Source organism: Podarcis filfolensis, assembly GCF_964270895.1.
Source record: "Podarcis filfolensis genome assembly, chromosome: Z".
Lineage (NCBI taxonomy): Eukaryota > Metazoa > Chordata > Lepidosauria > Squamata > Lacertidae > Podarcis > Podarcis filfolensis.
The window spans coordinates 5,668,844-5,740,932 of record NC_139617.1 but is presented as its reverse complement, the minus strand read 5'-3'; the positions used below and the strand labels follow the sequence as shown (position 1 = coordinate 5,740,932).

General features: G+C 43.8%; 1 protein-coding gene across 1 annotated transcript; it reads left to right on the top strand.

The window, feature by feature from the left end:
- Positions 1-52,174: 52,174 nt before the first annotated feature.
- On the top strand, positions 52,175-63,496 carry LOC310753938 (uncharacterized protein; the record flags this gene model as incomplete). The annotated part of the gene is made up of 6 exons (XM_083595279.1): positions 52,175-52,418; positions 54,697-54,798; positions 55,951-56,025; positions 58,006-58,105; positions 58,911-59,059; positions 62,501-63,496. 6 exons carry the CDS (start codon positions 52,175-52,177, stop codon positions 63,121-63,123), a joined length of 1,293 nt encoding a protein of 430 aa, XP_083451405.1. The 3' UTR covers positions 63,124-63,496.
- Positions 63,497-72,089: the final 8,593 nt, after the last annotated feature.

Sequence of the window (72,089 nt, the reverse complement as noted above, 5' to 3'; positions counted from 1 at the left end):
TATTCTCAGTAAACCTCCTATATTTTCCCTGCACACTTTGAACTGCAAAAAAACTGGAAGAGCATAGCTGTTGTTCTCAACACAAGATGTCCCATTGGTTGCTAAGTGAATTGGAGCCTGAAAGGATAAATATCTATTTTCTATTACACAATGATCTGAGCTACATTCAGACTACTCACTGCCCTGCCTGCATTTGAGCATATTTCAGAGAGGAAGCAATTTATGTGGACTTATATGGACTTCAGGAGAGCTTATATTAGTTTATATGTTTAACTTAAGATTGGTATACTGATGGTTATTGTATTGCAATGTGAGTTGAACATGGTCTAATGTTATTATAGTCATACCTTGGTTCTCAAACACCTTGGCATTCGAACATTTTGGCTCCTGAATGCCAAAAACCAGGATGTATTCCAGTTTTTGAACATTTTTCGTAAGTCAAACGTCCGGCACGGCTTCCGATTGAGTGCAGGAAGCTCCTGCAGCCAATTGGAAGCCACGCGTTGGTTTTTGAATGTTTTAGAAGTCAATCAGACTTCCGGAAAGGATTACCGTATTTTTCGCTCCATAAGACGCACTTCCCCCCCCCCTAAAAAGTAAGGGGAAATGTGTGTGCGTCTTATGGAGTGAATGCGGGCTGCGCAGATATCCCAGAAGCCAGAACAGCAAGAGGGATTTCTGCTTTCACTGTGCAGCGATCCCTCTTGCTGTTCTGGCTTCTGAGATTCAGAATTTTTTCTTCTTCTTGTTTTCCTCTTCCAAAAACCAGTCATGTGGTCTGGAGCATCTTATAGAGCGAAAAATACGGTACTTTTGAGAACCAAGGTACGACTGTATTAATATTTGTTTGCTGGGTTTTTTTGTTATTGTTACCATTATTATCAGTTTCTTCTCTCTTTTTCAATTTTATTTCATTTTCCCCCTTCTCTATTCCTGGCTAACTTTGCAAATATGTAAATAATAATAATTCAAAACAACAACAAGATGTCCCATTTTTAAGTAGAGTAATGCATCTCAATTTACACATTTCAAAATGCATCTTATTCGAAACTACGAATTTTTGTGCACTTTACATGAGGGCTAGTAAGAGGTGTAGTCTAAAAAGGTGGAGAGTCCTGAGGGCCTTATTGAAAGGTCACGTTTACACCTGAGGCCAGAAGTCCCCCACCTTTGTTTGTGCTGGGTAAATGGGTGATTTTGAGCTGGATTAGGGATGGGGAAAATTTTGATTCAGTTTATAGTTAAGGCAAACCAAGCTAATTTGTACTTTCTGAAACAGTACAGTATGTGAACAAAAACAGTCACACTTGGAAATCCACAGTTCTCCAAATTTTGCAATGCAGTTCTTCAGCTGAGTCATGTCTACAAAAATGCTTATATAGAGGTAAAGTCTGCATAAAAATGCATATGTTAATGAAAATAACATACAAAATTGTGGATTTTAGGAGAAATCTGTACTTTCTATACTGATGGATTTTTAAATATATACATATATTGCAAACTGATAATAAGCAATAGAACAAAAGAACAATATCCCCTTGTCTCTCCCCTCCCCTCCTTTCCCCCAACTGCAAGATGTCTATGACAAAAGTGTCTCTTACCAAACGTAAACAAACTGTGAAAAAGACTCTGAATTGTAAGTGGAGACAATAGATATACCTTACTCCTGCTTGTCTCTTTGCTTTGTAACAAAAATAAACCTTAATAAAAACTTATATATATATATATATATATATATATATATATATATATAGCAAACTGATGTGTGGAAATTTGGAGACCTGAATTCAAGCATTGAAAAATTCAAAATGGGGAGAAACTGAAATTAAATTGATAGATTTGCCCATCCCTAGACTGGACTCAACCCCATATTCTTTGGCTCATCCCTACTTTCTGTTTCTAAACTCTATGCATGTGCAAGAATATCTTATGTAATGGCCACTTGTATTGTCCTTGGGAAGAAGAATCATCTTGATCCACATAGCTGTTTTGCAATAAAAAATGTTTTCCCAGTGATTCATAAGAACAATCTTCTGAAGGGTCAACATGCTCAATACAGTTCATTTATAAAGAAAAGAACACTTAACAATTTTCTTATATAACAAGGATGCCCAATCAAGGTTCATGGGGAGGGAAAGCCCTCTTTGAACTGAGCTTCTAACATTTGCACAAGATGAAACCAGGGGCATGCATATGAGGCAGCTATTGCTATGCCAAAGATCACTGCTGGAGCCTTGATCCCTGCAATATATTTCTGAAGGTTCTGCACTGTTTGCTATCTCCTCTGCTGGCTTGAAAGCCAAGATGGGATTTTCTCGCACTTTCAGTTACAGAGATCATAAGAAGGAAATAATAACTGACTGACAACATGGAGCCCAAAATAGACCTCAGCAGGCTACACTGTGAAATGGCAGGTTGCACTCTGCATAATTTTGCTAGTATTCACACACACACACACAATGTTTTTATGCATGTGCACATGACAAAATGCAGCTGCTGTCAGCAAAATGCTCCACTCTAGCAAGGGAGCTGAGCCACTGAGGAATGGGCCACGACTCAGTGGCAGAGCTTTGCATGCAGAAGGCTCCAGTTTAGATCTCTGAAATCTCCAGGCGGGGCTGGGAGTGAACCCGAATCTGAAACACTGGAGAGCTGCTGCCAGTCAGTGTCAACAGCACTGAGAGAGATGAACAAGTGGTCTGACTCAGTATGCTACATGGTTATAGCGCAGAGGGGTATATGGGTTGTTAGTGGTTGTTAGGGGACTTCCCCTGCATGTCATTAAAGGCTCTGGTGGGCTGAGAAGATGAGTGGGCCCAACAGTCAAGAAGGTGGTTTCTGTACATGCTGTAGAGATAAGTGAAGGGCAGATGGAGCTTGTCAACCTGGGAAAGTAGGCCATCTGGGAGAAGGAAAACTGATCCTAAGCCTTCCCTGTATCCAGTGACGGATGCCAACAACAACCAACAACATACACTCAGTAGGCAGAGCTTCTGCTTTGCATCTAGAAGGTCAGAAGTTCAATCACTGGTGCATCCACGTAGGGCTGGGAGAGACTACTATCTAAAACCTGGAGAGCCAGAGGTAGTCAGATTAGACAAGACTCTGCTAGATGGACAAATAATTTGAGTCAGTATAAGGAAGCTTCTGTAGCAGACCCACCACTTACTACCACCAATTAATAATGCAGTGGAGCCACTCCCGCTAACTGCCCCGAATTAAATATAGTGCACTCACCTCACACTACACCCATTACTCAAATTTCTACAATTTGCCACAGATTATCTAGTGTGGGACTTGTGGGAGGGAAAATTAATGATTAGAGTCTCATGCAGGAGTTGATTCAACAAACAAGAAAACTTTTGTTAAACAAAAGGGGTTTATGAAACAGAGTTTGTCAGGAAATATGCTCTTTCAGGTAGAAGTTAACTTGTTACTTTAACTAACTCTAAGATGCTTCAGGAAGTGAGAGCTGGACCATAAAGAAGGCTGATCGCTGAAGAATTGATGCTTTTGAATTATGGTGCTGGAGGAGACTCTTGAGAGTCTGCAAGAGGACTGCAAGAAGAACAAACCTATCAATTCTTAAGGAAATCAGCCCTGAGTGCTCACTGGAAGGACAGATCGTGAAGCTGAGGCTCCAATACTTTGGCCACCTCATCAGAAGAGAAGACTCCCTGGAAAAGACCCTGATGTTGGGAAAGATTGAGGGCACAAAGAGAAGGGGACGACAGAGGATGAGATGGTTGGATAGTGTTCTCGAAGCTACCAGCATGAGTTTGACCAAACTGTAGCAGTGGAAGACAGGAGTGCTTGGCATGCTCTGGTCCAGGGGGTCACGAAGAGTCGGACATGACTAAATGACTAAACAACAAGATGCTTCAAGCTTAAACACACCACTACAGGCACAGCTCTTCTTAAACTTTGGTTTAAGGTGATTAGCTTGACTCAGAACCAGTTCTCCTTACCTCACTCCCTATCTCCCAACCTGACACCTGTTTAGCATCTCAAATCAAATCATATCCCTCTTCTCAAATCCAGCCCTAACTCTCATCTTAAATCCAGCCCTATCTAACTCCCCCCCCCCAAGTGCTGTTCATCCCCTTTCTGTGGCTAGCTGACTTTGAAGGCCATCAGAGAGAGGCTCCAGCACTCTGGCGGAATTTCAGAGGGACTGCATCACCAGACTCTGCTCTGGCTCTGCTGTCAGTCAAAGCTTCTTATGATAATGTCCTATGAACACTCTCTATGTCTGAAGGCAGCCCTGGATAGGGAAGTTTTTAATGTTTAATGTTTTATTGAGTTTTTAATATTTTGTTGGGAGCTGCCCAGAATGGCTGGGGCAACTCAGTCAGATGGGCAGTATATAAATGTTGTTGTTGTTGTTGTTGTTGTTGTTTGTTGTTGTTACTACAACTACTACTACCAAATTGAGCACATTTATATCATTAAGGGTGGCCTAAATATGTTTTGAATAAATAAGGTAGAAAATTGGGAATTTGGAACACATGTTTAAATGCGAGATTCTGTGAGGCATAGGGATGAGGAGCATGAGCTACAAGTCTAGAAATATTTGCATCAAATTTCAAGGTGTGGTTTTAAAACTACCCACATTGTTTCCACCTCAGTCTTCCCCATCTGCATTAGGGGGATAAAAATACAGGCCTCTTGTAGATGAGTTACACGAAGCACTTTGAACCTTTATGCTATATATATGCCAAATCCCACATACTAATAGCAAACTCATGGCTTACTGTTGTTGGGGGACAGGTGGAATGGCAAATAATATTACTGGCTAGCTGGGAGCCTGAACAAAAGAACTCCATACTGCAGCGGTGGGAAACCTCTTTCCCGGAACTGAATTTGGCTCTCCAATCCTCTCCGTCTGGCCCTCAAGACTCTCTTCAGCCCACACCTCTACTCAGCTACCATCACCACAGCAGGCCATTCTTCAAATGCTCCTTGAGTGTTTTTGCCAAGCTGGAATACGTCCTTGAACTCTGATAATGCCTCCTGCTTCATTAGAATGAAGGGGAATATACCTTATTTTTGGCCCTATAGGATGCACTTTTTCCCCTCCAAAAATGAAGGGGAAATGTGTGTGCGTCCTATGGGGCGAATGCAGGCTTTCGCTGAAGCCTGGAGAGCGAGAGGGGTCAGTGCGCACCGACCCCTCTCGCTCTCCAGGCTTCAGGAAGCTATCTGCAAGCCTTGGGAGCTCCGCAGGAGTTCCCGTCAGGCTCCCAAGGCTTGTGGATAGCACCCTGCATCCCGAAGCCTGGGGCGTGCTGCATAGAGCGCCCCGGGCTTCGTGCAGATATCGGGCACCCCCACGAGCTCGGGGGACAGCGGGGAGGCGGAGCGCTGCCATCCCGCTGTTCCCCGACCTGGTTTGGAGGCTGGCACTGGGAGAAGCGGGCTTCTCCCCACCGCCAGCCCCACAAGCTCGGGGGAAAGATATCCGCAAGCCTGGGGAGACCGGCGCGACTTCCCGCCGGGCTCCCTAGGCTTGCTGATAGCAGCCTGTTCTGGGGGGGAAATAATTTTTCCCCCTTTATTTCCCCCCCAAAAAACTAGGTGCGTCCTATGGGCCGGTGCGCCCTATGGGGCAAAAAATACGGTATATGTATGTGTGTGTGTATAGAAACTAGCCTACGGTACAAAGGTAAAATTTGCATCAACTGGCTTGCCCACTTTTGCATCTTGTTCCCCCACCAAATTCCCCCTGGAATGTTGCCCAGATGAGAATGAAGTGCTTGCACTGAAAAGAGTTTTCCAACCCTGCCATGCTGGAAGATTTTGTTGCAAACTTCGCTTATATTATTAATTAAGAAGTAGCATCAACAACAAATCCAACCGGGAGCAAGCAAATGGAATAGATGTCATCTTTATGAAAGCAACCTATGGCTTAATATTATCCATTAATTAAAAAGTCACAGACCGAGCCTTGGCAGGCATATTTTTGTACCTGCAGCACTGCAACTGGGCCTCATTTGAATTTTCATTTCTCCTCAATACCTAGTGAAAGAGGCAATGCTTTCTTGCCATTGCGCTGGAATCTTGGCATTATTAATGGGTAACCTTTTCAATGTGCATTACCGGATGATGGCATTGTTTGCTATTTATTCACAGGAAGAAATTGCTTGATACCAAAAGCCCAGACCAAGAAAGCCTGGGAATCAATAAGCAAGGTACTTGCAACATTAAATTTTTATTAGTGTTGTGTTTATTAGCTGACATCAGAGATGGGCAATGAATGGCCTGCAATCTGGAAATTTCATCTGCCACCTGAGAACTATTCCTTAAAAAATGTTTCATGGGATTCAGGGAAGGAGAAAGAATTGCTCTCGGGACCAACTAGAAACACTTGCCCAAGAGGAACCAGTTGTGCCAATATCTGATTCCCCCTGGCTCCAGTTCAGAAGCCCTAATGGAGCCACTGTCTCCTCCATTCCTGCAGAATCAACAACTGGTAAAGCCGAATAGACCCCTTTAAATGGACCCCTCCTGTTATTGCAGGCCAGCATCCAAGAACGACTTGCAGCTCCTTTTCAATGTGCAATCTAAGGATGGGTGGTTTGTTTTGTTTTTTTAGCATTGTCTGCCTTGAGAGACAATGGAGTCTACTTCTGGGAATGAAGTCAAACTGGTGGAGAATTACAGTCCATGCTGTGCCTGCAGAAATTGGTAACTCATAAATGCTGCTTTCCGTGTGCTTTTTGTTGTGTGTTGTGTATTGTGTGTTGTGTTATCAGTACCAAAGTCTCTGGGGCACAAACCTAGTAGGTCCTGGGCTGCCCAGGTGACAAGACCACACCCTCCTGCAGCCTCGCTGATGTGGTCCAGAGGAAAGGAAAGCAATATGTTTGGCACCAGCTTGACTGCAAGAGTTGCCAGAAAGAGGCATACAACTGTTTCAGGGACTCTGCTCCAGATTTGTGTGAGGTTCACTCTTCAGAATTTTCTTCTCCTGAACATTTCCCTCAAGGCAGTGGGTCTGCATTTTTCCTTGAGGTTTACTCCTGAAGAGTTTCTCATGAATGACTATAACTGCAAGGCAATGGAGCTTTAGGATCAGAGTTTTCCTTCTCCTAAATGGGCTATCTTCCCATCAGGTTGACAATCTCCTTCTTCCCCTCACTTCCCTCTGTATAGCACATGCAGAAACCACCTTCTTGACTGTTGGACACACTGTTGGTCATGTCCGTTCAATCCACTGGAGAATGTTGTCACATTCAGGATTTGAGACCCATTGGTGGGTGGGTGTTTATTAAGACTTTCCATAAATAACAAGAGTATATTCAGTGTCTCTGTTTTCAAATCATAGAGTCTTTCATACAGTTCTGTTACAGTCAATTTGAAACATTTTTTGTTGTAAGCAATGTGGAATTGGGGGCGGGGAAGAAGAGGGGGGATAGAGAGGGGGGATAGAGAAGGAGAAGGAGGTGAGAGAGACAGTAAACTTTCATTCTTTACAGGGTATATGAGTGGTGCTTTTTTGTCAGCTTCGCATGAATAGGTGTCTTATTTTTGCTGGCAGAGTGAGAGATTATAAAGCATGGTAGGTTGCAGTGTGTTTTGACTGTGTGTGTGTGTGTGTGTGTGTGTGTGTGTGCTGGGTTAGGTTAGCTATATTGATTTGTATGTTGTCAAGAACCATTGGCTATTCTCACCTTGTTTAGCTCGCCAGTCAAAGGCATTCCTGGGTGTGGCTGCTTCTAGAAGCCCCAGGTGAGAGCTGAGTGCAGGCTGGGGACCAAAGGCAGACAAACTACCCCAGAAGGACCACAAGGTACTATCCTTCCCTAACACCCCACACACCCCTGAAGATTATACAGTGGTACCTCGGGTTATAAACACCTCGGGTTACAAACACTTCAGGTTACAGACTCCACTAACCCAGAAGTAGTACCCCGGGTTAAGAACTTTACCTCAGGATGAGAACAGAAATCGCGTGGTGGCAGCAGGAGGCGCCATTAGCTAAAGTGGTACCTAAGGTTAAGGACAGTTTCAGGTCAAGAACAGACCTCTGGAACAAATTAAGTTTGTAACCAGAGGTACCACTGTACTGCTGAAATAACATCTGAGCTCTTCTCTGAAGGAGCCTCTAGCCCAGCCTTTCTCAACCTTGGGTCCCCAGATGTTTTGGGCCTACAACTCCCATCATCCCTGACCACTGGTCCTATGAGCTAGGGATCATGGGAGTTGTAGGCCAAAAACATCTGGGGACCCAAGGTTGAGAACCACTGCTCTAGCCTGAGTCCTGTGTGGAACTGTCCAAGGTACCATGTAACTACGTGCCTCTGGACAGCTGATGCCACTGCTTAAAGCAGAACAAAACATTTTCAAGATGGTGAGAAATGGAGTTTCCACATGGAATGTATTTAGTGCATACTTTTAAGACTTTCAAACAATAGCAAAGTTGAAGCAGGATTAGAAACATGAGGGATAGGGGGTATGAATAAAGCAAGTATAGTTCTTCACTTCTAACAACTGATCCAATGTCTTTATCACTGCTTGGTTGTTCCACCCACCTTTTAACTTTTGGTTGCTCTTTGGTTATCATCCATGGAAATCCATCCTGAAGTCTCTTATCATCTTTGTTTGGACCAGCAGCTTTGCATCTAATACGCCGGAGATACTAAAACAATTGGTTAAAGCCTTTGAAACTAAAAAGCCAGTGATTGTTTTCTACAGATATCTGGTCTCAGTTAAACAATTTGGCATACAGCATCTGAGAAATGAATGGAATGAAGAATTGGATGTTTCTATTTTACCTAAGCACTGGGACAATGTTTTAGTTTCTGTACCTAAGGTTTCATAACTACATCTTACACAACAAAAATAATATGGAGAATTTATTGGACTCCAATATGTTTGTATAAGAAGTGGTTATCTACAACATGTTGGTAGAGACGTAATAAGGATAATGTCTCTTTGAAGCATTTGTTTATGCAATGTCCAACGCTTATGAATTTTTGGAGGAAAGTATGGGATGTACAAATACTATTTACAATTCTCACATGATAATAAAAACACAGATTTCTCCTACCAGATACCCCTGACTATGCCTCTTGGACCCCCCAAAATACCCATTCCTTAACTTTCTAAATTATATGCTGCTTTCCTTTTACCCTGCTATTTCCTGACCTACACAACTGTATGAATCAGAAGCATGTAGACTCTTTTAATTAAAAATATGCAAGAAAAATGCAATTACTTTGTTGTGCAATGCAGTGTTTATGAGTTGCTGATGACATGCTTATTAACTGAATTGTTAATATTGAACTGTGGATATGTATTGCTGATAGTTTTGTATGTATTGTTAAGCCAATTGGAATGCAGTCTTGCAGAAAAAGCTACATATAAATCTCCAAGAAATGAAATTAATAGTAATTTTATAGCATTTATTGAATTTATTACTAACACTTCATCCACCCTATTGTAACCGGGGTGGGTTACAACAAAATAATCTGCATGCAATTTTGCAGAAAAGCTACATATAAATCTTCACAATTGTTGCCATTCTTAATAGTATTCCAGACTTCCTCTAAGTTGCACTTAAGAGGATATTCCTGTTAAAAGAGCATGAGCTGTGCATGTGTGCACCATATAATACCTTAATATCCATGCACTCTTATGCATGGGCACCGGAAACCAGACACTTCCAGACCTGAACTCTGAAAAATAACACCTCCGGAAGCTCATATTAAAAATAAATCAAGACATCAAAAATGACAAAAGTCAGAAAACAATGGCTTATCAATGACTGAGACCAAACAAAACAGGAAAACTGCCTAGGGACAGCTGGAGAATCTGCTCCATTTTGTTAATTAAAATTGAACAACAGAGGTCTAGAGAGTAGGAGGACTCATCATAACACAAATTCTTGGTCAATTTTAAATCTATCTATGGAGGGGGGAAGAAAGAGAATCAGAAGCAAATGTAGCACATTAATGTTTTGTTCATGTGCTTTTTATTTTAAATAAAATGCCATGCTGAATGTGAATAGCTGTTAATCGAAGCCTCCTTCCACGTAATTTAAATACCTTTAATTTCTTAATTTAAAATTTGATACTACATGACCTTTTGGCTTCTGAAAACATGTTCGTCGTGATATGAAATAATCATTCAGCGTTAGCGGCATTGCAGCAGATTATTAGCTCTCTTGGAAGGTGAACAAAATTTGAGGGAAAGAGGGGAAAGAATTGCAATGCAAAACAGAAGCCCTTTTCCTGTAGCCTGGGGAAGTTTAAGGTGGTGAAAAATAGGCTCACTAGTCTTTGCACACAGAAATCCAACAACATGACTCTAAAATTTGACAAAGGTCAGCTTAGCATTTTATAAAAGGACTGGAGGGTGGGGTAGGCTGGTAACAACCAGGAGGCGACAATTTGATTGCTGAGGGAATGAGAATGAGATTTTATTTTATTTTTTGCCTGCCCCAGAAAGTTTCAAAGAATGGCACCCCACCCCCATGGCTGAGGAATTGAAGACTTTTATAAATATTTGCCTTTGTGTTAGCAAATTAAATCAAACTGCTATGAAATCCCACAAGCTGGGATGTCATCTCTTTCTCATAAGACAAAGGATGCCTTCAGGATTAGAAAGGAATTGCGCACACGCAAAATACATCAAGGGGGAACTTAAAGCGATGCCAAACAATTGTTAGGCTGTGCTCTTTCTCACGTTTGTGTGTGTGTGTGTGTGTGTGTGTGTGTGTAGAGGCAATTTTTTAAAAAATTGGCTTATGCACCCTTTCTTTTGTCCCATGGCTTTCTCCCAGGGAAAACCGCTCTTTAGGGCTCAATTGGAGCAGATGGCAATTTGGGTTTTCTCCAGATTCCCATTTTCTCTAGGTATAAATCAGAGGTTTTTAAATCTAGGTATAAGAACAGGTTTTTCCTGGGAAAGAAGAGGAGCAAGGGGGAAACTGCTTGGACTCATGCTTTCCAGGCATGGGACAAGTGGAAATATGGATGAGCTAATAGAAAGTGAATCCTGTGAGTGTATAAGTAATTGGAGAATATGTTGTTATAGAAAACTAAAAAGGTTCTTAGCAGTGCTTTTTTTCTAGAAAAAAGGTGCCAGTGCACAGGCCGCCATTTGCTTTTCAGTTCCAGCACAGTTGCTCCTCAGGGGACTCGGAGGGAGGCAACAAAACACATTCCTCCTTGTACTCAGCCATTCTGAGCACAAGCTCACATAAGCCATTGTGAAGGTCCAGCAGTTAAGGCTGAGGAAAAAAACAGCCTGGAGACTTCCAGTGAGGCAACATGGCACACAGCATGGAGCCATGGAGCTCCTGAGGGTAGCCAGCATTACTTGTGCTGCCTGACCGGCTTCTGAGCTGCCAGGACCTCTGCCGCGCGGGTGCTGGGGGCACCCAGTGTATCAACCGGGGAGCCGCCAGACCCCCTCCCCCAGCGACCCCACCAGGCCGAAGCCGGGGGCATTCAGCCAACGGCCAAGAGGAGCTCCGAGGCCTGGAGGCCCGGGACGTCCCACCCCTCGGCGTGCTGGTGCTCTGGAGGAGGAGGAGGCAAGACCGACCTCGCTATCACTGCCACCGCCACCGCCGCCACCCCTGAGGGAGAGGGAAAGGGGGGAAGGACCTTCTAGGGGCAAGAGCCCCAATCTCGCTGCCTCCACCGCTGCCGTTGCGCCGCCACACTGGGGAGAAGGGAGAAAGGGATGCCTGGCCATCTGGAGCTCCAGGGCCGGAGGCACCCAGGAGAGAGCATGGAGGGGGGGAGGGAAGCCCTGACCCTGCTGCCCCGCCACTGTGCTGCCGCCACCGAGGAAAAGGAGGAGAGGCAGGAGGGCAGACGGAGGCTGTGAGGAAACACGCGGCTGAACCCAGGCCCAACCCTAGCCCACCTCCCCAACGGCTAGCGCGCTAGAAGCAGGCCGGAGCCCAGAGGGAGGCCCACTGGAAAAGACCTCACTTTTTATTATTATACTATTATCATCTCCATCTTCAATTTTTTAATACATAAATTCCCCCTTCATATATTTTAGCCCTCTTTTTTAAAAAACAAACAAACAGAAAACCCCTCCCCCACTTTCCCCTAAGTCTTCAGCCCTTCTACTAAATTTCTATTACTACCATTTTAAAAATACATCCATATATTACTTAAAACACACTCTCCACCCCCCAAAAGGGGGGGGATTTTTTTTGTTGTTGTTGTTGTCATCTTCCCTTCCAATTTATTTTATTTTATCATTATTTTACTTCCTCCTTCTCAACATATAAATATTCTCTTTAAATCCCTTCCCAGACACTCAGCTCCATTATTTTTTCCTTATTTTTTCCTTTTATCCCACTTTCTACTTTCCATCCCCATTTTTGTTTTCTATCCCTTTTGTTTTTTAAAATCGAACCTCCCCCCTTTAACCTGTTTGTCAGTCTGTTTTTAAGGGGGGAGCCCTTTCTCCCCACCACCCTCTTTTAAAACAAGACTTTTCCACCCATACCACTGCCACAGTTCCCTCTCCCTCCCCCACCCCCTTTCTTCTTCTTCTTCTTCTTCTTCTTCTTCTTCTTCTTCTTCCTCCCACCCTTCCTCTTCCTTCTCTCTTTTTCTCTCCCCCCTCCCTCTCTCCACCCCTCCCCCTTCCCCCTCCCTCTCTTTAAAGAAAACACATACAACCTCACCAAAATCCTGGAGAGGGTGCACCTCCACAGACACATACCTCCACATGTGGTGGGAGTGTCCCAAAATCCAACTATTCTGGACAACAGCCATACGAGAAATATGTAAAATAACCAAGCAAGTATTAGAAATCACCCCAAAATTGGCCCTACTACAACAATGCCCACTTACACCAGAAAGAACTCAGAACCCACCTACTCTCAGCAGCCAGAAACATCATAACCAGACACTGGAGAGACCTGTCAGGAATAAGCATGGACGAATGGTACTAAATAGTATGGGAAACAGCCTTACTAGAAAAATTAACCAATAAACTGAAACTGACACGGGGACAAATAGAAGAAGATGCCTTTACCCCGGTATGGCTCCCCTTTACCACACACACAGGCCAACAAGACAACGACAAAAATGGGAATTGCGAAAGATTCCCTTGCCACTCAGAAATGCGTGAATATTCTTGCACGGGTGTTTTCCTCTTGTACACACCATGCGTTTAAAGCACATTGCCCCGCAGCTCCGCCTGCCCAGGAATCCTGGGAATTGTAGTTTGCTCCTCGCAGAACTACAGTTCCCAGCACCCTCAACAAATGATCTTGCAGTGCTGGACTGTATGACTATGACTGTTCAGGAAAAAAACACTTTAAAAATTCAGCAGAGAATATCCTTCTGAACTATATACCTGCTACAGTGGTACCTCGGGATGCAAATGGGATCCATTCCGGAGCCCCGTTCGCATCCCGAAGCAAACATAACCCGTGTCCGCGCATGTGCGGGTCACGTTTCAGCGCTTCTGTGCATGTGCGTGATGCCATTTTGATGGTCTGCGCATGTGCGTGCAGCGAAACCTGGAAGTAACGCACTCCGTTACTTCCGGGTCACCACAAAGCACAACCCGAAAATGCTTAACCCGAAGCGTATTCATCCCGATGTATGACTGTATATGGAAGTCAAAAAAAATGGATTTTATGTGCTCTAATGGTAGTCAAGAGGCTGATATTGATGAACTGGAAGAATAAAGACATGATCTCCTTTAATCTGTAAGAAGAAATAACAAATCAGTGGATCTGTATATATGTATTACACTTGCAACCTACAAACAGACCGCTCACAGCCGTAGACTCTGCTTGGATAAATAAGACAATATTTGGAATGAAATTATACAAAATGTAATAGACTATTCATATTTATATTAGTATTAGGATAATAATATTAAATCCATAAAAGAATGTATGGGTTAGGTATTTTTGAATATATTCATATAATGTCGTCGGCCCCCTTTTTTACAAGGATGTGTGTTTTGTTCTTTTTTTCCTTTTTGCATCACTTTGCTGCTTTATATTTGATTCCCCCCCCCCAATAAAATATCACTTCAAAGTTGCGGGGGGACAAAACAAATGAGCTTGCAGTTCACATCTTGCAGCAAGGAGTTCCATGGAAAAAAACAAAAAAACAGCCCATTGAGAAAAAAGTGAAAGAAGTGGCTGCCTTTTGACTCCCTCCCTGTTCAGGTAAGTTACAGCAAGCCTTGTGGGTTTACTCCCAACAGAAAAAGCTGACAGAATAGCTGGGTGCTGACATTAGACTGCAGAAGCACCTGGCAAATGCTTTTGAATTCCAGCTTGAGAATGCAAGTGTCACACAATCCACTCTAGGAAAAAGGAAAACTGACCTTGAGAATGAGAAGTTCTTTGCTAAATTATTTGAGCCACAGGAGCTTCTCAGATACAGTGGGAAGAGAAACAACAGTGGTGTCATTAATCTCAGCTGCTGACAAGGTATATTTCACCCTGAATGTAGTTGTAAGGGAGGCAGGGCCACCCTGACTAGGTGTTCAATGCAACCTTGCTGCTGGCCAGCAATTGCCTTTGTGAAATGGGATCACCCAAAAATGACACCATTGGCAGGGGAGAGATAAAAGAAGCCTTACCTCCAAGAAATAGTTTGGTGTAATCCTTTAAAAATAAATGGAGGCATGGTTGGAAAGAGACATGATGGATTGATCTCTTTGGAACATTCATAACGGAGAATGACACTCATGGACTAATTATCTACAAGGCTTGTATGAACCAAGCAAGTTTGTGAGGGACCTGGCGATACACTGGAAACATGGAGCTCAGAAATCTTTTTTTCTTTTCTTTATTGGTTAAAAAAAAGAAAGTTACAGTCAACAAAAAACAAAATATAAACTGAAGAGTATTACAATTTACAAATGACAAATTAATTTCTTGCAACACAACTTCTATTATGACTTCCTGTCACCCCATCAGAGGGTCCTAATTTTCTTTTCAGTAGCACATTTTTCATTATCACTCCAAACTTCTTCCCAATGTTTATTATTATAAGATTTTCTATGTTTATACAGGGGTAAGTCTATGCCTACCATAGAATTCACATTTTAACACTGCTCTTCAAGATATTTTCTGTACATGTCCCACTCTCTAACAAACGATTGTTCTGTATTGTCTCTAATTCTTCCTGTCATTCTTGCTAATTCAGTATATTCCAATAGTTTCACCTGCCAATCCAATTTGGTCCGAGTTGATTCTCCTTTCCATTTTTTTGCTATTAATATTCTTACTGCCACTGTTGTATACATAAAGACCTTCCTCAGGTTTTTGGAAATGTCCATACCTATTATACCCAATAGAAAGGCTTCGGTGGTTTTTTACAAAGGGAATCTTAAACATCTTTTTAAGTTCATTGTATATTATGTCCCCAAATTCCCTTATTTTCCTATAGTTCCACAACATATGCATCATTGTACCCTCTGCCTCTCTGCATCTCCAACAAAACTCCACAGAGTTTTCCCTCTCAAGATTTTGTTTTTAAGTGAATCAGCAAATAAATATCTCTGATCAAAAGGTGAAACCCATATTGATGTCATGGACTGGTTAGAAGCAGAGGAATGGTGGGAGGAACCAGCTGGGGAACCCTCAAGGGAAGAAGGCTCATAGTCTGAAGAGTGATGGTGGGACGACTATGAGTTGTTAGAGTGAGAAGCAGGAGAAGACAGGGAAGAGGAAGTATCAGAAGCTGAAGCGGCAACAGGGCAGAGTGGGGGAGTTTGTGGCAGAGAGAAGTCCAGAATCGGAGGCAGAAACTGAAGCAGGAGAGGAGGGAGGCCAAGGGGCAGAGATGAGTCTGGCTAGTGAAGAGTCATGGGTGTCTTCCCCTCCTGCTGTGACAAGCTCCCTTTCCCCCTGGTCTCCCAGAACCAGGAGAGGCATGAAAAGGGTGGAGAAGTTAGAGCTTCATGCAAGTGCAGTCTCAAATTGCTTGGAGAGTATGGGACTTAGGCAGATGTGGGGAAGCGGGGACCTTAAGTCTCAGCAACTGATCCATGGGGCAAGACCTGCTGGAGAAGAGTTGCTGACACTCCTGTGCAGATCCTGTTTTTGCTAATAAAGAGTGAACACCAACTTGCTTGGTGTCTTACTTACTGCTGATTTACTCCTGTCAATAGAGATGGTAGATGATAGATAGATAGATAGATAGATGATAGATAGATAGATGATAGATAGATGATAGATAGATGATAGATAGATGATAGATGATAGATGATAGATAGATGATAGATAGATTAGATGATAGATAGATAGATAGATAGATAGATAGATAGATAGATGGATAGATAGATAGAGATAGATAGATAGATAGATAGATGATAGATAGATAGATGATAGATAGATAGATAGATAGATAGATAGATATAGATAGATAGATAGATAGATGATAGATAGATGATAGATAGATAGATAGATAGATAGATAGATATAGATAGATAGATAGATAGATAGATAGATAGATAGATAGATAGATGATAGATAGATGATAGATAGATAGATAGATGATAGATAGATAGATAGACAGACAGATAGATAGATAGATAGATAGATAGATAGATAGATAGATAGATAGATATAGATAGATAATAGTATAGAGGTGCAGCTGATCTGGTCAAGTCCCGGACCCCAAGCCAAATTGGGCTAATTCAAGACAACCTTGGTGTTCAGACAAAACAGGATATGCATTGCCCTGGGTCAGATAGGTCTGCCGGGGCGGGCAGTCAGATGAAACGTTTTTGTTTAGAATGCATTGTTTCAATGGCTGGTTTTATTGACTTTAATTTTCTATAAATAATTTTCTGTAATTCTATAACTCTGTCACCATCTATTTTTGATGTTGATATCTATTGACAAATTTAATATTTATTTTATAAGGCTTAGAGGCTTTATTTACAGGTGAGTGGTATGCGTGTTTTGTTAAATAAATTTAGAGAGATAAAAGTCTTAGCTGCAAAGAGTAACTTCTTGGTGGTTTTTGAATAGAGCTTTCCAGCTTGCTAATCAAGCGGCTCATGGCCATTTTTGATTAGGGTTGAAACAGACGTATCATTAATGGTCTGAATGCAATGGACATGCAGATTTTGATTCTGTTTGTTGTTATATAAGCAGCTGCTGAATGAAAGCCTCAGCAGCCTTGGAATTAATGGACTTGGAACTGCCTTGGTATTTCTCCTTGAAATGAAGGGTGGTTTGCAAATTCTTTTAATAATTGGAACTAGGGATAGAGGAGTTCAGCTCAGCTCTCGTTCTCTCATGCTGTCCCTGCCAAGGTCCCAATGAAAACTGCCTCTCTGGATCTGCTATTTATTTAGATTTAAATCAGGAGACAAAAGGGCCAAATAGAGAGGCATTTGAATCCCCGTCCTGAAGTTTCCCCTCCTTGATGTACAATGTGAGGCCCTGACCAGGCTGCAGAAATTAATCTAAGTTCCCCCCACACCTCCTCTTTTCTTCTGAGCTTCATAAATAACATTCTCAAGGTCACTACGACCTGACCAATGAAAAGAAAAAGCTGCATCAAAATGGTGAAATAAAGCAGCAAAATGCATCTGAACGATATCTTGCTGTCGGGTTACCAGCATGATGAGACCACATTTTCCCATAAAATGAGTCAATGCAGCTGAGACAAAAGAAAGAAAGAAAGAAAGAAAGAAAGAAAGAAAGAAGATAGATTTCTAAAAACACAAGTTTCTCCAGATTCCAAACACATGCATGTTTATCCAATTTTAAAGCCCTGTTCTATTGAACATTTCCACATGTGTTTCCATGTGTGTTCCTTTATCACACAAAAGAGAAACCTCTTACGCTGCAAGTGCTCCGTGCTTACAATATTAGCAAAAGGATGTGGCTATTCATGGGCCAAAGATCATCCTGTTTGGATGTGGATTGGGCCCTGCTTATCAAATGATGTAAGTCAAGGACCGGGAACCTGAGGCCCAAAGGCCAAATACATGTGTCAGTGACCACTGATGAGTGTGCACAGGGGGGCTGACTTGGGAGTGTGGGCAGCAGTTTGCGGAGACCTGTACTAGCCAGAAGGCAAGAAGGCAAAGGAAGCTTCAGAGCTGGTGGGTGGAGCACAGAATGGGTCAGAAGAAGAGGGAGGAAGAGGCATGTCAGGCAAGTGAAGGTGCTTCCCCACCCTCTCCTGCACCACTACCTCCAAGAACCAGGAGGGAATGGAAAAGGGACGAGCAGAAGTTTCCACACAGGCTCAGGCTCAGGTTGTGGGGGGGGGGAGTACACAAATTGGTGGATTTGCTGCAACTGCTCCGTAGAGCGTGGACCTAGCTAGATAATCAGTCTGAGCTTGGTAATAAGCACTCCTAGCCACAGAAGCCACTTAAGACTCCAGTGACAATTTGGAATAGAGGAGATGATGAATCTAGATGATGAATCTATTATCTATTCCTTCATGGGGGAGTGCAGCCCTTTCCATGGCAGGTCATGCGCATAATTCCCGATCAAAGGAACCACCCATCAGCAAGACTTTTGTCTTAGGCAGATTCAGCCTCAGCTTATTAGGCCCCATCCAACCACTTCACTGCCTGCATACACCAGCCCAACACCTTCATAGTCTCTCCTGATTCAGACTGAATGTGTGCCATCAGCAGGCAGATCCCAATGGTTTTGTAGATGTCAAGTAACATAGGAGATAAAATGGATCCCTGCAGGAAGCCACAGCTTAAAAGTCATGGTGCCAAGCAACAATATCCTAGCTTTATTTTCTGGGGTCAGTCCTACAGGTAGGAATGGAAGCACTGTAATACACCCCTCCCTCATTCCACAAGGACACTGTAGCCAATAGTGTCACGTGTCATTGAGAGAGCAAGAACAAACAGGGTTGCACTCACCCTGTCTTACTCTGACTTTTTAGCTACAGTGCGGGGTAAAAATGCTGTAAGTTAGTAAATCTGCCCAGGGAAATATAAATATCCATAACTCTGTGTATCAAAGAAAGAAAGCAACATAATGAGCTTGACAGATGAATGGTTTCCTCCGTCATAAATGGTGCATTCTGCATGAGTACCCAGTTTAGTGTGTGACTGACAGCTCTGTCTAAACTTGCAGAAATGGAGCTTTAAGACAGACGGAGCAGTGGCTTTGCTGTGACAAAGGAACTATAGTTAACAATGATGTCTGCATTTGAACAGATATCGGAATATGTGCAAAACACTCATTTACAGAACCAGCAGGGGGTCCCTAAGGAAAGCAGCAACAGAGGAGATCCACGGAATGACTTGGTGGCCTGAATGAGAAGATGAAATGGTTTCCAGTCAGCGAAAACTCCCAACACCAGGACCCCTGAATTCTATTATGAGCTTCAAATGGCCAATATAATGTCAGAAGCTTTAGAAAGATGAGTGAGGTTCACATCAGGGATTTGCCCACAGCCTGTTGCATTATAAAAGCCCCCCCCATTAGTCACAGAGTTGATGAGGCAGTGGAATCCTTCCAATAAATAAATAAAAAGAGACCCTGACTATAGATATGGAAGTAACATTAGCTAACATTTTTATCAGTTCCTCCATGTTAATGCTCTAGCTGCCTGGGGCCATGATTAGATGTTACCAAAGCTGGTCAGGTTCTTCAGCCACATTCTCCAAAGCAGTGCCAGGAGGGAAACTTTGAAGGGGATAAACCAGTGGGTGAGACAGTTGTTTTCAAAGCAAGATTTGAGGCCCATGTTTGTGACAGGCCTGAAGCCCCAGATATCTCTAGGTAGGGTGAGGGGTGGCAAATATAGAGGGCAAGAAGAAGGAGCAGCAACTACAATTTGGCTAAATAAAGTCAACTTAGGAACATGGGAAGCTGCCTTATACTGAATCAGACCATTGGTCCATCTTGCTTAGTGTTGTCCACAGGGACTGGTGGCTGTTCCCAAGGATTTCAGGCAGGAATCTCTGCCAGCCCTACCTGGAGATGCCAGGGACTGAACTGGGACCTTCTGCATGCAAAGCAAGTGCTCCACCACTGGACCATGGTCCTTGTCATGGTATGAATACTTGCAGAGGCATGATCGGTTTTGAAGACAATGGGCAACCCAAGTAGATGTTTTAAAATGGGAGCAATATGCTGCTGTTCCCACAAACACTCCATCCACCACACTTTGCACTAGTTGCAACTTCTGGACCGTCTTCAAGGGAAGCTCCATACAAAGCACATTAGAGTAGTCAAACTGGGAAGTTATCAGAACTGGGGTGGCCATAGCCATACTTACCCAGAAAAGGCTGTAGTTGGTGTACCAGCCAAAACATGACGTAATTACTCACTGATGCCACCTGAGCAGAGATAGTTGAAGGAAATTCCCCAAACTTCACACGTGATCCTTCAAGGGGGAATGCAACCTCATGAAGAACAGTCTGTTCCACCTGCTCCTGAACCTGGGAACTGGTCATACATAGCACCTGTCTTATCTGGATTCCCTTCAATTTGTAAGCCCATACCCAGCCAGGCACCTGTTCAAGACCTAGATTTGCACTCGGAACTCACATTAGAAATCAGAACAGGCCTTCTAATTTACCAAAGGCATCTAATTTTTCACCTTTTAAATGCTTGCACCAATTTTAAGCTGCTGGTTTTAACTTGATTTTATGCTGTTTTTTAGTTGTCGGTTCTGTGTTCCTGTTGGTGTGTGTGTTGATTTATGTTACTTACAGTTCATTTTTATTGTTTTAGAATTATTGCATTTTGTATCTTAAATGGCAAACTGCTCAGAGGAGTTGGTTGATGGCCAGTATTTAAACGCAGCAAATTAATTAATTGGTAAATTGTTCTTTTAAAAAAAATCATCACTTTTTAAAATAGCTTGCCTTCTAACCTCAACCATGGATGGATGGTAAAATAAGGAGGCAGCATTTCATGAGAAAGGAACTATGCAGTCTCTGCGCAAATGCAGAATTGAAGGGTGGTGGGATTCTATCTGTTTTTATACAGCAGACCTCAACGTGCTTCAGCAAATACATGTCTGCTTTAACTTGGGCTGAAATCTGTTCATCAACAAACTTGTAACCCAAAGGAAATCTTCAGGGATTTCAGATTCATTTTTCACATGTTTGGTTACATTTGCACAAAGCCCACCATTGTTTACCCAAGAGGTGCTACAGTGGTGTTCATTTCCTCAATTAAGCCATGATTATGCCATTTTCAAACTGGTCTGTGGGTTTTAGCTGAACAGAAATAGATACTTTGTACTACTGTAGCACCCTGCTTGTGGTTAACGCTTAGCTGGAATGAAATATTCAACGCAGCAATAGAGAAATTAAAATAATAATTTATTTGTCAGACAAATAAATGATAGGCACAGTGGTATATGGTTACCAAAGCTCTGCCCACTCCTGATGGCCAGCACTTATATTTCCTCAACTCAGCCCCCTTGCTCCTCCTTTGGCTGCCTCTGTCCAATCAGCCTGGTTGAAATTCCTATTGGCTGTTTGCTAGAAACATTCATAAAAGATACACCCATTTCCTATTACCTTTTATGGGAGACAAAGAGCTATATTTCCTTCTATCCATAAATGGCAGACAAGTAGCCATATATCTTACATTTGCCTCGACAAGGCACCTTAATTACCAGATCACCTTTTGCCCCTGTTGCCCCTGCATTCCAAAACAAATGGCTAAAACAGATGGTTCGTGGTATTAAATTATATCTAAACAGAGATCTTGGGTTCACATTCTCACACACCATCAATGAAACAAGAATCTAACATAAGAATCTAACATTTCTTACTTTCCAAATCCTTTGCCTAATTACATTAAGCCAACAAATCTCATACATAACATGGATAGCTTTTTAGAAGAAAAGGCCTTTGCAAAGTAAAAAAGGAACTCAGTAAAAAACAGCTTCAAAAGAAGCCTCTTCAGTTTACACCCCCCTTTTCCCAGCCAGCTGCTTTTCCCATTAGCTCTTCCCAAAATTTATTGCCCTTTAACTCTCTCAGTATACCTTAAACCTTAGGAAAATATGGCTAGAGTCTGATGAGAGGCACATGGTATTATTTTCTGTTAAACAATAAATCTTACTATTTACCAACTCTTAATTAATGTTTTTGCAGCTTGATTGTATTCTGTAATATGTAGGGTCAATATAACCTTTGCTCCCAGCCTGTATTTCCCTTTTACAACTTTGAGAAACTTGTCTCCTGCTACTGCTATAAATCGGGGGGGGGGGGGGCTTGTTCAGGAGAGCAGGAAGATAAACAACTGCCAAAGTACTTAGCCAGCTGGTTTCCGCCTGGCATGAAACATACAAACATTTGCAAATATATCTTTAAGCTCATTTTAAAATACAGGCCTTGATCAGATGCCTCACTACCAGATAAGTAGGTGGCTGCCTTTGCTTTTCATCATGTATAACATCAAGAAGGTTGTCCTCAGAGGCATAAACAGTCATTGGAATATCACAAATGGAGTCTGGAGAGATAAGTCCTGATAACATTTTGGGGAGCAAACTGGACCAAGGCAGTGCAAATTCAGGAGAAAGGAACAGAGAGGTTTGGTCTTTCCTAGCTCTGGGATAGGTTTTGAGTAGCTAGAATGTAGCCTACTTGACATAAGAGCCTGCTGGATCAGGCCAGTGACCCATCTAAGCATTGTGTTCTCACATTGTGTTCTCAAATTGTGTTCTCACAGTGGCCAACCAGAAGTACTAATGAGAAGCCAGCAAACAGGTCCTGAGCTCAGCAGCATTCTCCCAACCTGTGGTCTTCAGCAATTGATAACTGTCCCATCCATTGCTACACCTACACATTTGCTTCTGGCAAGAAACGACCTCTTCCATACCAACCTTTGTGTACACTGAGGTCATCTATGGGGGCTTTCCCACAGTTGAACCTGCCACCCAAGATAATGCTGGCAGTGACACCCAATTTGAGAAATTTCCTCCCCAGCTATATCTGTCTGGCAATGACCCAGCTAACATTTTGGTGCCAGGTCTTTAAATGTATTTAAATGCATCTGTTTCTCTCTTCCTTTTTCTCTTTCTCTTTCTCTTTCTCTTTCTCTTTCCATGTTGCAATATTTTATCTGGATGCTTTCTCTTTTTTTAAAAACCGCCTTGAAAGCCCTGCTGAAGGGCAGTGCACAAATCTTTTTACCTGAATAAATAAAATAAGCCAGCAGATATACAGCATCAGCTGAAATCACCAAATATTCTTTGCTCTCGGAGTGCTCAGGAGCCATGACACATCTATTTGGCACAGCAATAAAATTCAGCTGGAGGAAGAGACCCCTTTCTATATAAAGAGAAAGTCCTTTCATAGTGGGGTTTGTTGTCTTATGATGCTACAATTAAAGATGCTCACTCTAATATATAAAAAAAATACAGGACAGCTGGGAGCCTGGCAGGCCAGGCCTGGTTCAACAGCCAAGCAAATTGTGACAGATCTGTGTGGAGGAGCTAGCAAAGTGGAAAGCGAAGCCAGCTGGGCAGCTGGTAAGCAGAGAGCAGGGAATAGATTGCTGCAGGAAGTGGGGAAGGTGGTAAGAGAGTGTGATATTTGCTGCTGCGAACTTCATAAAACGATGCTATGGGATACTCAAATGTGGAACAAATAAACTTGGCCAAACACTGAGCGATTTGTACGACAAGTGCTCTCAGAAACGGCTACTAGGTGAGGAGCTTCCAGATGACCTATTTATTGAACATTCATACTGATTTATTTGCAGGTAGATTATATGGCGCTGGCTATTTGTGCAGCATTCCTTCTTTTATTTATTTATATTTCACAATGAAAAATGGATCGACACATGCTTCATAACATTTGCTGGTTACACTTTTTTTTTTAACAGCAGAACAAAGACACGGTGTTGATTGATGCTTTCTTGAGATGTGTTGTTTCAAAACATGATAAGCGAAGACCATTTTTAACCATAAATCAATTAGCTTCACTTTCCTCGGTTCTCCTATAATATGTTAATCAGTTTAATCAGTGTTACAAGAGACCAAATTTCATTAAACCAGTCTAATAATGCTGGGGCATTGTTCTTTGCCCACTTCTTAGCAATGCAGACCTTTACTGCTGTCAATGAATTCATGACAATCCCTAGGCCTGCATTTGAGACTGTGTTTCTTAGAAGTCATTTTTTTTTTGGGGGGGGGGGTCATTCTTATTTGTTGCACAGAAGTTAGATGATGTTTCAACAAGTGTTATCTCACATGAAACATAACATGAAAAGTCAAATATTTGTATGCAAGATCAAGTATAATTCATTGTCCCATCTAAATTTTCCAGTACGTAGTTGATTCCCATCCAAGAAGAAGATCCTGCTGGATCTCACCTACCTCAGCATCCTGTACTAACACAGGTCAACTAAGATGCCTGTAGAAGGCAGGAGACATCACCTTGCCGACAGAGGTCCGTATAGTTTTCCCAGTAGTGATGTAAGGAAGTGAGAGATGGACCATAAAGAAGGCTGATTGCTGAAGAATTGATGCTTTTGAATTATGGTGCTGGAGGAGACTCTTGAGAGTCCCATGGACTGCAAGAAGATCAAACCTATCCATTCTGAAGGAAATCAGCCCTGAGTGCTCACTGGAAGGACAGATCCTGAAGCTGAGGCTCCAATACTTTGGCCACCTCATGAGAAGAGAAGACTCCCTGGAAAAGACCCTGATGTTGGGAAAGATGGAGGGCACAAGGAGAAGGGGACGACAGAGGACGAGATGGTTGGACAGTGTCCTTGAAGCTACCAACATGAGTTTGACCAAACTGTGGGAGGCAGTGGAAGACAGGAGTGCCTGGAGTGCTCTGGTCCATGGGGTCATGAAGAGTCGGACATGACTAAACGACTAAACAACAACAAGAAGGCAGAACCTGAGCTCAACAATACTTTCCCCCTCCTGTAGTTTCCAGCAATTGCTACTCAGAAGCATGCTGTCTCCAGTGAAGGTAGAACACAGCCATCAGGTTTAGTAGCCATTGATAGCCATGAATTTCTCCAATCCTCTTTTAAAGTCATCCAAACAGTCTGGAAGCACCCTAAGTTTCTCTGCTGATGTTCCCCAGAATTGCTTCCTTACCCGCTCCATGGAACATGACTTTGCTTCTCCTATTGTCATTACAGACTTTTTTCTTTCTGAGGAGGACAACCCAGCAAGGCTCCCAGGAGACTCTGAAACTTACCATGGCTGGTGTTGTTTGTTTGCCTGATCCTGAAAGAAGCCATACATGAAGTCAGTGCAGTAAATAGAAAACAAGATAGACAGCAGACTATGAAACTCCAGCCAGCCCTTTCTTTCCAGTATATGATTCAGCAATGGAAGTGGTGCCTTCCTACTGGTGGTGGGAGTGCTGGTGCCCACAAGGATGAGGCTGGAGGAGCGGCAAGTTGGTGGCAGCAGCCCCACAGGTTCACTTGCAAGATGTCAACACTGCATATCCAGAGCTCTCCCAACCTCACCATCACCTCACCCCATTCGGGTAAACACATCTGTGGGTTTTTCATATTATCAGGGTGCTTATACGTGATCACAAGTACAATTTCAATTGCAGGGTGGAGGGCTTGAAAGAATTGTAATGGGTGGGGGTTTGTATAAAGTGTGGACTACAGGGGTCAGCAAACTTTTTCAGCAGGGGGCGGGTCCACTGTCCCTCAGACCTTGTGGAGGGCCAGACTATATTGGGGGGGGGGTGATGCAAGAGCACCACGAGCCCGGTGGCTGCTTACCTGTGTCTTGCGAGTGGCAGGGGCTGGCGGCAGAGGGAGGATGAGTGGCGCGTGAAAGGGCTCCAGAGAGGGGCTGTTTAAAATGGCAGCCGCTCGAGTGCTGCTGCTGCTGCTGGCACCAACAAAGCCCAGCCCCATTCCTCCTCTAGGCAGGGCAGGGAGAAGGCAGGAGGAGGGAGGGAGGGAGGAGGCGGAGGTGGCACCGCCGTGTGAGGGAGAGGGAGGGAGAGGGAAAGAATGCGTGCGCTGGCAATCCACACGGCGATTCCTGGGCCGTCCGTGGGCCGGATTAAGAAGGCAATTGGGCCTGATCCAGCCCACGGACCTTACTTTGCCTACCCATGGTGTAGAAGGAGGGTCTGTGGCATAGGTGCCATCTTGCACCAAATATTGTGGGTGCCCGCAATGGAGGGCTTCAACTTTGCCCATTGACTCTGGGGGTGGGCAGCCCCCACAAATATACTATTGCAGGTGCTGAAGCACCCACAGCCCCCTGGAGTTGGCTCCAGGGGTCTGTGGTCTGTGGGTAGGCAGGGTTGGTAAGAACAACAACAACTCAAATGGAAAGAGACAGGCCTGGGCAGGGGGGCCAACTTGAATAAAATAGGGGGGCAAGTATGCCCCATTGCACATAATCACAATACATGGTATGAACACATCCTTTGAATGGCAATGCCCATCAATCTGGGGGGCATCAAATATTTTATTGGGGGAGGGGGCAAAGGGACCTTGGCCTCTAGGAGTTGGTTCCTATGGACTATGGTCAGCTCCAGTAGCGTTGAGGGCAGGGCCTATTTAGTTTTCACAGTGGCCAGGCAGATCCCAATGAGAAACCTGCAAGCAGGACATTAGTTTAACAGCGGTATTCCCCACTTGTGATTCTCTGCAATCAGCATCCAAAGGCAACATGTGGCTGTTGTTTAAAGTGCTGTTTGCCCCTTATCAAAGCTCAGTAACAGAGGACAACAGAGAACTGTGGTAATTACTAATAAGTCTGCAAACAAGAGACAGCTGAGGCTATTATGGTAGCAATAAATACACAGGTTACAGCAAAAGGAACAGCTTAACTATATCAAGCATTTACACAACAAAATAATTAGTCATTTTACATCTAAAATCAGCCACATGCAGAGCATTGGACAGTGGAGACATGGGAAGAACAGGATTCTTCAAAGCCAAATAGGAAAACTGAGCCAACAACAAAACCAGGAAAGCAGGTTGCTTTCGGACATTCAAACCGGAGCATTCATACCAGTGGCGTAGCGTGCGGGGTGCAGGGGGGGCCAGCCGCACCCGGCGCAACATCTGGGGGTTAGGGCAAATCCACGGGTTAGGGGGCGCAAATCCACGGGTTAGGGGGCGCAAATTACTTGCCTTGCCCCAGGTGCTGACAACCCACGCTACGCCACTGATTCATACTGATCTCTTTGTGCAAAGTTTGCAAGGAAGCTGGACCATGTCATCTATTTACAGAGCATTCATTCTGGTTCATTTGCAAGAAGGTTAGACAATAGACTTGTCCCTGTCTGAGCATTACAGTATTTATCTGCTAATTCACTCTCTCGCCACTCCAGTAACATCAGAGTAGTCCATACCTGAATGTATTTGCATTTGATTATAAGAAGCACTTTTGCTCTTTCCCAATCATACTGGTAGGCATTCCCTTTTGTGTTTGCTGCTCCTTCTAATATCTTGATTCGATTATGCCAATTGGGTACCAATGGGGCATGTGCACAGATGCTACATGCACACCTTTGCGGGGGGGGGGGGACCAGGCACTCTTGCAACTAAAGCAGGACAAGAACTAACTCAGAACATTTGTGGTATGAGAACTTACAGAGATTTAGCAGGACATACACCTGCTGTAAACAAAGCAGTATGACCACCCCAAAACATTTATAGATGCAAATGGAATTGTACGTGTGATAAGCACCCGATAATATGAGAAATGCTCATGATGAATGCTTGATAAAAAGAGACATTTAGAAGGACCCCTTGTGGTTGGATTTCTATGTAGACAAACTCTCAGACCTACTTCTCTGGTTCTCTAAATGAGCCGCAGCACATAATTTTGCACAACTGCAGTGTGGGTTGTGGTCCCATCTGCTTTTACAGTTTCCATGTAAACAATACAACCTGTCTTGGGTTATGGGCTCCTGTTTCCCAAATTAAACAGAAACTGATATACTTTAAAACCAAATTGAACAGATTGCTTGTTCCTTATTGGAAAATGAAGGGATGATGGTTCTCGGCTAGAGGTTGTCATGGCAATGGGTTCTAATTTGGGATCAGCAAATATTTGGGAACGTGTTCCACTGATAAATATGTTTCTTGTGACTTTTTTCTTTCTTTCTTTTTTGGAAATGCAATCACCCAAGTTACTTTCTTCTTTCCTCCTTAGCAACACTGTAAGTCACTGCTGTATGCCTGAAGATCAGCACCTTTTGGACTAATTATTGGATGCAGTGCTCTGCACAGTGTTGTCAAGAACCTGCTGTCATGGAGGGGCCAAAGTAGAGTGGGGCCAATGCAGCCACAGTAGCTCAGTGGCAGAGAACCTGCTCTGGATGCAGAAGGTTCCAGGTTTAATCCTTGGCATCTTCAGGCTGGGCAGGGGGAGACTCCCTTTCTGAAATCCTGGAGAGCCACTGCCAGTCAGTGTTGACAATAATGAAGTAGGTCAGTACTGTAGGTCTGACAGTATAAGGCAGCTTCCTATGTTCCTATGGAAGAAAAAATGAGACACACGGGGGGTGCAAATGAGCAGCACAACAGGAAATACACAGGGTGGTGCAAATGTGCAGTGCAACAGGAAACACAGGGGGACTCAAAGCGGAGCACCTTTGGCTTCCCCTACTTCCGGTTTTGCATTGTTCAGGTTCCAAGCTGTTCGTGAACTCAGCTGTTCAAAAACTGAGGTACCATTGTAAAACCATCATTGCTATATTTATGTTCTAGGAGGGCGTTGTGGTATTGGGCTTGAGAAAGATTGTGCTACATCAACTCTGCAAAGTAGCTCAGTGTTGCTGCACTAATATTGATAGGGGGAGGAGTTGCTGAGAGAGTACAGAGCAGGTCAGTGTGATTATCCAGTCTTTTGGTGTGTTGGATTCTTTTTTCAGGGAAATGAAGTTGGAGAAGCCGTTAAAGGACCCCTGAACAGTTAAGTCCAGTCACACTTGACTATGGGGTGCAGTGCTCATCTCTGGTTTCAGGCCAAGTGAGTCAGCATTTGTCTGCAGACAGTTTTCTGGGTCATGTGGGCAGCATGACTAAACTGCTTCTGGTGCAAGGGTGCAACTGCTTCTGGTGCAACACTGTGACAGAAGCCAGAGTGCATGGAAATGCTGTTTACCTTCCTGCTGCAGTGGTACCTATTTATCTACTTGCACTGGCATGCTTTCACTGGCTACTAGCTTGGCAGGAGTGTAGGAGCAATCGGGGGAGAGGAATTGTCTTCTCAGTTTGGAGGGGAATTGAGGGGGATTTGTGGATCTGAGTAGTTTGCTGCTGTAAATGTGTCGAATACTCAAGCCCTCTTTGCTCAAAAAGCAGAGGAAATTGTGGCTGTTTGACCTGCGCTGACATTGCTGTAGTTATTATAAGGCATAAATAAATAACCACAACAACCACAACAACTGCTCTTAGAATGCACTTCTTGTTTTATAGCAATTTACTCTTGTATTTATCCAAGCATGGACATCTGAGCTTTGATTGCTGTAAATCTTAAAACGCTTTTCAGACATACACCACTGCCACCATCACCATCTGAAACAGCATACTAGTTTTCACACTGAATTTTACAAGTCGAAGATCAGCTGACAAAACATAACTTGACAATTCATGAAAGCTGAGTTATATGCATGGTTTAGGATTGACATTGAAGGAGAGCAGAATTCATGTCCTTATACCAGTGATGCAGAAGACAGAAACAGGTTTCAGATCCAGCACTCAGCCATGAGGCTCACTGGATGACCTTGGGTTGGTTACCTCCTTTCAGCTTAACCTGCCTTGCAGGGTTATTATGAGGATAAAATGGGGAAGTGAAGAACAGTATGCCACCTTGATCCTTGGAGAAAGGCAGGATATACTAATAATGATAGATGATAGATAGATAGATAGATAGATAGATAGATAGATAGATGATAGATAGATAGATAGATAGATAGATATAGATAGAAAGATAGATAGATGATAGATAGATAGATATAGATAGATGATAGATAGATAGATAGATAGAAGATGATAGATAGATAGATAGATAGATGATGATAGATAGATAGATAGATAGATAGATAGATAGATAGATGATAGAGGTAAAGGTAAAGGTAAAGGTACCCCTGCCCGTACGGGCAAGTCGTGACAGACTCTAGGGTTGCGCACTCATCTCGCTCAAGAGGCCAGGAGCCAGCGCCATCTGAAGACACTTCCGGGTCACGTGGCCAGCGTGACGAAGCTGCTCTGGCGAGCCAGCACCAGTGCCGCACACGGAAACGCCGTTTACCTTCCCGCTATAAAGCGGTACCTATTTATCTACTTGCACTTAGGGGTGCTTTCGAACTGCTAGGTGGGCAGGAGCTGGGACCGAACGACGGGAGCTCACCCTGCCGCGGGGATTTGAACCGCCGATCAGCAAGTCCTAGGCACTGAGGTTTTACCCACAGCGCCACCCACGTCCCTAGATAGATAGATGATAGATAGATGATAGATAGATGATAGATAGATGATAGATAGATAGATAGATGATAGATAGATAGATAGATAGATAGATAGATAGATAGATAGATAGATAGATGATATAGATAGACAGATATAGATATCCATGTATGATCCTTGGGCTACTTGGAGGAACAGTGAGGTATAAATATAATAATGAATTTGATGACCCTGGGTTCTAGCATTAGGAGAGATGGAGGAAAATTTATCCCTGCCCACTTTCTCCAGATAGTGCATCTTTTTATAAACATCTTACTCTGTCATCTCCCCTCCCCAAACTCACCATTTTTCTGAGCTAAAATGTCCGAGATTATATAGTGCTGTTCTCCAGAACTAACATTTTCCTCCTGTGCATCAACAACATCTGGAACATTTCTTCCTTTGGCCCAGTACTTTCAGAGCGTGATGTTTTTCCCCTATTCTTCTCACTCTATTTCTCTCAGATATATTATCTGTGTGTATGTGTGTGTGTGTTCCTTTAGACAGTGAAAGTGTCTGAAATCCATGAAAGGATTGGATAGCAAAGTCTCCTGCTGTGTGGGTGGGCAACTTCTTTCTTTCATTCTCTCTCTCTCTCTCTCTCTCTCTCTCTCTCTCTCTCTCATGTTGCTCCAATTAATGCTCTTTCCATCTCTGTCTAAAATCTGTCAATCCCCATTTATAGAAGCCAATGGGATGTGTGTAAGAGCATTTTCTGAAACAAATCCACAGGAAAATAAAATTGGGCTCAGGCTCTTAGCAACCCAACTCTATTTGAGGATGGGAGGAGTTGGGGGGGGAGTACAAGGACCTTGATTTACCCTTGACTCTCTCTATTAGAAACCTTTTAGAGTTGTGGCTTGAAGGGATAGTATAGGGATGGGGAACTTGTACCCTTCCTTACATTGCTATGTTCCAACTTCCAGCAACCCCAGCCAGCATGGGCTTATGGGTTAATGGGAGCAGGGATGCTGCTATCGTTAGGCCAACTAGACAGCTACCTAGAACACATATCTCAGAGGGGTGCAGTACCTTTGAGGGGCACAATATTATACAGATTAGTTTTGGTTATATCTGGTAATTTTCTGTTTATATTTTATATCTTGGAGAATTTTATCATTTTTGAAGTAATGGATACATTAAATAATTTTTTATGTATACAGGCAACTCCCCATATGCATGGGGGTTGTGTTCTGGGTCATTGCATATGTCAGCAGTCACATGTAAGCCTGTTTTGCCCCTGCAGCCTCCCGTTCCACCCCTGCCACCTTCCAGGGCTGAAAGTGATGCATGCATCAGCAGTCATGCATCAACTGGCAGCGTGCAAAATGGTTGCTGCCTGCATTTGAAATAGACAGACCATCGAGTTGATTGAAGGTTATGTAACACACACACACACTTAAAAAAAAAAGTGAAAATGAACTTAATTTTAAATCTTACAGTCACCTCTTAATCAGCTCAGCACCACAAACAACAGGAGGAAAAAACTAAGGAGCAAGCAGTTGAAGGACAAGAATACGGCTACACAATTGTTGAGCACTGAGGAAGCTGGACAAGGGGCTTCTACTACAAATAATATAAACAGAAGTTTCACAAATTAGAAGTTTCTGGAAAACATACAGAGGAGGATATTGAGGAAAGTGACAGTACTGCAAAGTCTTCTAAAGAAGATGGTATTGTGCTTAACTGGTAGTAGCAGGGGATGTCGGCCCCCTCAATATTGAGGGGCTGGGCCCCCTGGTTCAAAATATTGAGGGGGCTGGGGCCCCTAGCACCCTCTATACCCAGCACCTTTGTGCCTTTTTGAAAGAAACGTTTCTTGGACAACTTGATTACCAATCTGTGTGGTCAAGGTTATGATAATGAGAGTAACATGAAAGGCACAATGGGGTACAAAAGAGCATCCTGGACATAAACCCACATGGGGTTTTTTGTCTGCTCTGTGATGCACACTCTTTAAACCCTTTGTTGGATGCGCCCCAGTTACCATGCAAATCCCACACTGCTGTCTCAAGAGGTGAAGAATGAGGAGGGAGTAGTCTAAGCACAAAGAGTTTAAGTCTTCCTTTGGGGGGTGAAGGAGGAGAATGCTTAAATTTCCCCTCATGTGGTCACCACATCATAGCGGAACCTGCATTGGCTTGCACTTCAGAGTAATTAAGATCTGGCCATATTACATGGGGAGAAGATGCACATAAGCATCTGAGAGAGCACTGTCAGCCAGCTGCTAGGATCCAGACATCATTAATGTTGCTGTGGTTTCCCCTAAGGTGCCATAATTAATCGCTGTCAACACCATGGTCAGAATTAACAGTGAGCTTGTTCCAACAAATTCTGCACAGGTGCAGCGGCCATCTGTGTCCACAAGGAGACTAAACGGAGTCATTTGTTCCTCTCCCACTGTGCTAGAAGGTTCAGAGTTGGTCCTACTGTGAGGTGAGGCAAGGCAGGGCATGGCATGGCAAGGCAAGGCAGTGGATTCAAGGTGCTGTTTAGGGCAGCAGAGCAGGAAGCAGGCAGGTTTACCATCTGTCATTAGGTGCCAGCCATTGGGAAACCATCCTGTGTGAAGCCCATTGAGCTGGACACAGCTGAACAGAGGTTGCACAGGAGAACTTACCAATGGACCATGCAACAAGTTAATTAGATTAGAGTTTCAGCCACAGGCACCCAAATGTTACAAGCTGACCATAAGAAGTTTGACTTTCTCTAGCCACCAACTTAAAAGGTAAAGCTAAAGGTACCCTGCCCGTACGGGCCAGTCTTGACAGACTCTAGGGTTGTGCACTCATCTCACTCTAGAGGGCGGGAGCCAGCGCTGTCCGCAGACACTTCCGGGTCACGTGGCCAGCGTGACGACGCTGCTCCGGCGAACCGGCACCAGAGCAGCACACGGAAACGCCGTTTAGCTTCCCGCTATAAAGTGGTACCTATTTATCTACTTGCACTTAAGGGTGCTTTCGAACTGCTAGGTGGGCAGGAGCTGGGACCGAACGACGGGAGCTCACCCCGCCGCGGGGATTCGAACCGCCAACCATGCGATCAGCAAGTCCTAGGCGCTGAGGTTTTACCCACAGCACCACCCGCGTCCACCAACTTAGATGTCTTTAAAAGAGGATAGGACAAATTCATGAACGGTAAGCCTATCAGTGGCTATTGGCTTCAATGGCTATGCTCTGACTCCACAGCCAGAGGCAGAAAATATTTCTGGATACCAGCTGCAGGAAGCCACAGGAGGGGAGAGTGCTCTTGTACTCTGGTCCTGCTTTACTCTGGTTGGCCACTGTGAGAACAGGATGCTGGACTGGATTGGCCATTTGTTCCTCTAAGCAGGAGGGCATTCTGGAAAGCTGGCTAGAGACCACCAAGAATGTGTCCCCTAGAAATATAGGAAACTGTCTTACAGTGAGTCAGACCCTCAGTTCCTCTAGGTTAGTACTGTCTATCCTGACTGGCAGTGTCTCTTCCAGCCCTACACGGAGATACTGGGAACCTGGGACCAGGGCTGGCCCAAGACATTTTGGCACCTGAGATGAACCACAAAAGATGAACCAAGATATGAAACAATAAGGTAGGGGGAGTGAAGATCTACTGTACATCAGGAACGGTGGAGAAAAAGGGCCATCACTTACTATCATAATAAATTATAATGATAAGGATGATACTGAATTATAGAGATCTATACTCATGATCAAGCTTAGGATTTGCATAGCCTCATAGAAGTGGAGGGAGGAGCACAAAGGAGGAATTCAGCAGAGTAGTTTTCTCCAACCACATGTCCTCCATACGTTTTGAAGCACAACTTCCATCAGGTGTCATCAGTGTTGCCCCCCCCAAATCTTCTAATGACCATTGCCAATGACTTCATATAAAACTTTACGGTGTAGGTTGTGTTCAATTACAGATAAGCAGAGGATACAAAGCTTTTGTCTGCCTCCCTGAAATATCTCTTTTTACAAAACTCTTTTCCTCGATTCAGAATGGATCCTTCCTGAATAAGGAAGAAGCTACAGCTGCTGCTGTCATCGTGTATAATGCATGAAACAACATTGTATATCCAACACCTCTGGTAATGTGTGCATTCACTGATCTCTCCATGACCTATTCTCTTCTAATCCAGGAGCTGCAGTTGATAATTTGCAAGCTGTTGTTCCTCTTTCTTTCTTTTTTGCCTGAGGCTTCCCTCAACCCCTCTACATGAGAGTGGCCATGTATCCTCCTTTACAGAGGACATTATTTTCTATTTGAAGAACGGTCAGAGGGCAGTCCTTTTTTAAAACGTGTCCTTTAAATTGCATGTTAAAGATAAAGAACCATAAGAAAAGACAGCAGGGGCCTTGAAGTATTCCCATCTGTAGTTAATACCTGGAAGGCAGGCAGACCAGGCAGGCACACAGGTCATCTGGTTCCACCTTGGTGAGAGGCATTGTGTTGCTATTTAAATTACAGTAAATGTTTCTAAATAAACATGTACACATATAAATGAGCATATGCACATTTTGTGCAAATCGGGGGTCCCCTTCTTGGGTAATGCAGTCCCTCTTTTTTGACCACCCTAATCTATGAATGAATGATTTAGTCATATGATAGCTCAGCTGGTTAGAGCATGGAGCTGATAACACCAAGGTTGCAGGTTCAATCCCCATATGGGACAGCTGCATATTCCTGCATTGCAGGGGGTGGACTGGATACCTCAGGGTCTCTTCTAACTCTACAATTCTATTTTTTCTATTATTCTTTACACCTTAATATATGTGTAAGGTTACTTGCTCTTGCTACTTAATGATGCTGTTTCCAGAATGGGATTTTAGAACAGGCTAAAGTCAAAGTTCTGCCTTCAGGTCTGAGTCCCATTTTGACAGAGGAGAATTCTCTCTTTTGCACCTCTCATGAAAGGCCACAAACTAGCACCATCAAATATAGTGGCAGCAGCAGCAGCTCTAAATTTGGCAGCTGCTCCAGTCCAGGGGCGTAGGAAGGGGGGGCGGTCCACCCCAGGTGTCATCCCTGAGGGGGGCTGACAAAATCCCCCATGTGTGGCTCGCCCCCCCCCCCCAGGTGCATGGCATGTGTGCCGCTCTGGGTGCCCGAGTGACTAGCTCCCCCACTGCTCCAGCCAGCTGCCTTTATATACCAGAAACATCAAGAATTTGGGACATTCTGGGAACTCCCCAAGATGACCCAATAAAACCCTAATCCAGCCCCAAACTCATCACTGTGCAACACAAGACTGACATCCATCAGTTTGAGCTTGGGTTCTTCTGGCTATATCAGACATCTACTATATTTTGGAAAGAGGTTTGTCAATCTGTCTGTTCTCCATAGGTTCTGCTGCATCTCAAGATATCACCATCAAAGACTTTACAAAAATAGACAATGCATGTAATTTTGTAAACCAAGAAAACCTTTAATAAAAATTATTTTTAAAAAGATATCATCGCAAAACTTGGTACAAGGGTTCTCAAGGTGGGGAAATTGGTCATTGCTGGTGTCTGAATGCTAGCTGCCATTTTGAATCCAGATTATTGACTGCAACATGAATTTGCCTGGTTTTTGGCATAGGTTCAGCTGCATCTTGATATCATCACAAAATGTGGCATGAGGGTTCCTGATGTGGGGGTGGCAGTTTGTGGTGATGTTTGGATACTAGGCACCATTTTTATTCAAGATGGCAGACCATAATGTGACTTTGGCATACAACATACAAAACCACCAACATACAATACCAATAGCCCAGTAATGGAAGTTTCCAAAAACCCAACTGGCTTGGCAACTCACCTCACACATGTGTTGCCACTTAAACACCAGAGACTGCCATTGTTTCATTACCTTGTGAATTCACTACTCATCTTTGAAACTGATCTATGTAGCTCACTCTCCTTCCTTAGGGATGAACTCATGTTGCTTCTAAATCGAACTCCTGAGCCAAGCCTCAAAAGTGCCATCAAGTGCCCAGATAAATTATAAAAGGAGTGTTTAGGGCCTAAATAATTAAACCCACTCCATTACAAAATATAACATTTATAAGAATTTACCCTGTAAGGGATTCCAAGCCATTAACACCAACACCACCATCCCACTTATCTTAAGTGTCTGCAATGGACTAACAATGCATAAATGTTAAAACAAGATAAAAATAAATTCTGTTCTCTGGTTTTCCCCTCCCCTCCCACAATGTAAGGGTCATATACTTTTATGTATGAAGCAAAGTTCAGATACTTGGAGCTTCCAATGCTTGTTTCTGAAAAGATCCCCACTCACTCAAACAAATTCAAAGCCAGCCATGTTTTTTTTTTTTCAGAATTGCCAGCCTTTGTTGGGTCACCTTTTTTCTGGATCGCTGCAATACAGTATATACCATGCTATACTCCTATGTTTTTTATGAGACCAGACTTGTGATTTTAAAAGAAAATGTATTTGGAGAGCGCTTGCTTGTACAGTGTTAAATATTATTATTATTATTATTATTATTATTATTATTATTATTATTATTTTATACCCCAGCCATCTGGCTGGGTTTCCCCAGCCACTCTGGGCAGCTTCTAGCAGAATATTAAAATGAAATGATTCATCCAGTATTAAAAGCGTCCCTAAAGAGGGCTGCCTTCAGATGTCTTCTAAAAGTCTGATAGTTGTTCATTTCTTTGACATCTGATGGGAGGGCATTCCACAGGGCAGGTGCCACTACTTAGAAGGCCCTCTGCCTGGTTCTCTGTAACTTTGCTTCTCGCAGTGAGGGAACGGCCAGAAGGCCCTCGGTGCTGGATCTCAATGTGCATTATATGTGGATTATGATTTTTAAGGGCCTCTTACAGCTTGAAATTCAACACATCAGAAGATGTGTTGCAAGCAAGGGCAATGCATCCCATTTCAGAACTTGAGGTGAAATGGGAAGAGTCACCGTGCTCTGCCACTACCATGCTATGCCACCCCCACTGAAGAATTCCTATACCTCTTGCATGCAGTAGAGGACAGTCTCATGATGAAATAATATTCTACTGCCAGTTTAGTCCATTTCAGTGTATGGCCCTGAATGCTTTGCTGCTAGTGGCAAGAAAGAAAATGCCACCCTGTACGGCACTCCTATCATGCACCCACCCAGCAGCAGTGGCAGTGGGTGCAGTGGTGGAGCAAGCCGATCGGGCGCCTGGGACGACACCTGAGGGCAGAGCCAGCTACCTGCAAAGGTGGAGTCAGTCACCCATGGGGCATCTGCCTGCCTCCTCCCTCTCAGCTCCCCTACAGCTGAGGGGGAAGCAACAGGCGGACTGTTTGGGGCAGAGCAGAGCCTGAGGGCGCCCAAGCCACTGCATCACTCCCAGGAGAGATGTGTGGCTCGGATGTGCTGCAGGCCCTGCAGTCAGTGCTGCCGACCATTTTGCCACCACCACCCAGCGGTCCACCTCCACCGCAGCCCCTTTGCTATGCCTCTGAGTGCAGGTATGCAGAGGGTGCACAGTGGAGGAGGCCAACAATTGTAGGAGGTGGATCTGCTGCCTCTCCCAACTACCTGGAGCCTGCTGCCCTGAGGCAACTGCCACACCTCACCTCATGGCAGGCCAGCCCTGAAGTAGGGGTTGCCATCTTATCTAATGCATCAAGCAACAGAACTGGTTCAGCCAAATGGGCTGCTTATGGGAAAGGTCATAGCTTAATGTTAAGGCACAAGTTCAATCCACAGCATTTCCAGGTATCGCTAGGAAAGATGCCCGCAAAGCCCAGAGAGTTACTGCCAGTCAGTGAAGGCAAATCAGTACAAAGTTTTTCTTATGTTTAATGGGTGGCCATTGCAAGAACAGGATGCAGGAGCACATGGGCCTGTGACTGATCCAGCAGGGCTTTCCATCTGTTCTTATGCTTTCTGTTGATCTCAGCTGGGAGGGTGATGATGAATTGCCCCTTTATTGCCCTTTGAATAGCTTCTCTTAGGCTATTTTTAATTGCTAATTTGCTGTTTAAGAGTCAAAAAGAAAGAAAGAAATGGGACAGAATCAGAAAATAAGTCTCTCTACACACACACACACACCAGAAATAGAAATTGACTTTGGGGCAAATGAGAGAGGTTATTTAAGGAACAATTAGCAGGCTATTATTCATCGCTAATTCTCCAGGCGGGATCAACAGGAAGTAATAAAACAGGCTGAACCTGCAAGCGATAAACTTTTAATTGGAGTTGTCAGGGACACTGGCAGAGCAGGACTGGTGCGTAAACATAACAGCGGATCTTGTGCGCCATTAAAATGCTGAGTGGAACGTCTTTTTCAAGGCTGCTTCCACCTAACTGCAAAAAAAGCAGTTCTTGGAGAATACTAATGTTTATTAGTGTATAGCCAGCCAAGGAAAAAAGGTATCCACCCATGACAAAAGCATAGGCATGTGCATGGTATGTGCCAGGTGTGCCCAGGCAAGCCCTAGTTAAAAATAAAAACAAAATTGAGGATCATGGTCAGGTGGAAAGAATACGGAGCAGCAAATGGGCTCCCTCAATTGTCACGACTCGCAGGGAAGCAGAGGTGAGGGAGAGATAAAGGTGGAAGGGATAAGAAGCGAAGCAGACAGAGACAGACACAGGCCGAGGGGTGAAAGCTAGAAACCCTACAGAGACACTCCAGTCCTGCTTGCAGGTTTGCGTGTTCAGACCCAGAGACCTCCCCCCTAAATAAATTCACACTTGACTCAAATTTTAGTTTTGGTTTTTGGCAGAATTTAGGCCACAACTTTACTGATTGCAGAAGGTGAGTGGTTGCATAGGCTCTGGTTCGACTAGCTCCCTGCACCCTTGCAGGCAGCGCTGGCCCAGGGCACCAGCATAGGCCAGCCAAGGGTGAACACCTGGGTAGGCGAAAAGCCGGGAACAGACTGTGTTCACCACCCAGATGCCCCCCTGGACTCAGGCACAGGCACAGCCCCCTCTCAGGGGTTGACCAAACCAGCTGAGTCCCTGGATTCCTTTAATGGAATACCCTTCACATAGGGATGGCGAGACCGCTCTCCCATCCCTATCACTGAACCAGTGCCTATCCGCAACCTTACAAGTTGTGACGATTTGCTACATGGCAGGCAAAACCCAAATGGAACAGCCAATCAGCCAAGTGGGGAAATTCCTGCCGTGCCCCAGTCCCAACAACAGATGACGGCATAACAAGGTCAATCACAAAATGCCCTAAAATTAGGGAGAGGTGGATGGGTGTTCCGATGCACAAGCCGAAAGAGGAAGCTCTGAGTCACGTGCATGGGTATATATCGCTCCCTTGATCCATTTAAACTGCGCCCCATTGGCCAGATTGAACCCAATATCGAGGGACCTACCAATCGGGTGTTGTGGCTGACCAATCTTAACCACCCACAACACATGTGGTAGGTCTCCAGGTCTCACCGCAACATGTGCCCTCTTTTAGGGAGGACACAATTTGTCTACAGGTATGTGCAGGGCTTTTTTAAACTGGAACTCAGTTCCAGTACCTCTCAGGGAGGCGTCCATGGTGAGTTCCAGCACCTCTTTTTCCAGAAAAATAGTACTGAGCATCAATTTGCAGCCAAATTACCAATTCTGCTCAGGAAAGATTCATTTCCCCGTTCATTCTTCTGTCAAAATTTCATTGTTCCGCATTGATCAGAGCCATAGATTCATTGTGCTGAAGTGGCATCTTGTGGGCATTGCTTCATGCTGACTTTCATTTATACAAACACTTTTAAACTCGCCCTCTGTTACTGTACATATACCATATTTTTCACTCTATAGGACGCACTTTTCCCCCTCCAAAATTAAGAGGAAATGTGTGTGCGTCCTATGGAGCGAATGCAGGCTCCTTGGCTTCAGCGATAGCAACGCGAAGCCTCCGAAGCGCAGAGGGAGCGCTCCCAGTCCCACCAGGAGATGCTGGGGACTGAACCTGATGCCTTCTGCATGCTAAGCAGTTGTTCTACCACTGAGCTATGGCCCTAGCTCACAATATTGCTGTCAGGATAAAATGGAGAAGGTGGAGGCTGAAGTGTGTATGCTCTGTGGAGGAAAGGTGGGATAGAAGTATAAGAAGGAATAAAGTATGTAAACTAGCCTATAAGGGAATAAACTACAGTATATTTTTAACTTACTCTCCTAATAATTTGTATATAAATTATAAAAGTGGTATATAAATTTTGTTAAATAAAAAAAGAGGAAATGTTCAGACTTTCAAACAGTATGTTATACCTGAGGCTTCACTGCTGAAACTCCCAACAGCATTTTCATGCTCACAAACACCTGATGAAGGAACCATTGTGACATAACCCATTCAAGCAGAGTGAAGGGGCAACAGGCTGTCAACAGTGGCAGTAGTTGGGGGCTCCCATCTATGAAAAAGCCACAGAAAGTCTTTTCATACTGCCTGAGGAATTAATCCCTTCTTTAACGTTCATAATTGCTGGATCGATTTAACAGGACTAACATTTGCTTGGATTTGGCACCATTGATAGGGAACTGCCTGCTGCGTCCTCCGCTCTGAAGTCACCCTGGTCTTTGGGCCTCCAGCACCTTCTTCAGCATGTCCAACCCATCTAAGAGGCGTATGATACTGGTGTTCCACTGGGTTAGGAAGAAGCCCCTGACAGAGAAGCCGTGCTCTACCATCTCAGCCAGACCTTCTGCCTCTGCACCGGCTTGCAACACTCCTCACATTTCACCCTACTTCACGAGGAGCAAGACACAACCCGCTCCGCTCAGGAGGTCCAGCAGGCGCAAGGTGCTGCGATTGCCGAATCTCACCGACCCCAAGTTTTTAAGATCGGTCATTGGCAGCGTTGGCCGGAAGAGAGCCCGCAGGCGTGGTGGCAAGCAAAAGACCACTAGACAGTAACAGCGGCTGGAAAAAAGTTGTGGCCTGCAACATGACAACGGAGAAAAGTGTTGAATTTTGCAACTGGCAAGAAGAACTCTAGGTGGCATGATGCAAATGGATGTTGTTTGCCTTAGGGGAAACAGATTTCATTTTAAATAACAGCCTTTTCTGCGGGGCTGATTCCAGAAAAACTAAGTTGGGGTACAAAGAAGTGGCAAAGACCGCTATTAGAGGACTATGGATTTTGCAGCACACATTAAACTCAGCATAAGGTGCAAAGAAATATTTTGCGAGGGGAGTGCTACTACCACTCACTATTTCTTGGGGGTCACTCCTTACTGTATATCAGGGTGCTTTCTTATTACTCTGTATACATAGTGGGCCAAATTACTATAAATACTGAGAAATAAAATGTTGCATGATTAACTATTCATGTTAGCTTTTTTGTGTCTTTTGATTGTAATGCATTTATATGAAATTGATTTTCATACTATAAACCCTGTGTTATTTTCAATGAATTTCCTTAAAGCCTTTCAAAGGTAAATTAGATATTGATTTGCAACAAAATGGAAGGACTTGTCATTTCCAAGGTGTCCTGTGGCTTTAAGTAATGACTATTTCATATCTAATTTTATAAAGTGATATAATGTATTATAAGAACACTTCCGATGCATTTACAGCCACAATCTGGAATCTTTAGTTCTATTCATAGTCAGGGTCGTTTCCCACTTGGCCATTTAGGATTTTATATACATTTGTCTTCACCAGGTGAATTTTCTTTCTCTGTCTCCAAAGGAGAACATTTTAGTAGAGGTTCTTGTCCATGAAAATTGTGTCATCGGCAAAATGCACTATGAAAAGGAATGTAATTGGATTTTATGCATTTAATGAAATGAATGCCTCGTTGTCGTACAGCCAATGAACGAACTTTAACAATGCAAACACATGCATGTCTACTTAGGTTATCTGCATTTCTTCCACCCTGCATGAAGAAAGGTGACTGTGATCTTGGTATACACCCACCCAAAATGCACATACTCGTTGCCTGGACTGTTCACATCTGATTCCATTACGTTTTCAAATGCACACACTGTAGGGTAACATGAATCAGTGTGTTGCTATGATCTTTTATTTTTGGAATGACATCAGGGTCTCAAGAAGTGCTTTCCAGGGGCAAAGATAACCCAACATGCAATTGATCTAGATGGTGTGTGGACTACACATAAATAGCAAGGACTCTTAGTATCCTTTGATGCTAGAATATAAGGTCATGTGTACTCTGCCTTATTTTTTGCTGGTCAGGGAGAAACTTTGTGTAGGAATCAGGAATACTTATCCCTAAACTCTCTATCTCAGTCTGTCTAATTTTCAACTGGCAGATCATTGTGTGCTCCATCCCTTGCACAGCAATCAATAAAACTGGTTTAACACACCCACAAAGGTGGTATAAACATTGTTTCCCCTGAAACAGCCTTATTCTGTTCCTCTTTTTCAAGGAAAACGTGGTGGTGTTTCTAGGCTACTTGAAAAACCAATTGCCAGGTCTCCACAACTTTATCCCACTGGGACATTTCAAATGACCTTTGTATAGTCTCTATCCCTGCTCCCAAGTCAACACAACTTACCCAGAAAGGTGCTATGCTGTTGGCAGGTACTTGTGCCTTAATGGATCTGTACCACTTCAGCTTCTTAAAATGGAGCTCAAAGGAGGGATCAGTTATAGACAGCAGGACTATCATTAAGAGTCTTCTTGACACCCACTGTCAAGTTTATTCAGACTTTGTGTGCATGTTTTCCTGCCATATCACTGAGGTATGGCCCAAAGGTGTAATGTCTCCTTTGGGTGAACCTGAGAACATAAGATGAGCTTGCTGGGTCAGGCCAATGGTCCATCTAGTCCAGCATCCTGTTCTCATAATTGCCAAACAGATGTCTGTGGGAAGCAGGCAAGGAGAAGTGAAGCAGATCACTCTCCCCTCCAGTGATTTCCAGCAATTGGAAGTCAGAGTATAGCCATTTTGGCTAGTGGTCATTGGTAGCCTTATCCTCCATGAATTTATCCAATCCTCTTCTAAAGCCATCCAAGTTGGTGGCCATCATTGTCTCCTGTGGAAGCAAATCCTGTAGTTTAACTTTGTTCTTCATGAATAAGTACTTGTTTTATCAGCCCTGAAACATCCAACATTAAGCTTCACTGAATGTCAACAAGTTCTGTTGTTATGAGAAAAGGAGAAAAGGCTTTCTCTATCCACTTACTCCAGTCATGCATAATTTTATAAACTTCTATCACAAAGCTGCTGGTTTGCATACCTGCAACACACAAGTGAAAAGACCAAGATGGGATCAAGTCTGGTCTGGGAAAAACTAAGAATTTGAATGCACCTAATGCAGGGATGGGAAACCTGTGCTCCTCCAGGTTTTGTTGGACCCCAGTTCCCATCAGCCTGTCCCAGCCCCCTCACAACCAGTAGATGATCAAGGATGATGGGACACGTTGTCCAACAAAATCTGGAGGGCCACTGATTGCCATCCCTGTGTGGAAGAATGTGTGAAGAAGATTCCAGAATGGCACTGAAAAAAACTGTGGTTTTTGAAAAATTGCTTTTGTGACACATGCAAAGACAAAGACAAAACAACACAGAATATAATGAGCATATGAATAACATATGGTTAAGAGCAGGGGCTCATCTATGTATTTACAGCAAAGCATTTGTTCTTCTTTACTTATGCCCAGAATTCTCCTTTTTTTGTTTACAGTGTTATCTTATGCAGTCTTGCCACAGGATGCATAATTGGTGGTTGCCTGTTCCATTCCTTTGGTGCCACATAGTCATGCCGTGTTGCTTGAAAAATTCAAATTGTTCCTGGCCTTCACCTTTCACATCAGTTTTCCCAACAATGCTATTCTCCAGATTTGCTGGTACTATTCAGGCAACAAGTTGTCTCCCAAATCTTTCTGTCTTCCAGCTATTGGCAAGCATGCTGTCGACAGTACATATTTTAAAAGTTTTAAAAGAAGCCTTTATTTGTAACATTTTAACTTTCTTTATCAAATATGGATAATAACACCATCCTGGGATTTAAGACTAGTGTCTGGCCTGTGATAAGGCGCAGCCCCATCTCCAGAGTTCTTGTATATTCTCACAAGACTACCTCATGTGAATGTAAGTACAAAGATCTCTGCAGCCTCTCCAACACAGTGGGCTATTAGTGCTTGAGATTCTGCTAAGAGTGCAGGGAATCCGGGACCATCCGTGAATGAGTTTTCGTATCAAAATGACACAGACTGCTCCACTGTGCAGAACTGAACATGTGTAAGGTGTTTGGATGATAGACTTGTTCTCACAGGTCTGTTCTCTCACTGAGTGAACATATGCAATGGGATAGAGAATTAGAATGGCCCACCCTAGCCTACGTGTGTTCAGCAGAAGATGAGAATAGGCTGTTTGTCTGTAGGGCCTGAATCCTAGCACAAAACAAACATACACTTTCCTCTAGGACTATTAAAATTCAGCACTTTTTTAAATTTGCAAGTCCTGAGTGGAGTTGGCCCCTGCCAAAAGCAGGGTTTGCAGTCACCACCTTACGGAGAATATGACGGTGTACAAATGAAGGTGTCTGGTACATCAAGCTGTATGACCTTGAGCTGTCCTATTTTGCTGCACCTGAACCTAGAGTTCTTTTCTTCCCCAATGGGATTTTCTAAATATCAGCCCTTATCTGTACCAATAAACAGTAACAGAGATGAAGTGGAAGAACATCAGAGCAATACTAGAAAGATGTGTGCATGATACACAAAACTATTAGGAAGTGGTGGGAGACTTCTAATAATTAAATGATGGTCCTGTAATAGAGGACACTCTTTGATTCTCTGCTGGTTGGATTTTGGCAAACTTATCCACTAAGCAATTCTTACTTTTTCTTTTTCTTCTGCAAAACAGCATTTTGCCTGAGGAGATTTGGAAGAACCCACATGAGACAAAAAAGATGTTCTTAATACCACTTGTGAAAGAGATTTTAGCATATGCCCTCTCATGCCACATATGCACATTTCCCACTGGATTTTGCAATCCCCCCCCCTTTTTTTAAACCCTTTGTCTCTTGTGACGGCAGTTTGCTGTGCCCCAGAACTACCCAACGGCAAAATTAGTTTATGAAAGGCACACAGATGTTGGGTTGAAACTCAGATTCAGTCACAGATTCTGTTTTATGAAATATGAAACTAATTCGGGCTGACTTGGATGTGATTGCTGTCATGTACATTTTTAAACAAAAACCAAATAGTGACTGAAGGGAGCAAAATGAAGGGGAGGAAAAGGCAAAACACCACAGGGGCCGTCTAACCTTTCTTCTCATTAATGGCAGCATTACACGGGGGGGGGGGGTGGTGACTAAAGGTTAACGTGGAAATGATGGCAAACACCAACCTTCTCACAGTGATGAGGCTTCCTGACCAGACACATGGGCAGTTACTGCATTGCAGTAAACCAGTCTTAAGGTTATTGCATCCCAAGCCCCCATGATCCCGTCACTCCCTAGGTGGTGAAATAACCAGACAAGACAACAATATATTGGATTCAAAATACACCACAACTTTATTGGTTACAGATGTGAAGGGTTTGGCATAGGCATTGCGTAAAGCCATTTAATTACCTCCAGCCTGTCTGCTCGGAATGCATCTAAGAGTAAACCACACTTGGGGAGGAGATATGACCTACATCAAATAGGGGGTACCCCCGAGGGATCCCCACTGGAGGAGTGCTATGACCATTGCCCCTGTCTGGCCATTGGACAGCAGCAGCTCCTCATGGATCCCTTTAACAGGATACCCTTAACCCTGGAGGAGCAGGCAGGGGCTACAACTTCCCCTCCAACCAAGACTAAGGCTTACCCAATTCCTAGCTAGCCACACAAAGTTGTGACGATTGCTATGAGGTAGGTGTAAACAGGGGTCTGCGTTGAAAGGCAAAGTCATGCAGTCAGGAACCCACAGAATCACACCTCCAAGGAGTGGGGTGGTTGCTAATTGGGGTCCAGAAAGTTAGCAGACCCCATAAGCAAAGCAGTGCCTTCCTTACTGGCCTCCTCCCAGATGCTCCCAGAGCCATCATACCTCCTTCGCAGAGGCCAGTAAGGAAGGTGCTGTCATGTTTTTCATGTTTCATGTTTTTGGAATGCTTCCAAAGCCCTTGTGCTTTCCAAAGCTGGCTAGCTGAGGTGCCAGGCTTTGGGAAGAAGGTGTGAGGGCTTCTATAAGTGTTGCAGTTCCTTCGCTTCTCCTTTCCAAAGCCTGGCGCCTTGCTTACTGGGACAAACCCACTGGATGCCCTGAGGGAAGGAGGAATACATAAACCCAATGGTGGGTTTTCCTGACTCTCCACTTATTTATTTATTCCCCAACAGCATAAGGTTGCAGTTGCATAAGCAAAGTGAGCACAAGTTGTGAACTTACTGTAACAAAAATATGCACATTCGTTTCAATCGTGCAATTAATCGAATTGCCATGGCTCAGTGGCACAGCACCCTCTTTGCAGGCAGAAGGTTCAATCCTTAGCATCTCAAAGAAGGGGTGGCCATGTCCTCTGTCTGAAACCCTGGAGATCTGCTGCCAGTCTATGTAGACAACACTGAGAAGATGGACCAGTAGTCTGCCTCAGCAGAAGTCAGCTTCCTCCGTTCCTAACTGATGTCACATCTTAGAATTCTCTACTGGCCATCTAAAACTTTTTTTTACACTCCAAGGTCATTTTCTACACCAAAAAGTGCAAAATGAACCTTTTGCAGAAAGCTGACCTTTTTCATAGTTGAAGAATAAGAAAAGGTTGGGCTCAAAGAACCACCTTTTTCTTTTTTCCCTATTTCTCCTCTTCTGTTTCACTTGTTTCCTTTTTTCAAAAGGGCGGGGGGTCCTAAAGTTCCAAATCCTGTGTGGGAATATGTGATAAGATTCCGCTGAATGTCATTAGAGACAGAATGACAATATTGAAATTTTCTTTATGTCAAGGAACTGAAAATGAAGTGAGGGGTTCAAAGAGCGGAGGTGGTTTTAATGTAAATTAAAGTAGATTTGTACTGGCCACTAATCAAGTGTTTACCTGTTTTCCATTAAAACAGCGTCGAATTTAATCAGGTTGCTGACTAATGCATGCGTTTCTCCCTAAATCAGAAGCATTCTCATCATGAATATTTAAATTGGATTTTAAAGCCATGAAAATTTCATTTAAATAAAAAAGAGAGAGAGTGAGGTGGTTACACTCAAGAGTATGGAGTTAGAATCTTTAAATTCCGTTTAACAATTGTCAACAAATTTTTTAAAAGTTGACAGGGTCTCCAGGGGATGTTTTGCTCGGCAGTGGGGATTAAGTATCTGCAATTACAAAGCATCAAGTACATAATTAGCTTTAGCATTAATATTGGTTCCTTATGTACTAACAAAAAATGTCTACACTTTAATAACTGGGGAGGGGATCAAACTGCAGGGAAGTCGTGAAGGCTTTTGTTTTCAAGGCATTCTGTCAAAATCAGGCTGCTGAAATGTATAAATAGTGAGTGGCATTAGGAGAACAGGGCTGAATAATTCATACACCGTGAGGATCAAACGCGGTTCTGACATGTGGTGACTTTGCTTTTGAAGTTTGGTTCAGCATCCAGGTTAGAGCCTATATTCAGCAGCTGCCAGAAACATTATCTAGTCAAAGATTCAAAACTCAAACCACTCTGGAGGGTCATGCTTTTGCATTTTTATTGATTCAAGAGGGCCGCATCAACACGTTCACTGTGGGGAAGGAAGTTATTTATTAATTTTTGGCAACCGTTCTGTTTAACTCGCTGTCTGCTTTGTAGCTCATTCATCAGCAAGTTGTTTTTCAACACCTAACAAGACATGAGGTTAATTCTGTGGCTGCAATTCATGTGCACAGTCATATTTAGAACACTTGGCACTCTTCCTGCTAATGCTAATTCTGCTGCATCAAACCAAACTTTAAAAGAATGAAGGTAAACCAACCTCACTTGTTTTAATTGGTTCAACATGGAATAGCTGGTCATAAGAAGGTAGCAACATGAAAAAGTCAATTCTATTGGGTTTAGTGGCTACCTAAAGCTCTATTTCTTACCATGAACTCAGCTATACAGCTGCAAATATAATGTTTTAAGTGTGTTTTAAGTGCATTATACAAACGTGACACTAAATGACACTGATGAGCTAATGGCAAATTCCATATTTACAACTTTTTTAAAAAAGCATTTTCACAGCGTTTTTTTTATATCTGTGTAGATTCAGCCCATGTCTACTCTGAAATAAGTCATATTGAATTCAATGGAGCTCTCTCCCTGCATTTATATTGTGTCTCCAAACAGGAGTTCTCTGAGTGCAGAACAAAACTGGAAATTAAAATTAAAACATAATATGCAACTGAAAATATTATTAAAAGTATACTCGAGGTTAAGACTTTCCAAGACTACAGTGGGATTGCAACTTACACTGACTTTGCTTACACTTTATGTGGCTCACCAAGGAAGGAAGGAAGGAAGGAAGGGGGTGGGGGACAAGAGATCCTTGCTTATTGGACTCTGGAGGCTCTCATTAGATCTCCTGGGAGCCCCCAGAGCCCTTCTTTGCAGATCCCAGTAAGCAATGTGGAGGCCCTAAAAGCTCTATCTGCAAAGGGAGAAAATCATTAACCCACCTCTCTCCATTTTGTAGTCTGACCCTGGTTTCCTTCAGCAACTTTCTTTGGAAGAAAGAGAGGGAACCTTTGTTTTAAACACATCCTCTAAAGAACATGCCTAGCATAATGTGTTGTTTACCTAAGTTGGTAGGAAAGTTCAGATCTCCAAAGGGAAGAGACTGGAAGAGGAAAGGTAAGTTCCCAGGTGAGGGTTGGGATGAGCTGTCCTTTTCTGTGCATGGCCAGAAATGAAGAGCTACCTTTGACAGAAGACTGTATTTTTGTGCCATCTTCGCTGCTGATTTTTCTCCTTTTATGCTGTTGCTGTTGTGAGAATCTGCATTTTGTTATTTATTTCTTATTATGATTGAATATATACATTTTGCTGTTGTTGTTGCATAGATAGTACACTGTGTAGTGACATTTGCATTGTATATTGTATGCCCTGTGTTCTTCTGGTGGAGGACCGTCACCATCAGTAAGAAAATTTCTGCCACTGTATCTCAGTGGGATGTGTGCCTGTCCTAAAAAGCGTCATCCGAGGAGTCCAGGATGGCTTCAATAGAGTACCATCTTCCCCATCACACACTCCCACTGAATATCTGAAGAAGGCTATTACAACCCTCAAATCTGAAATGTGTTATTTGTTTGTCACCTCACTGGGAAACTTTCAGGTTTCTTCAAATGTGCTGCACCAACCGCAGGCACCTTCCAAAACCTTTAAAAGTCTTTCCCTGCCATCTAGTGGCCATGCTGAAGAACCTGTCATTTTCAAAGGGAGTTTATAAAACCAGCTAACTATAAGGCTATGCATGACCTATTTACTGAGTTTGGAGAACAGCACCCAAGCTCACACACAGGGCTGCAAGAGAGAATTTCAAAGGGGCAAAGTCAGCCCCACCTCCTAGAGAAACGCTACTGTTCACGGTCCAAACCAACCAGCTACACGCAGATCCAGAACACAGGTTGCTATAATTAGTTGTAAGAAGCTCAAGCGAGGTGTTTTCTCCCCACCCCACCCCAAATCACCCATATGCACACAGAAACATTTTCCATATGTGAGGCTTCCCTTCAGCTTGATCTGGAAGCTGATGCAGGATTCTGCAACACAATTGCTGGCAGGAGTTGAGACCCTGTCAGCATGTAAGAACACACCCTCTGTTCAGAGATCTGCACTGGTTTCCCATTTGCTACCAGGTCAAGTTCAAGTTGTTACTATTAGTATATAAATAAAGCCCTTAAAAACTTGGGACCAGTTTACCTGTAAAATTGCCTTACCCCAAGTACGCTCACTGGACTGCTTTGACCTGCATAACTGGCCCAGTTACCGGTAACAACACATAATAATTGTTCCACATTTGTAAGAAATCGATCTTTTGGTAGGCAGCACCCACACTCTGAAACCCTCTGCCTATTGCATACCTTCCAAGATTTATCCAATGAAAATAGGGACACCCTATTCAACAACAACAACAATTTTATTATTTATACCCCGCCTATCTGACTGGGTTGCCCCAGCCACTCTGGGTGGCTTTCAAATAATAACAATAACAATAATATAATAATAGTTTCAAACATTTAAAAACTTCCCTGTGCAGGGCTGCCTTCAAATGTCTTCTAAAGTTTGTATAGTTAACTCCTTGGCTCAGTGTCACATAACTCCACACCCTCTGATGAAAACAGGGACGTCCTATCATACCCTCCAACATTTCTCTGATGTAAATAGGGCATCCTAAGGAAAAGAGGGACATTCCCGGTTCAAATCAGAAACTGTGACAGCTTCTGTAAATCTAGGAGTGTTCCTGGAAAATATGGTCACTTGGAGGGTCTGCTATTGGCATCAAGCAGGAGTCACTTCCAGGCCAGCTGCAGGTGCCAGGAATTGAACCTGGGACTTTCTGTATGCAAAGGAGATGCTCTATCACTGATCTGTATCCTGGGGACAACTTCTCTAACTTGGCTGCACTGCATTAATCAGAACCACCACTCCTTTGACTTCCCCCAGTTTTAACCAAATCACACCTCTCTGCCTTCTCCACAGTCTTCTAAAACATTGGGTTGGAACCATACTATGGACTCAGCTACATTAGTCAAAATACAGCAATTTGAATGTGTTATAGACATGCAACACCAGGTGTCACCAGAGAGCAAGAAATTTTTAAATGGGGTTTTCCATAGAATTTTTTCCCTTTTGTTAGAACATCTAATTTCTGACTTATTTATGGTTTTCCCTGTGTCTGGATCCACCCAAGGTTAGCTCTCCTTTGGGCAAGTAACTGTTTGTATTGATTTCAAGGGAAGGCAAGACGGTGAAGAAATTGGGATCAGTTTGCATTTCACTGCAAACCTAACAGACCTGCACTTCGCGAAACAATATCTGCACTGAAATGCAGCTAACATTCAAAATTCAAATTCTGCGATACAGTTTTGCAGGCAAACAATGTACCGTTCTCAAAAATCCATACACTAGGGGAGAGTTGTGCATATAAACGATTACATTAGCAAAACCTACATACAATAAATTAATTCTATTAGGGGGAATTCATTACAAAAATTGTGTGTATTGAGAGAAATGTACTCCAAAATGCTAGTTTTAATGAGGACTAATTTTATAAAAAATAGTGAAAATGCAGAAAACTCACTGGAAAAATGAGAAATTCAGAAAAACTGGAAACTAAAACCTATCCCAAGATGCTAGCGAGTTTGTCTGGGTTCAGCCCAGTAGCTAAAAGGGCAAGCTCCTCTCTTGTGGAACACCCTACTCCTAATTCAAGCATTTGCTAATCCTGAATTTATAGCTGATCTTGCCACAACACTGTTTTATACGCACAAAGACCTGGTATTGCATTGGCTTTAAACACTGTTTCTTGTTCCTTGCTGTGGTGGGCAAGACAGAGAGCTCCAGAGCTCTCAGAACTTCACTAAGCTACAATTCCCAGAATTCCTTGTGGGCCATTGTGGTAGCTAAAGTCTACATGAGTCTGTAACATAGGTAAGTTATGAATCCATAATATAGATAATGCTTGAGAGTTTCCCCTTTTAGGGATGTCAGATTTCAAACTTACCAATATTTTCTGCTGTGGGCAGTTCCTACAATCATAGAATTGTATAGTTGGAAGGGACCTTGAAGGTCATCTGGTCCAACCCCCTCAATGCAGGAATTTCAACATGCAGTTCCACCATCCAATTTGAAACCATACCAGTCCCTGCTCAGCTTTGCAAATGTGCGAGCAGTTTCATTGCTATATCACTAGCAGAATTTCCCATAGGTCCAGTTCTAGAATTCTTTACAAAGGTCCAGTTCATTGTGATGTAACGGAATGAAAATGTTTAAGATCGAAAAGGTAAACCAAAGCAGCAATTGGAAGCATTGCAGTTCCAATGACGGGGTGGAAATAGCTTCACATTTAGATGCTTTTGGTCACCTCTACATTCCTTGGCCTCTTGCCGTTATCTTCAGACCAGAAAGAACCTGCGACACTTTGACAATGAACCAGATTGTGCCATCCCTTTTCACAATCCTTTCTGTGGAGTTATCATGCTGTCCTAGAAATGCATTTTCAGGTGAGCTGAAATTGGTCTTTCCCATAACTAGGCAGCAGAACCCACTTAGGTCCTCTGAGCCAACAGGAGTGGGGCCAAGCAGCTGTCCCCATGCAGGGCTATTCCAGGCAACCTGCTTATTAAGTATTCATCCTGATTTGCTTGAGCAGAGGTCAGATGGCATTGCTTCAAAGCAAGTGTTTTCCTACTCTCCCCAGTATGGTTTCCCATTACTTTCCTTAAGCAAAACATCTGATCTTTGGGGGAAGTGGGTTTGTTGCTCAACACCTCCAAGTCAACTATAATTGTGTGATCTGAATTTACCAGTATGTGAAAGAACCCATCCAAAAATAGTAAGAGTCTGGAAGTGCCTTCATCATCTTTCTTTCTTTCTTTCTTTCTTTCTTTCTTTCTTTCTTTCTTTCTTTCTTTCCCTCACAAACACACAGCCTTCTCCACCCACCCATCAGAGCATGCTGGGATGGGAAAGTTTAAATTATTCTTCCACAAACAATAAGTTCCCACCATGTGTCCTCACACCCACTGCCCAACTGCACTGGGAACAACTGGGGAGTAGACAGATATTAGCCCTATTTGCACTGTGCATTTAAAGTAGTATCATGCCAACAACTTTAAGCAGTTGTGGCTTCCAGCAGTTTGTAAAGGCAGTGGCGTAGCGTGGGTTGTCAGCACCCGGGGCAAGGCAAGTAATTTGCGCCCCCTAACCCGTGGATTTGCGCCCCCTAACCCATGGATTTGCCCTAACCCCAGATGTTGCGCCCGGTGCGGCTGGCCCCCCCTGCACCCCCCACGCTACGCCACTGTGTAAAGGAAAACTTTCCCCAGCTAATCTCCCTTAGGCAGGGTTAATGATGTTCTGTCCATCTGTGTAACATGGAATCTAGTACTCTGTGTGATCTTCTGACAATGAAATAGCATGCTTCTTTCCATTTTGCAGATTACAGCCACATCTGAGCTGTACATTTAAAGCAGTATCACAACACTTTAAACAGCCATGGCTTCACCCAGAGTATCCTGGGAACAGTAGTTTAAGGGTGCTGAGGTTGTTAGAGACCACTATCCCCCTCACAGAGCTACAATTCCCAGAGTTCGCTGGGGAAAGGTATTGACTGTTAAACCACTCTGAAGATTGTAGCTCTGCAGGGGTAGGGCTCTCCTGGCAACTCTCAGCATCTTTAACAGCTTCCAGGATTCTTTGGGGTAAAGCCATGGGTATTTGAAGTTGGATGCTTTAAAAGTACAGTCATACCTCATGTTACATTTGCTTCAGGTTGAGCGTTTTCAGGTTGCGTCCCGCGGCAATCTAGAAGTACCGAAAAGGTACTTCTTTTCGGTTGCGCATGCGCAGACGCGCAAAATGATGTCACGCACATGCGCAGAAGCAACAAATAACGACCTGCGCACGTGCAGACGTGGGTTGTGTTCTGCTCATGTTACGAATGGACTTCCAGAATGGATCCCGTTTGCAACCAGAGGTACCACTGTATATTGCAGATGCAGCCTTGATGTGTTCCTGTCTTCATCAGCTGTTCCCAATGCCTATAAGCTGGGCAGCAAGGAGACAGCAGCGGGCACACAAATCTATCATGTCTCTTCTCGGTCATTTCTTTCCTCAGAAGGTTGATAGCACCCTCCTACCAAGAGATTTTCCCATGCAAGTGTTTCCCTCCTCACATTGGCCTTATAAGGTAAATGCAGAGCTGGGAACTTGTTCTTCTGTCCTAGCTTGCTTCTAAAAAATTAGATTATGCTCCACATCCTAGACCAGAACCTCTAACCTTTGGCCAAATGTGGCTCTCCGAGTCTCTCTTCCTGGCCTTCAGGACTCTTCCCTGCCATGCCCCCTCTCCTGAGGCTACGCCCCACACCAGCCCCGCTACACATGCTCCTCAGTAAGAGCTGTTCAACAGTGGAACTGTCTCCCTTGAGAGCTGGTGGGCTCTCCTCCCTTGAAGGTTTTTAAGCAGAGGTTGGGGGGGGCATTTGTCCTGAATGCTTGAGATTCCTGCATTGCAGGAGGTTCGCCTACATGACCCTTGGGGTCCCTTCCAACTCTACCATTCTAAGTATTTTTGCCTGGCCAAAAATTGAATCATGACTATGCTTACCTGAGTGGACGATGGAGAGGGTGGTTTTTTATGGGGGAGGGGGGGTGCCATGTGGCCCCTTAAAGGTTACCAAAGAGGCATTGTGGCCACCATGCAGGAAAAGGTTCCTGACCCCTGTTCTACAGCTTGCTTTCCAGTGAAGTCATCCACTCCCCCTCTAAATGTTTTAGCACCTTTCAAGGCATATGAAGAGCTCGGGAAGAGTCCTCCAGCTCCAGAGGCCAGTGCTGGGACAGCTCAGCCAACTTCGGAATCACTTCTGGAGTTTATGGGTGAGATGATTTGTGTATGTGTGTGTGTGTGTGTGTGTGTGTGTGTCCACAATAGACTGGCTAAATAAACTTCCATGTTTAAAACTTCCGGGGGGTGGGGTTAAGACCAATATGTGGTTAATGGCTTTGATTAAGAGTAGCAGAGGAGAAGGGGACGACAGAGGACGAGATGGTTGGACAGTGTTCTCGAAGCTACCAGCATGAGTTTGACCAAACTGTGGGAGGCAGTGGAAGACAGGAGTGCCTGGCGTGCTCTGGTCCATGGGGTCACGAAGAGGCGGACACGACTAAATGACTAAACAACAACAAAGGAGTAGCAGAACTCTCTGTCACTAATCATACATTCCTCCGGGCAGGGGCAGTCACTGGGATAGCACATGGGTAGGACCACTGGAGGGCAGCATCTGTACTGGTTGCCAATCTGCTACCTGGCCACATTCAAGGTGTTGCTATAGGTATATAAAGCCCTTAACTGCTTGGGACCAGTTTACTTGCAGGATCTCCTTACTCCCACTAGGGAGATTTGTCTGGCGCCTTCCTTGTATATCTTTAGGTGCCAGGCCAAAACATTCCTCTTCAACCAGGCCTTTGGCTGATTATTATTCTACAGCCTTTTAAATGTGTTTGTGAGAGAGGGGTTCTTGTTTCGTTGTTTCTGTTTTAACTATTTATCTGTTCTTTTATCTCGTATTTTAACCTTGTGAACTGTCCCGAGATCTTCTGATGAAGGGCGGCATATAAATCTAATAAACAAATAAATAAAATCTACTTCTCATTGTGTACCACTTGGATTTTTAAAAATGAAACCGAGATACAGAGTTTTATAAAATGAATGCTTGGGGCTCACCTGATAAGGTCTTGTCAAATGATCAGTAATGCCCTATGCCTTTCTACTGCCCACAATATCATGCGAAATGCACACTGAAAAGTCTTCTGGCATGAAAGGATTGTAAAAATATTAGCCATACCTTAGCAACTGGCCACTTTTAACTGTTGTTGAACTAATAACTTCTCAAAATGCATGTTAATGCACTTTGATGTTGCTCAATTAATATTAACGCACTTCTCAGATTTGGATCTTCCTGTGTCCAATAGTTTTCTTGTCTTCTTGATCATGTCTTGCACTGTTTCAACCTGTTCTTTTTGTGGAAGTCAGAAGCATCCCACACAAGACTGGACTCTCTCGACCGCATGTTCTCTTGAAAAGATCCATCAACTGGAACAATGGTAAATGTGTTTATTTAACTATCTCTTTAAGAATGATTTGGTACTGTATGTCTCTTGGAACATTGCAAGGTGTGGGAAGGGTTTGATGGGAGACCCTGTATTGGAAAATTTTCAATGTCTAATGTTTTACAATTTTTTATGTGTTGTAAGCCACCCAGAGTGGCTGGGGAAACCCAGACAGATGGGTGGGGTATAAATAAAAGTATTATTATTATTATTATTATTATTATTATTATTATTATTAGGAGATAATGTTTTAAGGGCATGCAATTTCCCAATGCATATATGTCTATGCTGAGATCTAATTGTCATGCAACATTATTGGAAGTTGCATTTGTTGTATTCCTAAGAACAATTGGATAGCAAGAACGGGGAGTGATTCAAAGGTTTAGAGAAGGTGTGTGGTGCAGCCCTCCCTGGTGTGAAAATTTCATGTTTGAATGTTCACACACTCACACCCCCACTACCATCTTGCTAGGGTTTGGTAAATATATTACAGAAAGAAATTGCCTGACCTGATCCAAAACACCCACCCACCTCACTCACACACGAAAACAAAGATCACCACAGCCAACCACAAACAAACAATCACACCCTAGGCCAACCCCAACCTCTCTCACCACCAAAGGAACACAAGTGAACAACACAAGCACGCTGACACCAAACTCTACATACATTAAGCATAATAGAAACACCGCTACCCGACCCCACCCCCATCCATCTCCCCTCCCTCCACCCCCCTTTCTTTTTTTCTTTCTTTTTTCTTCTCTCCCTAATGCCTCATCAAATGAAACAGATTTGTAAAAATGTTACATGGAAGAAAAAAATACGAGGCATTACACTTACACTGTAAAACAAGAAAACCCTTAATAAAATATTTTTTTAAAAAAATCAGAAATATATCCTCCTGTAATGTTGGCTCGCTCAAGAACAAAATCCTGATGGCTGAGCCACATTAATCCAGAAAAAAAGAAAGAAAGAAAGAAATTGCCTGGCAAGACAAAGAACACATCAGTTTATTGCTCATGGCAAGCAAAGCTTTACATCTGGCCAAGATGGAGCACAGAAATTACACTGGCGCATGGCAACTTATACGGGAACTAACTAAATTGGAGAAGCAAGAAGGAAGGACACAGTGAGAAGATGTGATCTGCTTTGCCAACAATTAGTTACTTAAAGAGAAGGAATCAGTGAGGGAAGTATAGGTTGCCTTTCAGTCTTCTGCCACCAGCTGGTTCAGGTAGCTCATTGCAAGAACTGCTACTTCACTCACCAACACATCTAAACTCTGTAAACCAGCGCTTTCCAAAGTGGGCAATACCGCCACTGGGGGGCACTGGAATGACCCAGGGGGCAGTAGTAGCCTTGGAGGGGTGTTGAATAAAAATAAGAGGGTAGTGGAAGCATAAAGAAGAGAAGAAATTTTTGAAAAACCGTTTGTACAAGTTTTATCTGTTGTGTAATGATTCTGACTGCTAAGTCAGGCGCCGTTGCAGGGACGGCAACAATTCCTCCCCTGGAAATTGCAGTTGTACTGGAGGTAGAGGATTTTTGCGGGCTTGGGTGAACCCTATTTGGCTTCAGCCAGGGCCAGCAAGTGGATCACAGCTTCCCTCCCTATTTGGCCAATGACAGGCAGACTGTAGTGCTGGGGGGCCCCTGCAGTGGACTGGACTGAGCTGGAAGGTTTCACCTTGGTCCACCCCATGGGTTTTTAATCCCGGAGCCTGGTCCACCTCCTTGCAAAATTCGAAGAAGTGGGTGCCTGGGTTTTGGTTCCCATGTTGCTTCAGACAATGTGAAGTAAGTAGCGTCACCTTAAAATGAGAAATGATATTAATTTCTCCTCCATACCATGGTTCTGCTGGCTGAGGTTGATGGAAATTGTAGTCCCAAACATCTAGAGGGCACCAAATTGGAGAGAGCTGGTGTAAGAGAGGTCGTGGGTACCTGGTTCATGGTGCTTTCTTTAATTTACAGTGATTCCAAACCGGCCCGCCTTCGCAAAGATTGTTGTCGAAGGTTCTATAGGCTTTGGTTTTGCCTTTGTGATCGCAATTGCTTTGTGGTGTCTCCTCTCGTAAGTATGTCTATTTTTTAATAACAAATTTTAATTAGTTTTTTTACATGAAATTTGAAGTTATTCAATTCACTTTTGATATAATAATTTCTTACATTTTGACTTCCCATTCTGACGTCCATGATGCTCCTGTTGCAGTCATTTATCTGCATAACTACCATTTATTTTCATAATATTCATTTAGTTATTCTCCTCCCCTTGCCTATAATTCAAATCCTGCTTGCAATTTCATTTGACTATAATTTTTCCCTAAATAGTTCAAAAAAAATACCCACGCTTTGACAAAATTCTCATCTTTTTGGTCTCTTATTTTTGCTGTCAATTTTGCCATCTCTGCATAGCCCAGTAACTTTAAAATCTATTCTTCCTTTGTTGGAATTTCTCCTTCTTTCCACTTCTGCACATACAGGATTCTGGCTGTGGTAGCAGCATACATAAACAATTTAACCTTTTCTTCTTCTTCTTCTTCTTTTTTACTTGATGTTTGAGCATCACCCTTGCATGCGGCAACTCAAAGGTTCAGTCCCAGAATCTCTAGGTAGGACTGGGAATTATCCCTGTCTGAAACCCTAGAGAGCTGCTGCCAATCAGTGTAGACAGTACTGAGCTAGATGGACCAGTCTGACTCGGTATAAGGCAGATCCCTATATTATTGCTGGATAAATGTTCATTAGCCATAGTAGTAAATAGGTGTTGGCCAACAGTGCTTTCACATCTCTTTCTCTGAGGAGTGATGGCACACTTGCTGTTGGGAGGCGGGGTTTCAGATGCCTTCTTCCTTTGATGAACTTGCTTCCTCTTCCAGTGAATTGGTAGGTCGACTGAAGGGGGTTAACGCTCGTGGCAAGCGCCTTCTGGCACAAAATTTCTTTTTGAGGCAAGTCCAGGAGGAAAAAGAGGCAGCCAGGAAAAAACTAATGGAAGAAAAGGAATATGAAGGCTCAACTAAGACAGGTAAGACTGTTGTCAATGATGCACCTGTAGACCTGAGGTGGAAAGACTTCAGTATTGTCAGATCTGCTTTGATTTTTACTAGAAACCTACCAACCGGTGCCAGGTGCAAAAGAGATAAGGGACTCCCCAGACAGGAATTTTATTGTGGGTATATTGTGCAACAATAATAGTGCATTGGGGTTCCTTTGAATACCTTTCTGTTCATGATGCTATCAGGGTGGTCCTATGCAATTCCACATGTTAGTGCTTTAAAACATGCACACAAAAAGCATTTCCACCTACAGAAGTTTTGGGGTGATCACACTGCTTCATTTCCAGTCAGTGTGTATCCCATAATTTCCTGCTGAAATCCTAATCTACCGCTTGAACTAATTTACAAAACTATTAACACACTTTTACAAGCATTGAGTGCCACAACATAGCAAGATGATACAGAGAATGAGAGGGAAACTAATAACGCCCCTTTCAAGGCTTCCTTGATCCAACTAATCTGAGGAAACCAACGTCCAATATGAGATTCCTTTTAATCATTTATGGACATTTAAGAACGTTGGGAGAAGTCTTCTCCCTTGCTTTAAACATGATTGTTTATGCTTTACACTCAGCAGTGTCACCTTTTAATAATTATCTTAGCCAAATAAATCCAAGTCAGAACTCAACCTCAGATAGACAATGCCTGCAGATGAAAATTCTACATTCTGACAAAAAAAAATTACTCAATTCTTCTAGTCATAATTCCTCCTAGTATTTCCTAAATAATTCTTATACGCTTTTAAGGAAATAAACTCAAATGAAAACCGGCTACTTTACACTCAACTTTAACTCTCAGTATGAAAATCACAGTGGAGCACTCTTCTACTGTCTCCTGAGACAGATGGATGTCAGCAACAACATTGAACTCTGCAGGTTACTGCTGCAGCTTGGAATATGAGTGCATGTTTGCCCAGCTGACCTACTGCAGCAAGAAAATAATAATAATAATAATAATAATAATAATAATAATAATAATTATTATTATTATTATTATTATTATTATTATTATTATTATTATTTCACCAAAACTACAGCAATGGAAATCATGGAAATATAGTGTTATGAGTTTGTGGGTGCTAGACCACTATCAAGCATCAGAATTTAATCTGTTGTTGTTGTTGTTGTTGTGTGTAAAACAAATAAAAATAAATAAAACAAATAAAAATATCAAAGAAGAAGAACTAGGAAATAGCCAGGAAGATTAAGAGGGGAGCAAAGGATTGATTACCTAGTCCCTTCCAAGGTGAGCTAAGCCTGGCAGGACAGCTTACATAACTTCATGCATTAATTAGATTTAAGCATGTTGGTTATATGAGGCTGATTGTCTCACAAAACCACTCAGGAAAGTGTAGCTCTGTAGAGGGAGTAAGATTCTCTTAACAACTCTCAGTCCCCTTAACAAATTACAATCCCCAGGATTCTTTGGGGGGAAGCTATGAATGTTGAAACTAGAATGGCACTGTTTTGTATATACCGTATTTTTCGCCCTATAGGGCGCACCAGCCCATAGGCAGCACCTAGTTTTGGGGGGGGAGGAATAAACAAAAAAAAATTATTTCCCCCCCAGGCGCGGGGCTGGGGCGGGGGAAGCCCGAGCTTCCCCCGACCCCAGCCCCCAGAACAGGCTGCTATCCGCAAGCCTTGGGAGCCCGGCTTCCCCTGACCCCAGCCCCCAGAACAGGCTGCTATCCGCAAGCCTTGGGAGCCCGGCTTCCCCTGACCCCAGCCCCCAGAACAGGCTGCTATCCGCAAGCCTTGGGAGCCCGGCTTCCCCTGACCCCAGCCCCCAGAACAGGCTGCTATCCGCAAGCCTTGGGAGCCCGGCTTCCCCTGACCCCAGCCCCCAGAACAGGCTGCTATCCGCAAGCCTTGGGAGCCCGGCTTCCCCCGACCCCAGCCCCCAGAACAGGCTGCTATCCGCAAGCCTTGGGAGCCCAGCTTCCCCCGACCCCAGCCCCCAGAACAGGCTGCTATCCGCAAGCCTTGGGAGCCCGGCTTCCCCTGACCCCAGCCCCCAGAACAGGCTGCTATCCGCAAGCCTTGGGAGCCCAGCTTCCCCCGACCCCAGCCCCCAGAACAGGCTGCTATCCGCAAGCCTTGGGAGCCCGGCTTCCCCTGACCCCAGCCCCCAGAACAGGCTGCTATCCGCAAGCCTTGGGAGCCCGGCTTCCCCTGACCCCAGCCCCCAGAACAGGCTGCTATCCGCAAGCCTTGGGAGCCCGGCTTCCCCTGACCCCAGCCCCCAGAACAGGCTGCTATCCGCAAGCCTTGGGAGCCCGGCTTCCCCCGACCCCAGCCCCCAGAACAGGCTGCTATCCGCAAGCCTTGGGAGCCCAGCTTCCCCCGACCCCAGCCCCCAGAACAGGCTGCTATCCCGCCGGTCTCCCCAGGCTTGCGGATATCCGCCCAAAGCCCGGGGCATGCTCCGCTGTGCTCCCCGGGTTTCGGGCTGCAGGCTGCTGTCCACAAGCCTTGGGAGACCGGCGGGAAGTCACGCCGGGCTTCCAAGGCTTGCGGACAGCTTCCTGAAGCCTGGAGAGCGAGAGGGGTCAGTGCACACCAACCCCTCTCGCTCTCCAGGCTTCAGCAAAAGCCTGCATTCACCCCATAGGACGCACACACATTTCCCCTTCATTTTTGGAGGGGGAAAAGTGTGTCCTATAGGGTGAAAAATACGGTATATTGCAGATGGGGCATACGTCAGACATCCTGCTGAGTGCTGGAGTTGGCACAATCAAATAGTTGATGAAGCCCAAGAAGCCTGCCCCCTCCTCACGAAAAATCCCCCAACTTATTCTTGGAATTAAGTGGAAATAACACAATTTGGCGAAAGCTATCATAACTGGGCTTAGATGTGAAACTGGCAGCTAGTCTGGTTTTATCTTTCTAAGATAGTTCTATTATATTGTAGCTGAGGAGTATGAATTGACTATACAGTGGTACCTCGGGTTAAGAACTTAATTCGTTCTGGAGGTCCGTTCTTAACCTGAAACTGTTCTTAACCTGAAGCACCACTTTAGCTAATGGGGCTTCCCGCTGCTGCCGCGCCGCTGGAGCACAATTTCTGTTCTCATCCTGAAGCACAGTTCTTAACCCGAGGTACTATTTCTGGGTTAGCGGAGTCTGTAACTTGAAGCGTCTGTAACCTGAAGCGTCTGTGACCTGAGGTACCACTGTACGAGCTAAGAAGTATGAATTGTTGGGAAAAGATCTAGAAGACAATTGTGTATTGGGGAGCCTCTAATGTTTTGCTATGTTTTGCTGTGTTCTGTTATGTTTTGCTGGAAGCCACACAGATGCTGGGGCAACCCAGTCAGATGGGTAGGGTACAAGTTATGGGTTTTTTTTGTGTGTGTCGTCTTCTTCTTCTTCTTCTTCTTATTATTATTATTATTATTATTATTATAGAAACAAGGAAAAAGAAAATAATGGAAGAGGAGGAGGAGGAAGGAGGATATTCTGTCCCAGAAGGAAAAGCAAAGAAAAAGAAGAAAGGGAAAAGGCATGCAATAAAGAAGAAACTAGGTAAAATTAAGAAGGTTGCAAAATCAGAAGCTGTGCAAAAGCACATTGGTAAAATTAAGAAGGTTGCAAAATCGAAAGCTGTTCAGAAGCATATTGGTAAGATCAAGAAGGCCGCAAAATCGAAGGCTGTTCAGAAGCATGTTAGTAAGATTAAGAAGGCCGCAAACTCCAAGGCTGTTAAGAAGCACATTGGTAAGATTAAGAAGGCCGCAAAATCGAAGGCTGTTCAGAAGCATGTTCGTAAGATTAAGAAGGCAGCGAACTCCAAGACTGTTCAGAAGCACATTGGGAAGATTAAGAAGGCCGCAAAATCCAAGAATGTTCAGAAACACATTGGGAAGGTCAAGAAGGCAGTGGCATCAAAGGTAAAGAATAAGAAAGAGGAAAAAAGTAAGAATGAGAAGAGCTCTAAAAAGAAGAAGGAAGGTGAAACGAAAAGTAAAAAAAGCTCACACAAAAAAGTGAAACATAGGAAAAGTGAAGAGGATTCTGAAGACTCTGACTAGCAAGCACAAAGACTGGAACCAGGTGGTCAGTGGGGATTGGTCAAAAGCAGGCGGAGTACAGCATCATCCCAAAAGGAAAGTGAAGAGGGCAGGGGCACAGGTGGCCTCACATCAGGGGTAGCCAAAGTAGTGCCCTTCAGATGCTGCTGGACTACAGCTCCCATTATCCCTGGCACCATTGGCCAAGACAGCTGGGGATGATGGGAGCTAGAGTCCAACAACATCTGGAGGGACACCACATTGGCTACCCTGCCTGTATTATTAGTCTGGTCTTGATGACAATGGAGGGACTTCCTCTCTGAGCACTTCTTCTTCTCATGGCAGAGAACCTTGTACTGTCACCTACAGATGAAATACAAAAGATTGAAATTCACATCTGAAAAAAGTGTCCAAGGAGTATGCTTTCCCTGCAGTAATGAGTGGGAGCCTCTTTTCCCAAAAATGGAAAAGCAGTCTTTCAGGAGACTTAACCATTGTTTAAAGCAATGGTTCCCAACCTTTCTTTGCCCATGCCCCACATAAGCATCTCTAAAATCCTGATGCCCATCTCCACCCCCTGTGACATATAATTCTTATTACAGTGGTACCTCTGGTTAAGTGCTTAATTCATTCCGGAGGTCCGTTGTTAACCTGAAACTGTTCTTAACCTGAAGCACCACTTTAGCTAATGGGGCCTCCTCCTGCCGCTGCGCTGCCGGAGCACGATTTCTGTTCTCATCCTGAAGCAAAGTTCTTAACCTGAAGCACTATTTCTGGGTTAGCGGAGTCTGTAACCTGAAGCGTATGTAACGTGAGGTACTGCTGTATTCAAAAAGTGAATTCCTATTTGCATGGAGGAAGCCCAAAAGGCCATTCACTGTTAATAACTCATTCTCAAATTGCCCCCCTTTTAAAAATCAAATTGCCCCCCTATGGGGCTCATGCCCCACCTTGGGAACCATGGGTTTAAAGGCTTGGCACTGTCCCTTCCAACTTTATTAGTTCTTTATTCTAAATATATAGGGTGGCATCCCATGCTAGACCTACTCAGAGTAAACCCATTGAAATTAATGGACATGGCTAACAAGTCCATTATTTTATTTACTCTGAGTAAAACTTTGTTGGATGCAGTCCAGAATATCAGTCAGTAACATCCCATAAAATGTGTGTCAAATGCAGGTATTCCAGTTACCCAGTGACAACAGCTGGTGGGCATCATTTTGGCAAAATGGCCTCAAGGGCAAATTCTGACCCCCTAGTTGAGCAATGACTGGCCCATGAGCTGGAGTGCCTAGCTACTGAGAAATTGAGCAAGCTTAAGAAAAAAAGTGGGATGCGGGAGGCGCTGTGGGTTAAACCACAGAGCCTAGGGCTTGCCTACTGGAAGGCTGGCAGTTCGAATCCCCACGACGGGGTGAGCTCCCATTGCTCAGTCCCTACTCCTGCCAACCTAGCAGTTCGAAAGCCCGTCAAAGTGCAAGTGGATAAATAGGTACCGCTCCAGTGGGAAGGTAAACGGCGTTTCCGTGCGCTGCCCTGCCTGGTTTGCTAGAAGTGGCTTAGTCATGCTGGCCACATGTCCCGGAAGCTGTACGCCGGCTCCCTCGGCCAATAAAGTGAGATGAGCACCGCAACCCAAGAGTTGTCCGTGACTGGACCTAATGGTCAGTGTTCCCTTTACCCTTTATCTTTACCTAAGAAAAAAGTGCTGTAGCATCCACCTGGCAGAAGCTGCTGCTGCTGCTACTGCTGCTGCTGCTGGTGGTGGTGACTAATGTTATTTTTACTAGTAGTCTGCATTTCCATGCTACTAGCCTGCTAGGAAGCTCATAAGTAATTGTGCAAGCTAGTAACTGGTGTGGGCTATTTTACAAAGCCGGTCTCCCAGACGCAGTACACAGCAGAGAAAAGTGGTTGCCTTTGTGCCTTCAAGATGGGCTTATTGGAAGCATCCCAATGGTCACTATAGGAAGCAATAGGAATGGAGGAGCAATGGAGGCTGGTCCATTAGAATGAATGGGGCCCTTCCCCACTAATCTTAGTCTGCATCTCAGCATATTGCTGCCTCCCTGCTAGCAACAAGACCAGGAGGTGGCCCTAGCTGTCTGCTTCCCTCCTTCTTAGTCTCAGGATTCCACTTGAAGTAGAACTCAGCGGGAAGGGAAATGGTGACAAAGAATTAAGCCACATTCACACCATACATTTAAAGAACTCTGATACCAATTTAAACCAAAAAATCCTAGGAAATGTAATTTGTTAAGGCTGATTAAAGTTGCTAGGAGATCCCTTTTTCCCCAAAGAGCTGCAGTTCTCAAGAGTGGATTAAATAATCAGTCCCTCTTCCCCAGGGACTCTGGGAATTGTAGCTCTACAAGAGGAATGTTGGGTCTCCTTACAACTACTGAGATCATCCTCTGAAGGAATTTGCAGCTGCTGATGACAAGGTGTGAATTCCCCCTCACCCGCTCACCACATTACATTTAAAGAGGTAGCAGCAATTTTTTTTTCTTTAAAAACTATCTCAAACCTGTCCTAAATTTTATTTCCTAAGTCATACCTGGGCTTTGCCATTAGGGGGAACCAACAACACATCCCAAACCTCATATCAAGGTTTTTCAGTCTTAAAAACAAATAAATTCCATGGTCTGAATATTCTCTCTTACACCCAGCTCTCCCCACCCCCCACCCCAATCATCATTATTTGTAGTAGTAGTATTAAACAGAAACCTGCAGTGCCGAAGCCTTGTTTGGAATATTTTGGAAAACATTTGTTAAAACACTGTTGAAACGGTTTAGATTTCTTTGAAACTATATTGGACAGAATCACTTAATGTGTTCAACTGGGGGGAGAAGTCGCTTGCGTTTTATATATATATATATAGTGTGGGTGGGTGGGTGAAATACAACATCTTCCATTGCAATTGTCTCTCCATAGCTGCTTTGGGGCTCCCCCTGAAGCCCAGAGATAGCTGCCTCCCCCCCCCCCACACACACACAAAACCATATTGTGATCTAGCAGTTGGGTAGCCAGGTGTCCTAATTTACAAGTAACAGACCTCTATTTTAATGAGAGTCCTAAGAACATAAGAAGATTAGGTCAATGGCTCATCTATCTAGCCCAGCATCCTTTTCTCACAGTGGACAACTGGAAAGGCCTATGAGAAACCCACACACAGGACCTGAGTGCAACAGCAGTCTCCCCACTTGTGATTCCCAGTGACTGGTGTTTAGAGGCATGCTGGCTCCTGACAGTGGAGGGAGGATATAGCCATAATAGCTAATTGTCACAGATATCCTGCATTAATTTGACTAATCCCAGGTTCAATCCCTGCCATCTCCAGGTTGAGTTGAGGAAGATTCCTGACTTTCTAAACCCAAGACAGCTGCTACCAGTCAGTGTTCACAAGAGGCACCCAACAAGTTAACCCTCCAGAGGTTGTTAAACCACAACTCCCATTGGCCCTAGCTAGAATAGCCAAAAGTCAGGGGTGATAGGATTTGTAGTTCAATGTCAACTGTGAGATGCCATGTTGGCTAGCTCTGTAAACTATACAAAGTGCGATGGACCAGTGGGAACAGTGCAGTTGGAACTTAATGGTCTTGTGCAGGCAAAGGACAGGCTCTTGGCATAGTGGTCCAACTTGGAATAAGGAAGCTTCTAGTGAATGTGATAGCTGCAGCTTTAGAGGTGTGGGTTTAGCCAGAGATGCAGGAAAATGCCTTATACCACTGGAGTCTAGCTCATACTGGCTATGTGGCCCTCCAGGTATTCAGACAGTGGACGTTCCCCAAACTACCTGGTGTTGCCATTGGGAACTGAACCTTGAACCTTCTTGCATGCAGAGCAGATGCTCTGCCACCCAGCCAAAGCCCTGCCCCAGATCTACACAGCTGCTAAAGCCCAATGAAATGTGCAGCTCGTTGACACCAAGGGGCTTTAGCATCCTTAACACCATGTTGGAATCTGTGGCCCTTACGTAGAATGTATCACACTGGCACCAGTTTCAGTTGAAAAAGGCATGATGTCACAAATGTCCCCATAAATCCATGGAAAAATATTTCAGGCAGCTGTGTTTTGCAGAGAAGGAGATTTTTTTTTAACAAAGCTATGCTTCCCTGATTCAGTGGTGTTCGGTGGAAGAAGCTACTGGGAAATGTAATTGATAATTTTTAAGTAAATGTAGCCTGAGCACAGAATGCAGATGGTAAACCTGCCATGCTGCTGACCTCAAGTTATGATTAAAATAGGAAACAAACAGGAGGCACCGAACTTTGTAATAATTATTTTCGCAACCACTGTTGTTTCCTCCATAATGCAGGTCGGTGGGTCAGCCCAGAGATTCTTCCTAATATATTAGTAAATAAATTTGAACAGATTTTAATTTGCTAATGGAAAGGGCTGCGACAGTTGCTCGTATGTAGCGAGCTACTTTGTCTAACTCATCAGCATGCATCACAGCCACTCGGAGCCATTCACAGAAAATGTTACATTTCCATAAACTGTAGTGCAATTTGTCAGGAGGGAGGGAGGAAAAAAACATCCTCTGCAAACTCTGCGAGATTAAAGATAAACGCATATCATGCAGCCATCATTCTTCAAGAGAGTCTTTAAGATAACTGAATGCCAAACACCTGCTTCAGAAGTCTTGCCAAGTAATCTGGTTCCTGCATCAATATCCAAGGTGCAAAAAAGAAAAGGAAAAGAAAGAAGGTAAGCTATTCCAGTTGGAACAGTGGACATGTTAAGATATGAAACTGCAATGGGTCTTCTGCCGGTTTCAAATAATTTACCACCCATCTAGTGTGGTATTGCTAGGTCATATAGATTTGTAAAGTAAGAAGGCACCATCTTGTCCAACCCTCTGGAATGCAGGAATCAGTGCTAAATAATCCCTGACAGATGGCCACCAAACATCTGTCCAAAAACCTCCTATGAAGGAGAGTCCAGCAGTTTACAAGGTAGATAAAAACCAGCCCTGTGGCATAAATCTGCATAAAGTTTGCATAGGTTAATTTATATGCATAGATGCAAATGCAGACCTCTGAGCAAATTAAGGTGGAAGGTGGCTGTGGACACAAAAAAACATAAGAGCCTGTGAGATCAGTCCAGTAGCCCATCTAGTCCAGCATCCTGTTCTCACAGTAGCTAACCGGATGCCTATGGGAAACCCACAAGTTGGAACTGACTCTGGGCACTCATTGAAGTTTGCACCAGGTGGCGTAGAACATCACCGGTTTACTGGTTTATTCCCACACTACCAATAATTAATGCACAACCACTTGCGAACTCAGCAGAAATTCCTATGTACCCCAGTAGATTCAGTCTGCTAGTGGAACATCTATGACAGCCATGCTTAGCTATTTCTCAATTTAGTGAATGTCAACATCCACATCTGAGTCTTGCAAAACTGTTTGGGTGTTTCAAGACTCATAGATTCAGCAGTGAAGGGATTAAGAGAAGCAGGGTTGTATTGTGATTAGAGTGTTAGGCTAGAGCTTCGGAGGCCCAGGTCCAAATTTCCCTGGGTGAACTTGGATCCATTGCTTTTCAGGTGTTTCCAGACATCTGAGGCAGGATTCAATCACATACTGGTAAATTCAGGTGACACAATTATACTTGAGAGGTCTCATGCAACATATTCGCTCCCACCCACCCTGAAATGGACTTTTGTAAGGTGAGCAATAGGTTAGTGTGCTGGAAAGAGCGGAAAGTGTGAGGCAACACTTGCTTTAACAAGTTTATTAAACCTTCCTGCAAACAAATCAGAATGAATGATCAACAAAGATGTCATCTAGAAGCACCTCCTAGATCACAAGGCATAGGAGGTGGAACATCTATGCCAACCTGACTTCCTTGAAGGGTGAGCAAAAGTAAAATGGGATGCAGAATACAAAGGTCACTGGGGGGCATTTCCAGAAAAGTGGTATATCTCTATTTGGATCAGGGTCCAGTATGGTTTCAAATTGGGTGGGGGAACCACATGTTGAGATTCCTGTACTAGATCACCCTTGGGGTCCCTTTCAACTCTATGATTCGATGAATCTTAGAATCCACCACTGCAACTTAAGAGCATAGGAGGCTGCCTTATGTCAAGTCAGAAAATTGTTCCATCTAGCTCAGTGTTGCCTACACTGACAGGCAGCAGCTATCCAGGGTTTCAGGCAGGGTTCTTCCTCAGCCCTATCTGGAGCTGCTGGGGATTGAACCTGGGACCTTCTGCATGCAAAACAGATGTTATACCACTACACTCCCAGTGAACACAGGTGTTCCCATGGCAAAACAACAGTAGAAAGGGGGAAACTCTGTTGCATATAATAAGTCTAAATCATTAACTTTGGACCACTGGTGGTTATGGAAATGTAATGCCTGGCTTTCCTGGTTCCAGCTGTGACTTTTCAGATGCAGGAGAGGATGGGAAAAGCAGCTAAAAGGGTCCTTGTTCACACCTCATTTTCTCTCTTTTGTGATGAGAGAGAGAGAAGCCATCCTTCAATGGAAACATATTAAGGAGCATCCAAAGATTACTCCCTAATGACCATAATCCTCTAAGGATTGGGTTGGAAAGAAAAGGAAGAACTCCTAGCATATCAGCAACAACATTTGCATTAACAGCTCCCAAAGATTCAGGTTTGGGAGCTGAGCAACAGCAAAAAGTAGATAGATGCAAAGTTGGTCAGAAGCCAACATGGGTATGGGAAGACAAAAAAGTGGGTGGGATCCTTCTCTCTCTCTCTCTCTCTCTCTCTCTCTCTCTCTCCCCTCCCCATCCAGCAGACTTTTTTGTTTCCAGAGGCTTAAACTTATTTCCTGCAGAGGGATCTTTGAAAATTAGGCAGAAGTCTGCATAATATTAGATGACGAGGTCTCATGTCCCCTGATCTAGCAGAATTAAGGGTTGTGTGGATGAGTATGAGCATGGGAATGCCACACTCGAATAAACCTCATGCAGCTACTTAAGACTTTCAAAAAGCTTTTGACAAAGTCCCTCACCATAGACATGAGAGCTTGACAGGCATGAGAGAGGAGGACAGGTCATCAGCTGGTATCTGGTTAGAGACTAGGAAGCAGAGAGTGGGAATAAATGGACAGTTTACCCAACAGGCAGTGTAATCTGGAATCTCCCAAGAATGATAACTATCAATGGCTAATAGTCACATTGGCCATGCTCTGTCTCCACAGTCAGAAGCAGTGATGCTTCTGAATCCCAGTTACTGGAAATTACAGGAGAGGAGAGGGCTCTGGTGCTCTGGTCCTACTACAGGTTTCCCAAAAGAAGCATCTGGTTGGCTACTAAGATAAGAAGATGTGAGACTAGATGAGCCATTGGCCTGATCCAGCAGGCTCTTCTTATGTTCTTACCACCTATAATGGGACCAATGTTTTTAACACGAAATGACAGTTGGGGTGAGGAGTGAGGTGGCCAACTCTGCTGATGACAGAAATTTGTTCAAGAGTTGAACCAAAAAGGGATTGTAAGGAGCTCCAAAATAATCCCTTCAGTCTAGGTGAATGAGTAGTAGAATGGCAGATGCAACACAATGTAAGCAAATGTGAAAGGATGCATATTGGGGCAAAAAAAACAACACCCTAATTTTCACATAAACATTTATATGGTCTGAATTTCTGGTGACAGGAAAGAGATCTTGGGGTCATGATGAAAATGTTGACCCAAAATGTGGCAGCTGTGAAAAAAGGAAATTCCATGCTGTAGATCATTAGGAAAGAGACTGAAAATAAAACTGCCAATATCGTAATGCCATTATACAAAACCTATGATGAGACCACATTGGGTTACTGTGTACAATTATGGCTACCACATCTCAAAAAATGGCATCTATGGGCCAATAAATCATGGCATATGCCCCCTACACTCAGTAGATGGTACCACACTTCTAAAAGATACAGAAGCTATTGCACTGCACTGGAAAGAACACTACCAACATCTCCTTAACTGCAACTCCCCCATAGCCGCTGAGGTCCTCTTACAAATTCTGCAAAAACAAGTTAGAGATGAGCTTGCAGTATCTCCAAATCTGGGAGAGTTGTGTACAGCTATTAACCAAATGAAAAACAACAAAGCCAGTAGACCTGATGGGATACCTGCCGAAATCTTCAAAGTGGGCGGAATTGAACTTACACAACACCTTCACAAGCTCATTGGAAAAATCTGGGAAAGAGAAGAGATCCAAGCAGACTTTAGGGATGCCAAAATTATCAATCTCTTTTAAAAAAAGGTGACAGAACTGATTGTGGAAACTATTGAGGCATCTCTCTATTAGCTGCAGCTGGCAAAATTCTTCCAAGGATCTTAGCAAACCGTCTCTTAACAATATCCGAGGTGATCCTTCCTGAATCCCAAAATGGTTTTCGGCCTTCTAGGGGGACAGTAGACATCATTTTCACCGCTCGACAGCTTCAAGAAAAATGCAAAGAGCAAAACCAACCCCTGTATATGGTGTTTATTGACCTAAGGCTTTCGACACTGTAAATTGTAATGCCCTGTGGACTGTCCTTCTGAAAATTGGCTGCCCAGATAAATTTGTAAACATCATTTGGCTCCTCCATGATAATATGACAGCAACAATCACAGATAACAATGGCTCTCAAAGTGAACCATTCACAGTGGGATCAGGTGTTAAACAGGGTTGTGTTATTGCCCCAACTCTATTCATTATTTTCATTGCCATGATCCTACACTTTGTCAAAGTAGAAATCATATAGCGAACAGAAGGAAAGCTCTTTAATCTGAGCGGGCTGAAAGCAAAGAGTAAGGTTACCGTAACTTCCATCATAGAGCTTCAGTATGCTGATGACAACGTAGTTTGCACACACTCAGAGGATGACCTCCAAACCATCCTAAATATCTTTGTAGAAGCTTACGAATAGCTTGGCCTATCACTCAATATCCAAAAAACCAAAGTGCTGCACCAACAAGTACAAAATAACCCCTCTGCAGTGCCACAAATCCAATGATGGCGTTTGACTT